Raw genomic sequence first — 62,448 nt, 5'->3', positions numbered from 1 at the left:
ACCCAGCAATTATACAACAAGTCAATTGTCTTCTTGAATGCATAGATTTCAAAGATAAGTTCTTACTAATGTTTTCCTGAAATAAGGTTCTTAACAATGTTTCATAGCCCATCCGTACAAATATGATGAGAGTGGAAAAATGACAGGAAGCCAGTATAATCTACTGCTACCGCTTTTTATGGTAGCCTGGACAATGTTCCTCAAAATCCTATGCATCTCAGTCAACAATAATATAATATACAGAAGTATGTATGAGGAAAGCATATAAACTCATAAGTTGGAAGTTGGCACAAGTAGAAGAATTAAAGGAAATGATGACTCACTATATGCTGCATCTTGCCTGCAAAACCCGTCTTGAGAAAACAAAATCCTTCTTTGTGCCACCTAAAAAGCAATGTCTAGAGAATAAGACACAGATAATGATATCATCATTACAAAAAAGCATAAATTTTTGGGCCAAGTGAAGATTTGATGCCGATATGGTATCCAAACTCGCATTGAGAGATACATGTCAATGAACCCAAAACATGATGTTCTGGTTGGATACAGGAGTTCAGCTAAAGTAATTCCAACATGCTGAAGCATCAAGCTGAAAAGGTTACACAACAAATAATCACATAAGGATGATAACCATCCAACAGAAGTAGAAAATAAATTGTTGATCAACTAAAGGGCTACCTTAATCCAGATAAACTTAACATAGGGATTTGCATTCATGATTAGGTGCTTGAACAGGGAATTTGTTCCCAGAAACTAGTTGGAGAACATAAAACACATACACATAGGATAATATTTTTTCTTTAGGGAAATGTGGAAACACAGACCAGGATTTTTATTAAGGTTAGAAAATTGTTTGGCCCAAAAGAAAAGGCTCACTTATGGCAAAAACAAAAGCACCAAAACTAAACCAAGGGAAAACAAAGTCCACATAAAACACAAAAAGATCCGGGAGTGAAGCTAGGTAGAAGTCCCAGTGGCCGAAAGAGAGGAAGATATTTTTCGAAGTCAAAGAAGTAAGAAATCAAAAAAGTCTCTCCACACAAAATTACTCAATCGAATAGGAAACCAGACATATTGATTTGGTCCAATCCAAATTTCATGCTAAGCTTCGGCAGCAGAGATCATAAGCTTCTTTCCTTCTGAGGCAGTTTTGAAAACCTTTTGCTTCCTCTCAGTCAAAATATTCAATGTACACCCTTGGGGGGAAAATCATGTGGTTTTCTTTGTTTCAAATAAGAACAGGCTAGATTTCTATAAAGGAATTCTGAGAGAGAACAACCTACTTTATAAACCTTTCCCTTAAAATTTTCACCTAGTGGAGAAGAACAAATATGTGTGCACAAAAATATAGCATTTCAACCAATCTTGAGTACAGCTCCAAGTTGTTTCAGATGGAATTGGATCACGTATTAATAAAAGGACTTTTAACGGATCTTGAAATTTCTTACAGGATAATGTCAACCCTCCTTAGAATATGAGGTATGATTTGGTCAAGTGGAAGAAGGTGCCAGCTCCTAATGAACATTCACAAAACTCATGTTCAGGGAAGAAAATATGGCATCATAATTTCTTGCTAATTTGGCTTGTGATAACTCTCTGAACACTTTTTTTAAAATTATTTTTCTCAATTTTCATTGCCTCTTCTTTAGAAGGCACCATCAGGTAATCAGGTAAATGTGGTTGTGCCAACCCCAGGTATGAGAGATGCTAAATCTTTGTATCCTGCACTTTGTGGTTCTTTTGAGAATCCATTGTTTCTTTGCCGATAAATAGGTAGGGATGTGTCTAATATCCAATCACATTATCAGGTGATCAATTAAAACAAGTGCACAATAAAATTTCAGATTCCAGGATGCATAATGTACATACTACATGTTTTGCCACTTTTCAATTATTGCATCGATAAGAAGCAAGTATGCATTGCAAAGGAAAGCATTTATTTTGGGACTTCTCTTGTATCAAATGTGTTATCTGATCACTGTATACTTAGTCAAAAAATAAAAAATCATCAGAAGACTTCATATTAGGAGTTTAATGTATTCTGACAATGCATATAGAGGATCAGAAAGGATAAAAAATTTAGCATTGTTTAGGTATTAGGATCCAAGAAGGGGTGTCCAAAGACAAACCAATATTCACTCACCAAAACATCTTGATTAAGGAAATCCAAAATCATCAGGAATCCCAGAATATTCCCAAATGGAATTCATGACATCACTCAGTACTCATTTTCTTTCTTTTAGCTACACCTTCTTTGTTTATTGGCAGCTCCATCATTAAATTTATGATTCAACACTCTATGCCTTCATTTAGATGTTGGAAGATCTTATTGGTCCAATAAGATCTTCCAATGGGGAATCTCTTTAGAAATTGTGGTGAAGCGGGATGTTATGGACTCATAGCCCAAATAGCATAAGCTATTGGGTGGAGGATCGACCCAAGCTTATAAACTCATGTGGCACTCCTTGATTGACCAATTTGGCATGATAACAATCTCCCTACCCAACCTTATGACACCCTCATCATAGATTGGCTTCTCCTCGAGAGGGGGGTAGGCGTGCACCCATGGCCCAGGTCCTACTCGACCTTGGTATCCCCTAGTGAGAGGCCCACATAACTAATAAGGCTATGATGCACACCAGGCCCACTCTGATACCACCTATCACAGACTCAGCACAAAAAGCTTAAGCTATTGGGTGGAGGACTGGACCTGCTTTTAAACCCATGTGACACCCCTTTATCAACCTATGTGGGACTATGATAGGGAGCTCTTGAAAGAGATATGGTTCTTAGATGGACCAACCAATTTCTTGTTTTCAGGGATAACTAATCACTTTTGGTAGGTGATTTATTTTTCCCTAAAACTAGGGATTAATTGCTCCTCCAACCACCCTGTCTTTTTTGGCCTCCCCGATTTATGCTTGAGTTCTACAATATTTTCTCAAAAAGATGCCCGCCAGAATATCTTATCAGACCGACAAGATCTTTCAATATCCAAACAAGCCCTACAAGTGGCAAAAGGGAATGCAAACAATCTTTGATGTCATGTTGCCGTTAAGTTTCCTCCTCATAGTTGTAGGAAAGTCACAATGCATCTTCATCACATGATTCACGACACCCAAATTCTTCATCATCATAGTCCCAGGCCCCTTAAACCTTCATCAAATGGTCGGGGGACATCTTACATCTTCATCAAATGGCTGAGATATCTTAAGTCATGATAAGATGGTTTTCTGACACCATAAATCTTCATTACACAATTTGAAGACAGTTTGAGTCTACATCAAACAGTTAGAAGGACATTGTCTTCACTACATGGTTCACACACGACATAATTTTTCACTAAACATTTGGAGGACACTAAGTCTTTTATCAAACAATTCATAGACACCTTAAGTCTTGATACACAATTGATGGACACCGTAGGTTGTCATGACACAATCTGGCAAGTCATACATCTTCATTATCAATGTTCATTTCTCTTGCATCACCAAAAATGTCTGAAGACCTATAGATCTACAATATAAGCTCAGCACCTTCCATGAAAGGCCAAGTTTCATTACTGATGGCCTATGTTGAAGTTTGCTTCTCAAGGTGGTGAAGGAACAAGTTTTGAGACATCAAGCTTCATCTGTTATACTCCATGACGAATAAGGGTACACTAAAATCACTAGGGACAGGTACTCCTTGAGGTTGGTTAAAATCTATGTTATAACTAGAACCTTTAATATCAAGAGAGCTCCATTTGAAAATAATTCAAGATTGATAGAAGCCATACTTGAAACCCATCAGGTTTAACAGGGAGATTATACTATCCATTTGTCCTTACTATAGTTTAATTTGTTTACATGCTCCAACAATCCCCTACCAGGATCATCCACATTTCTACTTCCAGCAGCTCTTAACCGGAATTACAAGACCATCATAAGCCACAACGACATTGTTTTGACCTCTAGTGCTCTCATCCTGACAGGAAAATGCGTGAAGACTCAGTACCAGAAACACACTCAATACCATTCATGTAGCTAAGGGATTTCAGTGCTAAAGATCTATGCCAGCGCTTAGCTCCTAAAAGGACAAGGAGAAGTCTGGAGGCATCTGAGACATTCTCCATCATTATCCATAAAGATCAAGACTATGATAAGAAGTTTGAAGACAAACAACATTACATCCACTGCATGACTATGATCCTTAGGTTGCTAAGAGGAAAACATTTTGGTTTAATCATTTGTGTACACTGTGCATAATATTAATGATATAGCATATGGTGCATTTATTCCTCTATTCTGTAATCTTTTCCCACACTTGCACAACTATATGATGAGGTTGGGTACAGGGATCTCAACCCACTTAATCAAGGGTCATCTGATTCACGGATCAAATTTAGTGAAGTCATACGACACATTTCACCAAAAGTTACCTCAGATCATCATTATCTATGGGAAATTTATTGCATACATTGAATCCTATTTACAAACCCAAAAGTTGCACAGACATTTGGTTCTTAGACCTTGTACATGTTAAAGGTCCAGATTAATGATGTAACACTTCCAAACATTTTTCCATGGTAAGGTTGGGGTGACACTTCTAGCAGACACTTGCGATGTCTTGCTGTGAAAGGGACTCCCAAATTGTCCTCAGAGTCCCACCTCCTTCCATACTGTGGTTTGGACAATACGTCTGGAGTTTGGAGCTTGCCTAAGCACAACCCAAGGAACCTATAATGAACTGCAAGAATAGATCATGCATGATAGGCTTTTCAGAAATACTCCTTTCTTTTCTAGGGACCAAATCTGATTTGTAGATCCATTTAACAGAGTATAGATGACAAAAGCTTTACAACTAAATCATATGACAGTCAATAGAAACTCCATAATGCATCAAGAAAAATATTATGAAACATAAAAACAACTTAGATCGATAATATGCATGGCTTCCTTATACAGACTCATATAATTCACTTTTTTCCCATTCGTATAAGCTTCGTAAAAGCTTGGGCACATCACCTCATTCTGGGTCAAACATGTCAGAAATGCACTGAACAAAATATCAGCTAAGGCACTTATAAGATCATTTAAACATTAGGAAATAAATCATATTCAGAGTCGATATTTAGTCTGTTGTGGCCACTCCCTCTAAAAAGATCATACTCAACTTGTTAGGGAAGTTTCATGAACGTTGGATTATCAAGACAATGGAAGCAAATAACTTCCATGCACAACACATAGAATAACATGCCAATGCTTCAACCAAAAAAAAAAAAAAAAGAAATCAGCTACAGATGTTATTGGGATTAATTACATAGCATACACAATAATGGACATGCATAGACATCTTAAGTGAAAAACACTTAGGGATCATGAACACAGAAACTATTTTCTAAGTCACAGTAGGTTAAGACAAATTCAATTGCATATTGTCCGGTCATGCCATGCACCTACAGACTACCATAGTTTAGGTTGTATGGTTGCATACCTGTATCTTGGCCTGCTCAAATTCCTCCCATCTGTCTATGTGCCTCCCCAAGAGAAACCCAAGTGAACTACCAAAGACAACTGTGAAAACTTCATCCCTGGATCAAAATCATGATCACAATTCTTTTTCTTTACAAAAGAAATGCAACAAAGATCAAATAAGACAGCAAAAATTTCCTTTGAATTAAAATTTCATAGAGAGAGAGTACCAGATATTGTACAGTTCATAGTGGTCCTGTGAGTTTACAATGAACAAGGGAAAACAACTTGCATATTTCCCATCATAAATGCATTATGAAGTCGAACATGTGTGTTTACAATGAACAAGGGAAAACAACTTGCATATTTCCCATCATAAACGCATTATGAAGTCGAACATGCATCCATCATTGGGTTAGATCATGGTCTGCTGAACCGACCTGTACCGGTCGGTTCAGCCTGTACTGAACCGGTGCCGACAGGCACCGGTACGGTACAGCGTATAAAAACAATTTCGATCCAAACTGGGTCAGAATCGATTGGTTCCGTAATTGGACCGGCTTGAATCGGGCCGGTTCGCACCAGTACAAGCCGATACCGATGCGAACCGGGCACCGGTCCAAGCCACTCGTTCCCCGTGTGTGGGCGCGCGGGGCAACGCGCCCCACGCGCGGAGAAGAGCGCCCACGCGGCTGGAGCCAGCGTGGGCGGCATTTAACGCGTCCGCACGGACACGTTTTTTTTTTTTGGGAAACGCGCGCGGACGCGCGAGCAGAGAACGCGCGGCCGCACGCGATTTCCCGGGCAGGAACCGCGCCCGCGCGCGCTTCCCCAGCAGGGAATCGCGCTTGAGCGCGGTTCCCCGCGCAGGGCACCGTGCCCACGCGGGCTGCCAGCCCACATGGGGGCATTAAATGCCATAGAGTGGCATTAAATGCCACTCTGTAGCATTTGACGGGTCCGCACGCGTCCGGGGATGCGCGCGGACGCGTTTTTTTTGTTTTTTTGGAATCGCGTGCGGATGCGCGACAGGAGAACGCGCGCCCGCGCGCGATTCCCCTCGCAGGAACCGCGCCCACGCGCGAGTCCCCAGTAGGGAACCGCGCCCGAGCACGGTTCCCGCCGCGGGGCACCGTGCCCACGCGGGCTGCCAGCCCGCATGGGGGCATCAAATGCCACAGAGTGGCATTCTGTGGCATTTGACGCGTCCGCGCGCGTCATGGACGCGCGCGGACGCGTTTTTTTTTTGTTTTGTTTTTTTTTTTGATGTCCGCGCGCGTGGCTCCGATTTGGTACCGGTTCCAAGCCGGTACCGAACTGGAACCGTACCGGTGCCAGTGCTCACTAGTATGCCGGAATGTGATAGTCATCGCATGGAATAAAACTCCTCTCCCAGTGAAGAGTGCATACAAGATAACTTTCATTCTTAAAAGTACAAGTCAAAATAGTAGATGATCTTACAAAGATTAAATAACTTGTGCTGTTCATGTGTATGTGGACGTGGGTTTGTGTTGGTGTATGTGTGTGGCCGTGGTTTTGTTTGTATGTGCACCGGCATGCATGTGTACGGAAGCGAGTGAGTGAGAGAGAAAGAGAGAGTAATCTCCTCCTTTAGAATCATTTTCCATTAGAACAAAATATTCATAAATGTATGTACACTCACAATAATAATTTATTGGAAAACCTAAAAACCGTAAAATGTGTACGCTAGTCAGCCTGCAGCATGTGGATACAAGCCTGTGTGCATAAGTGGTTTACTTTTTCTGCACTGAGCTTTAATATTTGACACAATTTTCAATTCTTCATAGTCCTCTGCTTGTATCATTCTGCAACCACTAAAACACAAGGTACTGACAATTGCCCATCTTAACTAGCTTTGTACAATTATCTGCGGACTACAAGCCAGTGCAGTGAGATATCTTAGCCAGCCATCTAAGCATGCCTCAGATGATAACAAGGCATGGTTTCTGCAGTGTTAAATATCATTCAGTGGTTGTGAATTCCCAATGTAAGTCCCTCAAACCTCTTGGAATAACAACAGATATTGTTTCAGGAAAAACAAAAGTGAAAAAATCAGATAAATCAATCACAGAAAACTAAGAAAAAAACAGTCTGTGCGTCTAAAATCTTTTGAAAGTGAATCAAATGTGTTGGATTTTGACTCATACTTGGGTAATTAACAAGAATATTAACATCATTAACGTTGCTAGCTCAGACTCTTATCTATCATTTACAAAGGACAACATGTTTACACATCTAGACTATTTTCAGGTAATTGAGTAGATCCTCCTAAACAGATTGAAAATAATGTTAGCGCAGCAATGCATGTAATTTTCATGAAAAAGATTTTAAATATTGATAGCATAGATGAATCACACAATTACCACTGATAGCACATAATCAATGACCTGACCATTTATGCAGAAATTATTTTTTTCGGTGTTTCAAAGTACAAGGTTATAGAAAATATAATGTTTATAAATGGTAAACTTAAGATCAAGAGATGCCGTACCGGCCCGAATCGAATGGTACAGGATGTACCGTATCATACCGGTTCGGTACCGGTACCCAGTATAGGTGGCGTACCGAATATCGGTATGCCAAAAAAAATTTGTACCGTATGGTCCGTATTGTACCAACACTGTGTCACTGTGGCATCAGTATAGGGTCTGGTATCGAGACGGCGAACCTTGCTTAAGATATTATCTTCCAAAAAAATGTATTAGAACCGGTCTCAAAGGCAAAATCACTTTCTTCTCCTTTTTTTGATCTGGTCCAATCGGTTGAAGAACGTGAGAATGTAGAGTCCCCAGATAAAAAATAGCATTTTTTCATTAGATCACTTGAATAAATAAATCGTATTAGAACAAATCCATACCTGAGAGGAGGAAAGAACGATAAACCCATAAAACAAAAAGCATACCAAAATTCCATCACTAACTACTGTAATTAAAACTGACAATCCCCGTCCCATCTACTAATTTAAATTTAATTAATTCTTTGACGATTACCCCATGATCGACATTTCGGCACCCCAGCACCTCCATCATGAGAGGACTTATAACACCTTTCCTAATGGGTTTCTGCATAAATAGGGGGAAAAAGACTGCAATATAAATATCTCAACTCCAGACAACTTGAATTCTTCTCATGTTACAGACATCATAAATTTGGCCAACAACTATGACATTTACAGTATCATATTTCATAATTTATAGGCAAAACTGATAAGTTAAGAGAAAATGAAAACAAGCACAGTAATGAAGAACTAACTCAATATACAATTAAAAGTAGACCAGAGAGTAAGTTCTCTGCATCTAATTGGAGGAGGCAGGCCTGTAAAAAGTCAATTTAGGAATGCATCTGCAGTTAATAGGTTCACTGATAAAATTGTCAACTGTTTCTTGATTCAGTCTTCTATGCTATAGTAGCTTTTGTACTTACTGTTTTCTTCTCATTTGAAAACTCCTAAACGTTTGTAGCATGAAGTCCTATTAATAATCCAGGTCGAGAATCCATGTCAGCAGTCATAGGGTCAAGCCTGTCATAAAATTTGACAGCTTCCTCGATAGAGGCATTACATGGTGTAAATATGTTAGGTTAAGCTGGTAGGCTTTGAATGATTCTGAGTCACATGGGCCTCATTAGTACATTGATAACAAAAGCTACAAAATATTTTTCTTAGTTGTATTATAACAGGAGACACTAAGTAGTAAGTACAGTGTTGAGCCAGAGAAAACACTAATGCGTGATGGCTAACATGAATATTTTGATGATTTGAAGTGTCCTACTCTTTTTCATTCTGTTTATTTTTGGAGTTTTTGGGAGGATGGGGATCATCTAGTGTGATGAAGCTTTAGGGTTAAGGGCAAGGAACACCTGCTCTATCTTATGCAGTTTGGAGTATTCAGTGAGAGTAAAGATTCGGTGAGGAGAGCCGATGTGGAAGAGGAAGAAAGCATATAAATTTTTAAGCTCTATAAAGAATTCTTGATTCGATTTGCTAGACTTAAGGCCTTGAATTTAATTTTTGAAGAAAACAGATCAAATGGTTTAAAAGTTTCTTTTATATGTTATAGCTATTTTGGCTTTAAAAAAGAAAATGAATTGAGACAAAGCTAATGATCAAAAACTGTCATGTTGTATTTTCATGCTGACTAAAATCATCATCAATAAGAATCACTTGCTGGAGCAAATCTTCAGAAACTCTTGCTTCCTAGTCCCAGCAATTACTTGCCACTTCTATTTTAAGTGTGATATATCGCATAGAAAAGAACATCATGATTTTAATTATAAACTTATGCACTATCCAATTTAGCAGTTAGGCTAAACTTCAAAAGAATTCTATTATATTCCCTTAATTTCATTAAAAACTCAACTGAGACACATATTATGCCACAGACAGAACAAAATAATTCAAAAAATTGATGAACCAAGTGCCAAAAATAAAACATTAGTTTTCTACTCATAATCACGTGGTTTCTTTTTAGCAGGGAGGTATTAGATGGATTGAATGTGCTTTGGACAATCAAGCATCGTGAAGAACCCTAGTTTGTCCTTACATGCATCTCAACATTGCCTTCATTATGAATATCGAAATTTATAACAACTAATGTGCGTTCTTTCAACATCAAAACAGTACTACCGTTCAAATGAATTCCAAGTGGTGGCCACCGATACCAATACATCAACAGGAATTCCCATTATTACATCACACCAAACAAGAGGCACAGAGAGAATTTTAATACCAAAGCAATATAGCTCAAACAAAATAAAATCCAAGGAAACAATCAATGCTTTAGAAAACACACACGCACACGAAAAAAGAGAGAGAGAGCAAAGTGAGGGGGAAAAATTTTCCTGCCATGCATTTCTTGTAGCCAAGCCAATTCGATCATTACCATATTGCAGTAACCACAATTCTAAAAGAAACATAATCAAGAAAATCTCAAGAAAGAATCATCGATGCTTCAAAGATCATAACGAAAAGAACAAGAAAAATGGCCAGGATCTTTTGTGAGGGATAGAACATCCTAACGATGCCATGGTTCTCCAGTTCTCCTGTGGATCCCTCTTGGACATGGCGACGTACTTGACCCTAAGTAAGAGGAACCGGAGGTGGCAGTACTCACGGCCGAAGGAACTGACGCCGACGTGGTAGACCCAGCAGGAGTAGTCGAGCTGCCGGCCGCTCCAGCTCCGGACGACGATCTCCTCCGACCCGTTCTCTGACGCCGTCCGACCCCTCGCCGGCCGCCGATTTCTTGGACGACATCCTTAGCCCCTCCGATCCCTCTCAAGAAACCAAAAGAACCCCAAGAAAAGAGGAGAGGAGAGATGTGTCTTTGGAAGCGAAAGAACTGGGAATGAGTCCACTCAACGTTAGTCTTTGGAAGCGGGAGGGGAGGTGGCGGAGAGGACCGTTGTTTCTTGGAAGGAGAGGCGGTGGGATGATAAAATTGTAAGCATAAATTTAAATAATAGAAGAATAAATAATTTTTTAAAAAAACAATATACGAATTTTAAGCAGAATATGTTTAATAATTAATTGATAATTTTAGTTCATACGTATCATCAACAAAAAAAAAAAAATTAACATAGAAAAGACGAACTCGACAACTACAAAAAAAAAAAGCAAAAAAAAGTTTTATTTAAATGGTTATTTTATAAAAGTGATATAGCAAGCAAAAAAAAAAAAAAAAAAATCAAGATAAGATGAAACCTGAGGAAAAGTCATTTGGAAGGATATGATTTATACACAGAGTTTTTTTTTTTTTTTTTGCTTAGAAAACAAAAAGATAATATCCCATGGATTCTAAAATTATGAGATTTTTTGTTTGTAAATTTTATTTCATTGCTATCAATTTTCTCTTCTCATATCGGCAATATTTTTTTTTTAATTAGAAAACTAGATACACATGCTTTCTCCCCCCACACCCTAAATTGGTGACTTTTTCTTTCTCCCCATTTTTGGCATTCTCTTTCCCTAGTTCAACATGTTTAAAAATATTGTGCCAAATTTATTCTAATGTAGATTTATAGTTTTTAAAAAATTAAAAGGTTAGAAATGTCCCCTTTTGAAGTAAATTTCCAAATTACAACTCAAAATAGTTTTTACATTGAGAACCTGCTTGTCTATTGTTCTATTTTCTTTGGATATTAGAATTTGATTATAACAAACAAACTTTCAAACTGAAACTCTTCCCATTTGATTACTTTCATATTTCGATACTCAAATAAACGACTATAAATCTGACATTATATTCAAATATGCTATACACTCAGGCTCTAATTAAAAAATTTATTATGTCAAATTATAATAAAAATATGATTTCATTTATGGTAAGCTAAGTCCGAGAGAAGCTAGGCTAAGATTAGATCATAACTGTTTTTGCTAGACACGGAAATTGGTAGGATAGCGATGGGCCTGAGAATGACCATGGATGCTATTTAAATTTAGTGACCGTAAATAAACTACACCTAGTTTGTAAAATATCACTGGATCCTTTTAAATATGTTATTTCTAAACTGAATTATAATTTATAACACATGGGGTAGATTATAAATTGACAAAAAAAAAAAGTTACAGTTAGTTGGATCTTATGAAAAATGGGGAATTTGACAGATCTAGCAAATAAAGATCCCTCTTCCTTAATTTTATAGAGAGAGATTTCACTTCCTAAAATACTTCTATCATATACGTGGTAGTTTTTAATATATTTAGATATACATGGCTTCCTAAAATATTTTTTCTTAGCAAATAAAGATTCCTCTTCCTTAATTGGGTAGAGGGAGATTTCACTTCCTATAATATTTTTTCTAGATAACTCTTATTCAAAAAAATTATGGATATTTCAGATTTTTTTTTATGATTTTTTTTGGTAAAAGTGGAAGAACATAAATGGTCTTCGTTATACCCCAAATAAGAAAGTCCTATACAATTAATTTGTAGTAACAAAGATAACTCTGAATGTACATCATCACTCGAGGAAATATCATAATTGAAATCTTTACTTCATCATTTTATATGCGAGAGAGATTTTTCTGAGAAAAAGATATAGGACGGGTTTTAATCAACTTGCATACATAGGGAAGCTAGCATGAGCAGGATGTTGTAAGTGCAGTAATATATAGCATAGAACATAAATAGCATGTTTAGTATGTCCTTGAATCATCTCCTCTCAAATATGTGGTAGAAATAGCTTCCAACTATAATGCGCCAAATTTCCACTCAAAGCTTTCAGGATTATCAAAATATTCTAGTTTTTCTAAACAAAGTAAGCAATCAGAATAGGAGTACCGGAGTTCATCAACCTTCAAGGGTGCGTTTTAGCTCCATATATATCAGCCTCAATGGGTTGATTTTTTTTCACCTCCTTCTCAATACAAGGCCTCAATGATTAATTTAAAATGATTATTTTGCCATGTTTATTCTATTCTTTTAACTCAACAACTCACATTTTCTCTCAAAAAAAAAAACAACTTACATGTAGGTCCCTTCTTTTATTTCTGTAACAAATAATCAGATTTAGGGAGAACTTAGAAAGTTACTCTGAGTTTCAAATATACAAGCTTTAACAGATGACCCAATCAAGTATCATCTCGTCCTGATTCAGATAAAATTTAATTAGATTCCTTTATTAGGCAACATCGGGCATACGATACTCCAAAATGTTAATACAGTTGAGCTTTAGGTAGATTTCTGGTTCTTAATTATTAACACATATCGGTAACTTCTTACACATTTTGCTCAAAAAATCATAACAGCATATTTTCATGTGTTGTTATTCTTGAGAAATATTTTCATGTCTTTTTGCATATTCTGCACACTGTAGTAGGTTTAAAGAAAGTGAATGAACCTTCTATGAAAATGGCTGTACTGATCCATCTTCAAGATGTTTGCACTCTCACAAACAAGGGCCAAAGCAAGTTTATTTCAGATCACCTCAAAGTTTTGTCATGAAAGTGAAATGGTATTCTGTTACACCCCAAGAGGAGATCATTGTGGAGAGAGGATGTCTAATTTGTAAAGAAGTGGAGATAAGTAGGGTAGCACCCCAGGGAACATTGTGAGAGATGATTTACAAAGCCTATATTTCTCTCCATGGGGAATTAATTAAAAGCAAAGAATTATAAAAATAACTAGGACTGTTAGTTTGATCTGTACAAGTGAGATCAATGGCCCAGAGTATGCTGGTTTGTTTTCTCATCAGTTGCCTCGATATGATATGGTCCATTTCGGATTCTTCAGCTTAAATTTTTCAACAACTTCAAAAGAGCCTACATAAGTTTGATTAAAATCCATAACCTCGTTCCATGTAACTCATATCCATTTCTTTGGAATTCAACAACTGCCAAAAAGCTTACATAAATTTAGTTAAAATACATTAAAGTATTTCCATACAGTTCATTTCCATACAAGTGATCTTTCGGAATGCAAGAAAAACAACTGCTGCACAACTTTCTTATAACTGCATGAAAGAAAGAAAAAATGTTTCTTATGAATCAGCCCATCTTCTACAAAGAACTCTGTCAACCAAGCTTCAAAGCAAGCTACCAAGAGAACAACAATTTGGAACTCATTGGGGGCAACATAGGGACAGAACTAAGGAGAACCTGTGCATAAGCTATATAGATGATGGATCTGCACTCACTTGTTGCAGGCTTGCCATGTTCATCAGGTAAATGGATTGTGATATGCCAATCAAATGACACAGGATTCCTTGTTTGCACAGGCTAATGGCTCCATAACTCTCGTCGTGCCTCCGAGTTCTATCGGCACAAGAGGAATGAGAGAATGCAGGACATCTGTCATCAGTGGCCTGTAACCAGGTTCTGGTTGGACACATAAAGCAGCAATCGCTGCAACCTGCACAACCCCATATTATACTGGTAAGCAAAGCACAACAGAGAAGTTTAACATGGTAAGAAAATGAATCATTTAAGTCTAGATGGCAGACCTGGCATAAATGTTTTAGCTCCATAGTGTTCCTGATCACAGGATCCACTATGCTTGGAAGCTGTAATCTGTCAGCGAGCTGAGGAACGGCCTAGAGACAACCAAATGAGGTCTTCAGGTAAGGCCATGCAGGGCAAGGACATTTGGACGAAAATAATGATCAAAATGAAATTTCTTGAGATAGAATGGTGCCAAGCAAAGTGAAGCATACCCAAGTGACAATAGATTGGCATTGAGATGGTGTTGGTTTCTCCACTGGTTTTCTTCCCATCAGGAGCTCCAAAAGGATCACTCCAAAAGCATAAACATCGCTTTTCTCGGTGAGTTCCCCTGGATATCCATCTTATTATCTTAGATAATGATGCAGTTTGTTACATAAAATTTGTAACAAAGAATACAATTCTGATCGCAGGGAAGAGCGGATGGAACTCTTACCATTTAAGAGGCACTCTGGAGCAACATAACCCAGAGCACCTGAACGCTGGAGGTTAGCTTTGTTTTGACTACCAGCAGCTACCGCAAGGCCAAAGTCAGAAATCTATGTCCATGAAAGAATCCACGTAAAAAGAATGGTACCTTTTTCATGTGTCGCTGAGAAAGGTAAAGCAGAGATAGCTAAAGTTGATAATAGCTAATAAGTACCTTCACATTAAACTCAGAATCTAGAAGAATACTAGATGATTTTAGATCTCCATGAATAATTGGCGGGTTGCAGTGCTCATGAAGAAATTCTAATCCTCTGCTTGACAGAAATGCAAAAGCAATAATTGTAGAGGAGATTAAAAAGAAAATTAGGAAGTTGAAACTACTTATGAACTGATCTGGAGGCAGAGAGAGAGAGAGTATTTACTTTGCAGTATCAACTGCAATTTTCATACGAATGTGCCAGGATAACGCTGACCCACGAGAAGGTCCTGAAATAGCAGCAGGAAAGAAAATAAAAAGTTCAAGCTTTTCTTGCCTTCTTGCACGCTATACAGGAAATGCACAAGGTGTACCGTGCAACTGTGTCTCCAGAGTTCCATTTTCCATCATCTCATAGACAAGGAACCGAGTCCCCGCATGAACACAATAACCCACAAGAGAGATTATATTTGGATGGCATATTATACTCAGCAGATCTATCTCATTCTGCAATATATTATGAGCATAAGAAAACGAAAAACATAAAATAGATATAGAGCATAATGTTTTAGTAGAGAGAGATATCAAACAGGCTTGGGAAAAATTACCTCAAACTCTCTTTCATACTCCTGCTTGCGACCATTTAACTTCTTCACGAGAGCAGTAATGCCTTCATCAAAGTGAGCTTTATACAGGTATCCAGATACTCCACTAAACTCAGAAAACTGGTTACTAGCAGCTTCTAACAAGGTGTAATGAATCATGGGAAGCAATCCTTTCTTGCCCACCATCTTTCCTGATGTTAAAATATTTGTAGAAAAAGGCAAAAACAAGAGAAAAAGAAGAAAAGTGATTTTATTTTTCTATTTCGGTAAATCTCAGAAGTTATATATAGTCGTTTACAGACTCTATACAAAAAAAATAATATATCATTCTAGAATGATATGGGCAGCTGTTATACCAAAAAAATAATAATATAGAAAAGAAAAATAATACTTGCTAATAGAAGTTGTTATGTAATCCCAAAATCACTCTAACAAGATCATGCTAGCAAAAGAAAATAATATTGACTGATACAGAATCACTCTAATCAAGAAAAATAACATTGACTGATATAGGAACACGCTAACAAAAAAATAATATGGGTTGATACAAGTTATTACATGATCCCTAAAATTATACTAACATTTTTTTCTTAAACTCAAGATGGTACTACAAGTGTCAACTTAAGTTTGGAAACTAGATTACAAATGTATCTAGAAACTGACATACTAGGTCAAAAGTTGAAGTAGTAGCTTAGAAACTGACGTGATAGACTAGGAACTGACGTAGCAACTCAGAGGCTGACGTGGGATAGATCAAGATCTGATGTGGCAGAATACGAACTGCTATAGCATCTCAAAAGCTGATGTAGCATATTAGGATTGACATAACAACTCGAAAGCCAATATGGTAGACTGATGTGTCTGACTGACGTGATAAACTGACATATTTGTCGATATGGCTGATTGACTTGTTAAATGATGCGGCAGCGAGAAGACAGATAGAAGATGACAGTTGTAGCGAGAATAGAGCTCCGAAAGAAGGCAACCGAAGGTCAATGATTCTCGTGAACGGAGGCACCATAGAAAAGAAGTAAGAGATTTTGAACTGGATGGCGAAGGAGCCAGAGACAACAAATGGAATTGGATATGAAGAGAAAGAGACCGAGCTACGATGAGGAGAGACGATCGAAGATCTGAAGCTGAGAAAAAAAGTGGTGGAGAGAAGCTACGGATCCATTAGAAAACAAAGGATCTTCGGGTATTAATTTACTAGAAATAGAGAATATGTGAAAATAGAAGATCTGTGGATTCACTGAAAAATAGAGGATCTTCGGGTTAGAGAACAATAGATCGACAATAGAGGTCTTCAATGCTTTTAGACATAGCAACGACGACCACATCAAAGACGGAAAAGATGCTAGTGGCAGATTAGGTGATCGGTAGCTTTGATACTATGTTAAAATAATTGTAGAAGAAGACGAAAATAAAAAAAAAAGAGAAAAATAATTTTATTTCTTTATTTCATCATATTCGGTACATCTCAGAGGTTATATATACTCGTGTACAGACTCCATATAAAAAAATAATATGGCCTGATATAAGATTATGCTAATAAAAAAAATAATACTCATTAATATAAGTTGTTATGCGACTTCTAAAATTACTCTAACAAGATCAAGCTAATAAAGAAAAACAATACTAATTGATACAGAATCACTCTAATAAAAAAAATAATATACAGAAATATGCTAACAAAAAAGTAATATGAACTGGTGCAGGTTGCTACACAATCTCTAAAATTATGCTGATACCTGACTTACTCGATGTTAGAGTTAGCATAATCTCTTTTGCATATCTAGAGCACAAAAAGTTTGACACCAAAGTGTGACAAAAAGATAAGAATCCAAATGAGCGAGCAAAAATCAACTAGTTCAAAGGTGACTGCCAAAACCACTGAAAAATTTAGTAAAAAAATGAAAGAGGAAATCAAAAACAAAAGGAGAGAGCATTGAAAAATGTTTATCACAAGAATACCTGATGGTCGAATGTCCTCCGAATCCGAATTTTGATGACTTTTACGCTGAAAGGTCCAGCCACAGCATATCGATAGCAAGATGATAGCAAGTGCAACAGAAGCCAGGATGATCGGCAAAACTAACACTTTGTCTAAATGGTGATTATGATGCTTTAGTGTTATCTGCATCTCTGCATTCAAAAGATCACACCACAAAGGAAATTGAGCAAATGTGCAACCCTGTGAAGAGCATGTCCACACAGAAGGCTGAGAAATTTACTTTCTCAGAAGAAGTTCAATAGTAACTCTGTTTTTTCTCCTTTTTTTTGCAACCTTAGTTTGCATAAAGGATTATCAAGATACAAAGGAAAAGTTTCCTGAATGCAAAGAATAATTAACATGCCCTGCCAAAAGAAAAAAAAAAAAAAGGAATTATACAGATGATATAAAGGATAAGCTATCCTTCTTGGTGATGGTGACGTTATAATAATGCAGCACAGTTATTATCAGATATGCCTGATCAAAAGAGACATAGAACAAAGAAAACATTGCAAAGAACCAAACTCTCTTACATTGTATGGTAGATTAATTATGAAAAACTAAGCAAAGAAAACTGATAGATTTACATCATCGATGACTCGTTAAATAAAGGGTAAAACTAATAAGAGTACCTGGAGGAGGTGGAGAAATTAATGGAGAAGACACGTAGATGGGATCTCTGGCATTGGTGAGAGCTGTGGATATGAGAAGGAATAAGGCCCAAATTGGAAGAGTTGGGTTCATACCTGCCCCCTGAGGCATAGAGAGTCGTGTGTACTGTCGATAGGAGAAACAGGGGTATAAATAGTATTTTCTTTTGGGAGACAAGGAGGGGTCACGGCCTTATGGGAATAAATAGTGAAGAAAACAAAGTCTGGAGTATAAATACAAATGATGAACGGATGAATTCCTCCCTCTCTTATTTGAATGGCATCGGTTGCCGCTAGATCTCTGGTTTATGCATTGAAGGCGCGACGCGCCTGGTTAAGTCGATTCTGGATTGAATCTGCCAATATTGCCTTAGGCCTTCATTGGGCTCGTGCGTGCGTGAGCTACTTACTTTCTTTGAATGGCATTGGTTGCCGCTAAATCTCTGATTTATGCATGGAAGGATTCCTTAAGAATAGATCGCGCCCCTCGAAGAATGAATCTCGGTGTAGCAAGTAATGACGGCCTACGCGACGCGCCCGATTAACCCGTTTTCGGATTGAATCTGCTAATATTGCCTTAGGCCTCCATTGGGCTCATGCGTGCATGGGCTACTTACTTTCTTTAAATGGTATCATGCCCCTCGAAGAATGAATCTCGGTGTAGTAGGTAATGACGGCCTACGCGACGCACCCAGTTAACCCTGTTTCCAGATTGGATCTGCCAATATTGCCTTGGATCTTTATTGGGCTCGTGCGTGCGTAGGCTACTTACTTTCTTTGCTTCACCGGATTAAAAAGGTTAAAGGCTATATAATAATATAAAGATCATTTGAGTTTCATCTTTTTTCAATGTGAAATTAAAAAAAAAAAAGTATATAAGAAGAAAAAATAAATTTGAAATTTTGAAATACTCCAGCACACCACAACGGTATATTTTTTTAGGTTTATTACGGTATCTTTTGAGATTTATTTCTGCGAAAAAATACTGCAGTTGTGAAAGGGAGGGAAATGATGGCTGAAAACATGATTGCTTTTATTCTTGGGAGCAGAAAAATAAGCGATCATGTTGCAGGTGGCAGTTAAGAAGAGCACAAAATAGATGAACGCATGAAGAAAGCTGAGGTACAGGGACAGGGCCAGGTTGGATAGCTTTTGAATGATCGAAATTACAGGGATGCCCTTGGAAATCTTTCTATCAGGATGATTTATGCGTAAATACGTGATGTTAAATTCAATTTCCTCAGAAATAAAAGAACAGAAAAGATTGATTTCTAGATTAAAAGGTTTGTAACACGGAAACAAAGATAGGCAATTAATCTATACTATGGAGAAAATTTTCTTAAAGAAAATATTTTTTTTACCAAAAAAAATAGAGAATATTCTTAAATATTTTCCCAAATTATCGGTCTCTCTTTAGTGTAACCCAACAAAAATAGAATATTGGTCAATCAACAAATACTTTCCTTTCAAAATAATAAATAGCTTGTAAGTTATCCTATCTTTGCTTTTTATTGATTGATTCTCTCCTCTCTAATCAAAATTTTATTTTACTTTTTAGATTTGTAGAATTATGTTATTTAGAATTCTTCCATCTCTATATAGTTTATAATAATAATCATTTCCTCTTATGTTTTTTATTCTCTTTAATCCATTTTATGTAATTTTATTTCTATTTATAAATTTTCTTTTATATAATATGTATAAAATATAATTCTTGGTAGTATATTGCTCCAACATCAAGGGGGGAAGAAATATTGGTTCCCACCTGTTGCTGGAAATTGGACCTGGGGGCGACCGCGGACCGAAGGGAAGGAGCTTCGGCTGATGGTGCAGCGGCGGACTGCTGTCTCCGGCGGACCTGCAAGAAGTCAGTGACCGGGGGTTCCGGCGCCGGCCCTCCGAAGCTTAAGTCAAAGGGGTTTTTTTATGGAAAGAAGTAGTGGAGAAGTAATCGAGAAAAGTAATGGCCGGGGGCCGAAGGGAAAGAAAGTCCTCATGCCTCGAGTTCTTCCCCTTTTTATAGGAGGGGGTGTAGGGGTTATCTGTGATTGGACGTGATTGTACGAATTAATGAGGGATCGTAGTGATTGGACATGATCGTGCGAATTAATGAACGACCGTAGTGATTGGACGTAATCGTGCGAATTAATGGATTACCGTAAACGGCCCGAGATTTTGGGCTGGCTGGCGATCCGTTGAGATCGTGTGCATTTAAATGTTGACAATCGTTGAGGCGGAGATCGCGGGATTTGATCCCGGATGAGGAGGAGGAGGACTTGATTTTCGGTGGAGTGGGGAGGTCTGCTTCTCCCTTTGACGGGGCCTTTCTTGGCCTTAAGGTCGATCGGGCTTAACTCAGCCGAGATCGAAGTTGTGAGCTCTGGGGTCGTCGGTGCCGAGACCGAGTGTTCTGAGGTCGGACGCTCTGTGGTCGGGTGCTCTGAGATCGGACACTCGGAGAGTATGCTTGCTGTTGTCACGTTTGTCATCAAGTGCCGGCGATTTGACCACGTGCTTTGAGTGATCCATTTTTCCCAACACTACCTATACTAAAATTTCAAGAAGTATTGGCAATCCATTAGAATATGATTTTTTTTATGAAATATCTTATTAACATCAAATGGTTTGATCAATTAATGCTGTAGTATGGTAGCCTTTGTCCAACTCCAACATCTAAAATTTCGTAGCTTTCTTTTATCCAAAATCAAGTGACTTTACCAACCCAAGAAATTTAGCTTCTTTAAATCTTGTATTGTAACTTGACCATTTTACGATCTATTAACTCTTGATTTAAAACCTAACATTTAATAAAAAAAGTTCCGCCCAATGTAGTTGCGCAAAAAGAGAAAAACTAGACTGTGATGGGTTTTATGAACTAAAATTTGCTGCAGTTGTTGCCTCTTTGCTTAGTAATTCGAGCTTTTGTATTTGATTCTTGAATTTTGTATCTCCAAAAGCGCTCTTTCTATTAATAAAAAAGGAGAAAAAAAAGAAGCAACAGTTCTTTATACAATTTTATATTCATCCTTGAACACTTGCAAGAACAAACCCATGCGATCTTAATATCTATTTTATTATTAATTAAATGATGCTTTAAAATGAAATATAAAATTTGTTTTAGTAGTTCTAAAATTTCATAACTCTAAGAACACCAGTTTATCAAGCTGGTAAAGTAGATCATATATGCGTGTATGCATGAGGTGAAGCATGATTTATTAATATGAAATTAATATAAACAAACTCGGCTCAGCCGACTTGAGCCCACTTGAGCATTATCCTTACATGATAATCACTGCACACAACATTCATAAAGAAAGCTAAAAAGTATTTAGAAAAACAACGTTCAAGTGAAGTGCGATGAATGTAAATTACTAAAACAAACCAAAAAAACTTAAATATTCTTTGAGTCATTGCACAAAAGGATAAAAATTAGGTTCCAAAAACTCCATACTGTGGATCATCACCATCATGTAATCACCGAATCAAAAAATAATTAAACACATGTAAATTTAATGCGTGCAGGTTAGCTACAGGTTACACAGGATTATTACATGTAAATTTAAACATGTTATATGTTAATTCTAAATGTGCAACCATGGAATAATATTACACAATCAGAAATTTCAAACATTATTGACATGGAAATAAAGTATACCCACTTAATTGCCTAATTTTGTTCACAAAATATGAGCTTGCTACAATTGTCGATGCATCTAATTACATAATTAGATCATGTCATGCATGTAACATGTTGCACCTCTCTTGTTGAATCCTAACCATGCTTCGGACCCGACAATGATCCATGCATGTGGGATTAAGAAGTGCAAGGCCCAACATGTAGATAAACAATTATAAAATTATTATTATTTTTTTAGGGATTTTCATACAATACGTGTACGAATATATTCAATAAAATCAGAAAACAAAAAATTACGGAGTGCTCGAGGTAACTCCTCATCCACGGTCCATAAAGTGCTCTTAGAATGGCTAGTCACATAAGTGGCCACCTAATCCGTAGCTTCGTTAGTCTCCTTGATTAGCCATATAAGCGGCCACCCACCAATATAAGCCTACTTTACTCTCTCGCATTTTATAACAAACAAATCTTAATATATCGATCTCTTATCAGACATCCACCCATCATATGTGAACTAGTCCTCGCATCATGGTCCCTACACGTTAATCATAGAGTGCGTGGATATGGTTTGAGGTGTTCACATGACCGGCTTCAGTGGGTCTCTGTCACACGTGTTCAGCACGTGAAAAAGTCGGTGCTCACATGATGCTTTTCCTGGTCCTCGCTTCCACGCGGCGTTCTTATCGGCAACGAATCCGGTGACCGGCTCTGGCGGTGCCTCAAGCCCCCACTTCCCAGAAACCGAAGACGGTTCCTCCGAACCGCCCTGGTAGGTCGGTCCACGCCATTTTGGCCATTATTGAGGCCCCAATCCCCACCATCGCCAGCTGTCGGTGCCTAGTCTTCCTCACGCCACTACTGACGGCGACTCGCGTCCCTCACACCACGGGAATCGACGCCCCTTCCAAAGCTGCCCTTTCGTTTTCCAATTATCACAAAATCGCCAATGGACAAAATGCGCCTCTCGCTTCCATCAAGACAAGCAGCTGCCACCGGCCATCGATTTTCGTCGCTGTGTTTCCTTAGCTCCCCCTCTGCATCAATATCATCCGTCTGATCAAATATCAATAGTGAATGATTACCGAAACGGTGGACCCTATCTAATTGATCGTCCAGATCAGACGATCGGGATCGGAAAAGCTATCTCCTCGTACTTCGTGGTTCTGATCAGCTAGGCTGCCATCACGCGGTTTCCACGACTTTTAGCGCGTCTCCGCAGCAACATCCAATCAGAGCCGTCACGTCGGTAGGCCCACCACACCTCTTAGCGTGTAGGATCAGGTCCTAACAGAACATGCGTCAAGAAATTATTGCCGCGAGCATGATGACGACCATGGGTTTCTACAATGATGCATCAAGAAACGTGCTGATGAGGAAGGACCCAGCGGCCAGTGCGCAGCTGGGTTTGTGTGGTTGGACTGGTTCACCGATGAGCTGGTGGACCTGGTCCAACCAATAGCTTCGCCCTGTCCGGATCCCGGCCACTAGGCCACGAACCAAGAAGGTGGTAGCAATGCAATTTTGTAAACCTTGAAGGGCGTCAAGTTAACCCCGAGGATAATTGGGTACCCGGGTGGTTTTCTCGCCACGTCAGATCATAATAATACCAAACTCAGACGACTCTCCTTGTTATGTTCCCTATATATATTTCTATACAAACACTGCATATGGGGATAGGAAGCCCTGAGCCGCGTAACAACAACGAAACCGGGAATATTTTTTTATCAAATCCAACGGTCGATCATATGCCCGCCTACGAATTCATACGCCGTTGTTGGGATATGTATCTCCCTTCCGAAACGAGTATCCTCTCTCCTACTTTTTAATTTTCTATAAAGCGAGCTGATCCCTTCATTCTCCTCCTCCTCTTCCACCATTTCCCTTTGCTATTCTCAGCGCCCAATGGGTACGGCGGTTCTCCGATCCCACGATTGCCTGAAAGGCCGCCTCCATCTGGAGGCCTTCGGATCCCGTCCCCCGCCGCCGGTAAAACCCTCGCGGAAGAAACCCCCACGTTCCTCCCCCTCCCCCTCGACCTCCCCGCCTCCTCCACCGCCGAAGGATGGCCGGAGTCACCAGACGCGGCCAGCCCGGCCGTCGCCGCCTCCACAGCCGACGAATCACACACGACCCAACCCCCCGCGGTCCGTCCGGAAGACAGGGTTCCCTGGCAAGGAGAACGCTGGCGACACCCAGATCCGGCCGCGTAGGCCCCTCGTCATGGAGGAGGTCACGATCCTGAAACGCGGGGACGAACTGAAGGCTTTCGGGCCCCCGGCCGAGGATCGGCGGTCGGACGGCGATGAATCGCTCCTCTGCTCGACTAATCGGCTGGGCCCCGACCCGGAGATCCTCCCGAAGAAGATCGGGTTCGCCGATCTGGGGTCCGTGTATGCCGGGCCGGCCTTCTTCGCATCCCCGTCCCCGAGCTCGCTCCCTTTCCCGGCTTCCTTCCTGAAAAAGGTCGGCGGTGAGGCGATCACGAGCGATGAGGCCACGAGGAGCCTCCGGTGTCTGCTGCGGCTCGATAATCTCGCTTGACGGTCAGGTGCTCGTCTCTTGCTTTAGATTTTCTTCGCTGGATCGATGGTTTATGGTGATTGTGGAATGGAAAAATTGGATCTTGGTGGTGTGTACACGAATCCCAGGTCTATTTGAAGGGAAAAAAAGGGATTTTGGAAATGATGCTTTGACGAAGGCAGGACAATAAAGGTCTTTGTGGAGAGACTGATCGTGATCGTCTCTTTGATTGGCGAGGGCTCCTCATCATCTCTATTAGGGTTTCTCCTATTCGAAGATCTTCCTCTATTTTTTCAAAAGGAAGACATGGAATTGGAGAATGAAGGGCCATGCTAGTCTTAGAAGAACCTATTTGGTGTTTATCTTGTTCTAGGTATTTGGGTGGTACAAGTAGCCAGTTATGGCATGTAATTTTAGAAGGTGGGATATGTTAGTGTTATTTGTGGGTAAGGTGGTACTCTGCCGATAGAAGATGTTATGGGTTAGTTTTGCATTAGAAGCTGGTAGATTTGTTCAGTATTGTACCTATTTTATCTCAATAATAGTTTGCTGTTTATTTGCTATTTTTTCTGTGAAAGTCGGTAATGTTGGATATGTATTTGAATTTGCTATTGATATTTAGGAGGAATATGAAATGTGTGTGGATTGGCATGATTTGGGTTTTGTTTTTTTATTTTAATCAAGAAAAAGTACAATTTAACAAGTTTTGTTGAAACAATATTACTTGATCCTACACTTTAACAGCAGACCTTCCTGATGAATGAACTACTGATCGGGAGCTGAATTTTCAATGAATCAATTCTGTAGCAATATGTGGTCGCCTGCGAGTAACTCAATTCTTCACCGTCATAAATCTTGTAGATCCAAGGCTTTTAAGTGTTGATCTTTCTGATGGTGACCTGTGGTTGTCGGTGCTCCAACTATTTGTTCTGCCTTGGTGTGAATTCCACTTGTTTTATGTGTTGTTTCTTTTCTCCGACCCTCCTCCCTCTCCCTCTCTTTTTTTTTGTCCTAATGGGAGTGACGTGAATATGGAGGATACAAACCTTGAGAATTTTGTTTAGTCTGAAAGTTGTGCTTATCTAAGATGACTCCTTGGATTGTGTTACTTCGGAAATGTTAGAAATTTAAACCATTTGATTGTATACCTAGAGGGCATATTTGGTTGGAGAGAAGCTGGGCTCTGGAAAGAGAGAGAGAGAGAGAGAATGAATGATTCTAATTCCAGCCGTTTGGTTGGGAGAGTCTTATCTTAAATCTCAGGGAAAAGGGGAATGCTCTAATCTCCCTAATGTCAATCATGAACAAAACATGTTAGAAAATATGGTCATTCTAAAACTCATTTTAATCCATTATGATTTTGATTTTAGTTATGAACTAAACTCCCTCAGATGTATTTAAAATTTGGGGTTTGTTTGGTTTACAATCAGGATCAGAATAGATTGGAATGAGAATGATCATATTTCTTAATACGTTGGGTATGTTTGATTGGAATCAGAATAAAATTTGAATATTAGAGAAGAGTCAACATTATGTTTTGAGAAATCAGGCATTTCTATTCCTTCCGTAATTGGAACGGATTCCTTCCGTAATTGGAATTGGAACAGGATTTTTTTTTCCTCCAATTAAATATTTAAAATAGGAGTCATCCATTCTCATTCTCATTTTCATTTAGAGCCCAACTTTCTCAAGCCAAATATGCCTTGGATAGATTTTCTATAGTACCAATATAGGGATTATGTTTAATGCATTGATGGGTTCAACCTCTTGATTATGAAATGCATGTAATAATCAAAATAAAAGCTCAATCTAACTCGCCTCATTTTAGGGTCGGCGGTGAAACCATGTCGTAGTAGAACTTTTTTTCAGCAGATGGACTTGCTCTAGTTTATCTATTTATTTATTTATTCATGGAAAGTGGAGAAGCTTCCCTCAATTTATTAGATAAAAGATGATTTACCAGAGTCTCTGAAGATGAGAATATGAACAAAGAACAGAGCTATGATGAATGCACCAGGCCGTACGGATTCCTCCAAAACTTCAGCTGCTCATCAACCCTGTTGTGCGAACAGATAAGCTTTTTGCAGAGTAGAGAATATGGAACCTTTCTGCTTTTGTAGGAACAACCGAGCATTCCTCTCTTTCCAAACCTCCCAAGAAAAGGCAGCAAGTAATTGGTCCCCGCGTTTTGAAGCAAAGCCTGCTTGTTTTTTTTCTTCCAGCGACTCCAAATGTCCAGTAAATTTGATTGCCAGCCCCTCAATCTCCAGTCATCGGTGCAAATTTTTCCTTTCAGCCATGGACAGACTTCCTTGCTTTGCTCTGGTCATCAGTCGAATTTTCCTTCGAGCCAGTAATTATAAAAAATTGGCTGAAAAGATGTTAAAATCGTGTGTTCAACCCTAACTTGAAACCTTTTATCCCAAAAAAAAAAATAAAAAACGTAACTTGGAACCTAGATAGTTCGTGGAGTGCTTAAAGGTTCAATTGTAGAGAAGGTCACACTCTTCCCGGACTAGAATATAGTGCAGAGAAGCTGCATTTCCAATTGAACCTTTCTTCTTTTTATTTTTTAGGTGAAGGGGCTGGCTCTCTCTCTCTCTCTCTCTCTCTCTCTCTCTCTCTCTCTCTCCCTCCGCTATTTCAAATTCCCCCGTCTTTTTTTTATTATTATTTCTCTATAGGATTTGGACCAACTGGGTCCAAAGTTACTTTTGGATATTTATGAATATGGGCTTAGAATTTGCTGGCCGTACAAATCTAATAGAATTTTCGGCCCAATCATCCAAGCAGAACTTAAATATGGAAATATTTCTGCAGGGTTCATAGGGCCTGTTTGGTTGGCTGGTTATATTATTCATGGAACTAAGACCACTTAGAATTTAAAGAGAGGTAGAAAGAAATGGTTGGAAAGCAGTCAGTCAGGAGGAAAGAAACAGTTGGAGAGAGAGAAAGAAAGACCCTCTCCGAGAACACCGGATCAGAGAGAGGGTGGTGGGATGTCTGGTTGATATGTTGGGTCAGGCCGGGCCGGGCCGGGCCTGATAATCTTAATAGTAGGAAAACCTGTTCCCAAATTCCAAACAGGCCCTAAATGTCTCCTCATTGATGCATGACTTCCTTTTGAGCTCCTATTTTTCTGGCTATATATAGATCGAAACACATGCCGGATGAGCAGCTCCGGCATCCACATAGGGCTCCAATGGACAAAGTATGTTCCAAACTTGGCCCTTGCACCCTGTACATCACTTCTTCTCATTTCCAGTTTCGCATGTTGAGAAATTGTAGGGGTTAAGTTTTCCAAAACTTTAATGATGAAGAACTTGATATCGATGTACAGAAATATTACTTTTGAGTCCAGTACATTACAATTATGCTGCTATCCACACAGAAAGCGTGAGGAAAAACTCTTTCAGATGATACTTGCTTCCCTAATTTTCCCTCAGGGAACTCCATGGTATGGATGGATGAAAACAAGCATGATCACTTCCAAGTAATGCAACTCTTTGCAAAACATTTCAGCATCTGATGAGAAACGCAACTGTACGTATAGTTTACAGATCCAAAACCAGGAAACAACACCACTCTTCACATGAACTCCCTGATATCGGATAGTTCTGCTGCAAACTCCCCACCCTCAATCGGCGGCACCATCCTCTTCCAGAACCAGTGCTTCCTCCAGAGCAGTATCATCTCCTCGATGGGCACCCCTTTGGTCTCCGGAACGAAGAAGTAGACAAAGACGGTCATGATGGTGATCCACCCGGCGAAGAAGAGGAAGATCCCAAACTTGAAGGAGCACAGGAGTGTGAGAAAGGACTGGGCGATGGCAAACGTGAAGAAAAGGTTGACGGCCACCGTGATGCTCTGCCCCGCCGAACGCGTTTCCAGTGGGAATATTTCGCTGGGCACGGTCCACCCCAGGGGTCCCCAAGACCACCCGAACGCGGCCACAAAGAGGCAGAAGAGCACCACCACAACGATCGAGAAGTCCTTGGGAAGCTGCTTCTCATCGCCAAACTTGAGGCCTAGTATGATCGCCACGATGACCTGTTCATAGGGAAAAAAGGTTGCTTAATCTAATGCCATTGCAAATCTTTGCTTTCCATAGAAATCAATCCATGCTTCAAGCTTGCTGCACCCAGCTTACCTGGCATAAGACCATCTGAATTCCCCCACCAATTAGCAGAGCTCTCCTCCCCCACCTGTCCACTGTTGCAATGGAGACCAGTGTTGAGGCTGCGAGCACTGCACCGGTCATGACCGACGAGTAGAGCGAAGCATTTCCTCCGAAGCCCATGCTCCGGAACAGCACCGGTGCATAGAAGAGTATGGAGTTGATGCCTGTGAGTATTTGGAAAGCTGGCATGAAGATGGCCATGACCAACTGCGGCCGGTTTCTTCGCTTCAGGATGTTCCTGAAGGGATGTTCGATGGAATTTGCTAGCTCGCTGGCCTCGACGATGTCCTCGAACTCCGCATCCACTTGTTCGGTGCCTCTGATCTTCTCTAAGACACGCCGCCCTTCGTGGACGTGCCCTTGTTCGATGAGGCTGTTTGGAGTTTCAGGGAGGAAGCAGCCTCCTATCGTCATTGCAAGTGCAGGGACACCAACGAGGCCAAGGGAGAGCCTCCATCCCCATGGCCTGATCTTCTCGGTTCCGTAGTTGACCATGTTGGCTGAGAAGATGCCAAGGGTGGTCGCCAGTTGGAACAACATGTTGAGGCCGCCACGAAGGTGGGCTGGTGCCATTTCGGAGAGGTACAGAGGAACAGCCTTCAAAAGAACAAATGGTGGTGGATCATAGCGTTAGCAACTTCTGGTGTCCCTAATTCTGCAATTCTTTACACTACTTGACATCTAACAACACTAGAAATGCATGGCAGATGCACGCCATGCACTCAAGCCACAACTGGATGCATCAAACTCTAGAAAAGGGATACTGATCGATGATTGAAGTACCTGATCTACGAAGCCAATTCCGACGCCAAGCATGATGCGGCCCAGAAGCAGCATTGCCATGTTGACAGCACCTGCATTAAGGGAAGCCCCGACGAGGAAACTAATGCCGCCACAAAGAATGCTCGCTCTGCGCCCATACTTTCTGGTCACTGGAGAGGCTACAAAGGATGCGGCGAGGCCGGCAAGGTAGAGAGAAGACGTGAAGGCAGCGAGCTTCTGGTTATTATACTTGCAGTAATTGTTCTCGGATTCCAGGTTCTTCTTCCTGTAGACTACTGGGAAGAACTGCTTGAGAAATGGGTCCATGGATGTCACTCCACCTGGGATGGTCGTGGACACAAAGAGGCATGAGCACTGCGGTTGTTCATTTGTTTGGCACAGAAATATGAATAAGAACTGCGGTTCTTCTTCTTCTTCTTCTTACAACATCGGGCAGAAGCGGTCCAATGTATTTAGGGGCCTAAGACTATTTTGACCTTTTTTGCAGTGGGCTAGCCTAAGGCGAACTCACATGGCTGCATTTTTTCGTTTCATTTTGTCTTTAAGACCTTTCTTACGGTGGTCTTCTTTGGGCGGGATTTTAAGTGACCGCCTAAGTTGCTTAAAGGTTGAACTAGTCTGCCCTAACATCGGAAGCTCACACTAGTCTCGCAACGATGTTTCAACAAAAATGATCTTTTGTTTTACTTAGGCTTGGACATGATTCTAAAAATTCTAACAGATAAAACATGCCTATATTTGTAGATGTATTTATCAAAACCAGAGACTCCTAAGAAGTTCAATTCCTGTTGTTGCAGCTTACTCTCCCGGTTATTAATTGTTAGGTCTGATTCCGGTTAAACTAATATAAATAAAGCTGTCAAACAATTTTCAAATCTAGCCACCTTATCAAGTTCAGCATATATCCACCTACATGTGAGAACTGAGAAGTGGCTAACATTGGGTTGAACCCAGTGGTTTATTAATACCATAAGACCAAAAAACCCACTTGATTTGCCTGGCAAATTTAATCCTGTTTAGTTAGAGGTGACCATCAATTCTTTGCTTTGTTTCCACCGAACCGAAATTTGTTGATCGTGACATTAACCTATCAACCAGACCTTAGGAGGAGCTTAAAACAAATTTTACACAAATATCTTTAATAGTTCCATTAACTTGAACCCAAACCGATCAAGTGCGGAGTCACCAAAGTTTGATGTTTGGTATCACGAATGCCAAAGTTCTACCTAACCCCAAAAATATTGCCCTCAAGAGACACTTGCCCAAGAGACTCGGTCCAAATAGCGGTTTGCATTCAATATTGCCTCTTAAACACCTGTGGCGTGTCCAAACATCTTTAGTTTGGCTTCATAGAAGTAGATAGTTTTTCTTAAAAATCCAGCATCAGTCTAGAAAATTTATGTCGGTAAAGGATGGATGGGCAGGTGCAGCCTTGAAGCAGCAATAGGCAAAAAACCCTATAATTGGAGAAATTATATCCTGCACGGCAAGAATCATGTAACCATGTATCTCGATAATCACAACCGTTCGTTTTTATAGTGGCACATTGAGATGAATGCTTAATGAATAAGATCTACAGAAATGAGTGGCTATGATTTGTAATGCCTATGGTTTAGATTATAGTTTCTTTGATGGGCCCACTCATAAGAACCTTAGTTGTCACTATAAATATGGGGTATGCTAAAAGATTATCCATCCAGACACAACCTTAGTTATCTCTATCCACCCGTTGAGATACCGTGTGTACCATATAGCCATGTATATTGATAATAATAGCCGCTCGTTCCTACAATAATATACTGAGATGAATATTTGATGAATAAAATTTGTAAAAATAAATGGCAACGATTGGATATAGAATATAATTTTTTCAATGATTGGCCCACTCACGAGAATCTTAATTATGACGACGAATATCGGGTATGCAGGGGCTAAAAGGTTATCACAGCTGCATTTATTGCCTAAATTTGCAAAATGAATACTCAAAAGAAAAGCCGGCCGAGATTCCATGCATCAACCTCGGAGTCGGAGGGTCAATGAATACAAGAGACGGGCCGCTCAACAGTCTAATGCCACGTCTCCGTCTACCCCACCCAAAGAGGAGAGAAATTATATCCTACGTGTAGACATATACGGGGACAACTACGGCCACTTATTTTTATAATCATATATGGAGATGAACATTTGATGAATAAAATCTATAATAATAAGCAACTTATAGTTGACTTATGTATATAATGCACATAGTATTAAATATATTTTTTCTAAAAAAAAAAAGAAGCATAGTAGCGTATCTAACTGCAAACGATAGATTGGATCCTCCCGATCCAACCGTCTAACTCTTAGTAATGGTAAATGAAACTGTAAATCCTCCTTCCACTTTATCAGTTAACATATCCCTTATCGATTTTTTTTTTTTTGACAAAAGTTAAACTCATAATTCACAGAACCCATCCAGTATCCAGAACGACTCCACACAAAACTTCTTCTAATTTTTTTATTTATTTTTTATACCTATTGGCTTATTTTTCTTTTTTCTCTAAAAAAGAAATAACAGAAGAAAAAAAAAGGAGGGGGGGTGCGGCGGTCGGGATACCTGAGATGCCGACGTCATAGCCGAAGATGGAGCCACCGATCGCGGCGACGAGGCAGGCGAAGACGACGAAGGGCGTGACCCTCCCCTTGTACTGCTCCGCCCTCTCCTTCTTCACCCCCGCCGGCGCTCCCCCTCCTCCGGCCATCTCCTCCTCCTCTCCCTTTACCCGAACCCCAACCCCTTACCCCCTCTCCTCACGGATCCGGCTCTTCTCCGGTCCTCTCTACAGGATTAGAATTTAGTACTGGTGCAAAGGAAACAAACAAAACTTATACCACCCTCGCTGTCGCTGGGAGATAAGAAATCTGTTGCCACGCATTAAATAGCGTTGCCGTGGTGCGACCGCCAGCGGCATGTGGCAACGGCTCTCCTTAAGCTGTTCTTCGATTCCGTTGTCATTCATACTTTGCTGCAGTTTGCTGGAAGCCGGGTTTGGTTAGAGATCCTACCACCATACGTCAGATGACCTCAGCCGCAGTCTATTTAAGCTTGCAGTGCATTATGATTTGAAAGTAATGCTCGTATATGATATGAGAATCTATTATACAGAAATAAAATAGAGACGCATGTTATACTTAACTTTTTCATTCGCGAATATCTATTTTATTTTATTAATAAAAAACTTTTTACATACCTACCATATTAGAATTTATGTAAATACCTTTCTAAAATTGATATTTGCATATATGCCTTTATAAAATATTTATTTTGTATATATATATATTTTTTTCTTTTTTATTTACCTATGTAACTATGTTATCCAACACCGTTAGAAATTAGCGATTTAAAATTGAAATGACGAAAATACTCTTGACGGATAAACATGCAAAAAGAAATATTTATAAAAGTATACAAGCAAATAACAATCTTAAATTTTTTCATAAATACTCTCCTCAATATTGAAATTTGTATCAATATCCTCCTAAATTAATATTTATGTGCATATCCTCACGAAGCAATATTTTTCTATGAATACCTTTGACACAACAATTCAGCCGACGTGATTAGCCAAAATCATATTTATTTAAATTAAAGATTAATGAAAATTATGAAATTATCTTTTTTCTGAAGTAGGTTAACGAGTCTCGCTAGAAACTAATATCTCTATCTCTTTTAAGAAATTTTTTGATCTCTTTGGATTTATCTCTTTCACCCTCCATCTGGAATCAAAATCATTCTCTTGACTCCTTTCTCCATCACAAGCAACCCTTCTCCCTCTCTTTTGTTCATAAGAGTTCTCTACCAGAATCTGAATTCCTCCCTTCATTGTATCTTTTGTTACATGAAGATGGTCAAATCCTGCTTTTAGCTTTATGAATTATTTAAAGACGAGTATTGTAAGAGATTTGCAATATTTATCTTTTAGTGTATGAGATTTGCAATATTTCTCTTTTAGTGCTGGAAATTTTCTCGTGTGTAGAGTGGTGGCTGATTTAAAGTTACAGTGACAAGACATGCCCTATAAACTAGATCTTTTCTTCTTCAAAAAATCAAAGCTCCAAAGAAAAGTGGCTTAAAATATACAACATAAAGGATTGCTTTTTACCACATAACTATGGAAGTTGTTAATAAGTCTAAAAAATTCTGAAGTCTTTTAATGATTTTGCTTGGGGATGATTGATGTTGTTCTTTTATTAATGAGTACAGTAGTAGCAAGAAAGGTTGATCATTGCAGTTTATCGTGTGTCTTTAAGAGATTATAATTTCTTTCTATATTCTAATAAATTCCCTCATATATGCTGTTGTGGTTCAAATCTGGCCCGAGGGTGACCACGCCGGTAAAGCCGAGGGAGCCACCGGTGCTGGAAAGAGGAAGACAGGAGCCACCTCCTGCGCGACGGCTGCGGACCTGCACAAAGCCTCACCGGTGTTACCAGTGAGGGCCCTCCGATGATCAAATTAGAGTGGACAGATTTAGTCCAGCCAAAAGGGTCCCTTAGGAATTACCTGACCGAGCTATTTATAGCCTCGGTGGAGTGGCCCAGATGACGGAGGTGCTGTCAGTCCCCATCATGAGGAGGTATGGCTCTGAGCCGAATGGCGTACAGCTCAGGTGGGCTGGTGACGTACAGCACAGCCCGCTCTTAAAAACGGTAGGGCTTTGACAATTACAGCAAGGTATGGCCGGAGTAGTCAAGGTGCCGTCTGACTGCTGTTGGCCGGTTATAGAGACATGACACATCATTGTGATGGAGTATGGCCATGTAGGTGGGTGTAGGCCCGCACGTGGATGTGGTTGTTGGCGAGGCCGAGCTCGATAAATAATCGCGTCAGGCGTTTAGTGAGGCCGGCTTGGTGTAGACCGAAAATGGCTCGGTTTCTCGGATTCCGAGGTGCACTCGAGGGAGCGCTCCGAGCTCGAGGGTCGAAGCGTATGCTATGTATTGCTGGGGCCGGCGTCTCGAACTTGGTCGAGATGGGTCGGCGTTTGCTTGGAGGCACCCCGAACTTGGTCAGGGGAGTCGGCGAATGTCCGGAGTTGGTGGAGTTCCGAGGACGAGCTAGCTCTGGACCGAAGTAAAGATTTAGTCATTCATCGTTGGTATTTACTGAGCCGAAACTGGGCGGCTTTTTAGTTGCGGGTTGGACGATCCATTTTTCTCTCTATCATATGCATCTATAAGAATAAATATTACAAGCTATGTTTCGATGAAATAAGATATAGTGATTGTTATAAATAAAGTAGAATAAAGTAGAATAATCCTATGATTCGTAAATGAACCTCTATAACTCTTTTTGTTATCTAATTATCGAATTAATCTTTTTTCTAACAGTATTTTTATAAAAAAATATTGAGGAGCAGGCACTAGACTAAACTCCAAGTGTTAGAACAAGTTGAAATAGATCAAAATTAAATTAAATTTTTTTTGCATGCAAACTCTCCTAAATATGTAAAATTGTATGAATATCCTAACAAAGTTGTTATTTGCATATATATCATTATAAATTTTTTTTTTTTGCATGTCTATCTACTAAGAGTATTTCAATCATTTTAAAATTTAAACTGCTAATTTTTTAACGACATTAGATGGTGTGGGTACACATTCAAGAAAAAAAAAAGAGAAGGATATACACGCAAAATAACTGTTTTATAAGAGAATACATGCAAATACCATTTTTAGAAGGGTATTCATATATATTTTTATATTTAGGAGGATATGTACCCAAAAAACCCTATTAATAAATAGGGTTCTTGTATTTATTCTATTTCATTATATCTATTCTTATTGCATTTCAAGAGTAGTTGGAGAAAAAAAAAACTATGCCCTACATGTGCGGATTATATGTTGGTATATAACTAAAATGGAAGTTCAACTTGTGCTAAGCTCTCCATCACCATGTGGACGCTCGTAGAAGTTACAACTCTCCATTCGCTGAGCTCTAATAATGCCATTAATATGGATCTTTATTTTGGATAGTAAGTAGGGCTCTTGTATCCATTCTATTATACTTATTCTATATTGTATTTCAAGAGCAGACGGAAAAAAGAGAAAAAATTACACCTCATGCATCACGTAGGTTATATGCTAGTATATAACAAAAATTAATACGATTCTTACATATATATATATATATATAGTCTAAGACCTCATATAAAAGACTAAAAAAATATATTTTTTGGATTCTTTAGTTCTATTTAAGTACTCAAGATCTACTCAATACATAGTCGATGTAGGACTAAACAGACCCTCGCATGGATCCACATATACTCCCCTCGTTTTCCGTTTTAAGCCCTAGCATCTTCACCAAGCTAAAAGTCCAAATTTATTAAAATTCATTCGTAAGTACTATAAATCCAATCACAAACATAATGATCAGCCTAAATGAGTCCAAGCGGCAATGTCCCTAGACCACATAGGTCATAAGCTAGGTTCACTCTAATATTATTTATCATAACCCAGGACCTCACACAAAAAGGCTAATCATAAAGTATTATTTGTATTTCTTGGTCATGTATAAGTACCTAAAATCTAGTCCGTGCATAGCCCATGTAAGATAAAACATATGCCCGCATGGATCGTCAGACACATGGGCACCCGTATTAATAATAATTAATATGTTTCTTTATTTTGGATAACAAGTAGGCCTCTTGTATCTATTTCTATTCTATTATTTATTTTATTATATTTATTCTGTGATTCATTTTAGAGGAGTATGGAAAAAAGAGAAAAAACTGCATCTTAGGCATCATGCAATTTATATGCTAGCAATATTACTAAAACAAATGCGCAATGCAGTTAATTTTATTCCATATCTATCAACTACCGGCATGCATTGAAATAGCATACTATTATTAATAAATATAATATTTAAAAAGCTATACAATGTTGAGCTCACTTTTTAAAAGGAGCTTTTTTTTGTTGTCCTACCATCTGCTCCTGACACGGAATCTCCAAAAGCCCGCGTCTACCCAAGTATACGCCCGAGAGACATTTAACCAAATAATCCCCGAAAGCTACCAAGATGGTAGCCTAGTGGTAAAAGGCGATAATTCCGCCCAAGTCGTCCAGATTCGAAACGTGCGGACGTCGATTAAATTAGAAAACCGAATGCCCCACGCTCGGATGGCTTGCTGGCGATTATACTTTCCTTCCACTTATACCAAGGTGACGCTAGGGTGACGTACCCACACGTGAGGCGGTGAGCCTAGTAGGGTGAGCCCACTAGTCGGGAAAAGCATGCGAAAACCTACGACTTGTATCGAACATTTTCTGGTGGAAGGAAGGTCCAATGGGGGCTGCTACGCGGGTGGGCTGGTCCCTCCCCCTCCCCTCCTATTTTTACCCCCCCCCCCCCCCCCCCCCCAAAAAAAAAAAAAAGCCATTGGGTTTGTTTTGACTAACACCCATATTCGTATTCACCTCCATAAAAAAAAAAAAATAGATACATATATAGATTAAAAAAAATTGGGCAAATAACTATCTAGACCGTTTTGTAAGAGAAATAAGTTAAGTTATATATTCTACCTATATTCATACTTTTAATATCTAATATATATATATATATATATATATATATATATATATATATATATTCATATCCGTTTAAAATAAATATGAATATGAATTTTTTTATTAAAAAAATATCTGTATCTATTTTTGTATTTGCAAACAAAAATGGATATGAATAGAGATAATATTAATATCCTATCTATCTATGTGATTTGCTTTCAGCACAAGGTTCTTGGTCTTTTGCTCAAAAATAGTAGATAATATGGTCCAAGTTGGTGTTTTTACGAAACATCTACTTCTCCCAACAAAAAGTAAAGATTTTATCGGAAAAGATTGCGGAAAAGATGCTACAAAACAAACAACTCTGCATGGTCCAAGAAGTCAGATTTAATACATTCTATCCTTTTAAAGATTAAGACATCAGTGGTATGAGTTTAACTGCTCTGACTAATTAAGATTCTTCAAGAAGTCCGAATCTAAGATCTTATCGAATGCACACTTCTAATTTGCGTATAAGCTGTATTTTCTTAGCTAATTAGCACTAAAAAACAATTATTGGTCCTGAAAATCTATTTTTCAATACCATTATCATTGCCATAATATTCTTCAAGTCTCGTTTCTGGTCTATCCCAATAATGATGTGTGTAATGACATTTTACCGCAATTTGGGTCGGCCATTTTTTTTCTGCGCCCGTCTACGTCTCGCGGGTGGAAAAACGAGACTCAAATACTCAATGGCCAACCTAACATTCCAAAGAAAGAAAAAAAAAAAAAAAAAAAAACCAATTGCGAGCCGTACTTTATTGGTTTATCCTAAAATTGCATCCCAATTTTGACCATTATTTCTCTCGGCTCGACTCTATCTCAAAGTTGGAATGCCGTGCGTGGGTGGCCCTCCCATCGCTGCGTAAGCTTTAAAATTAAATAATGACCGAATGGTATGCTTACCTCCCCTAGAAACTTTACCAGCATCTGGAATTTTCGACCCTCCGGCTAAAAGTGAGGCTGGGGACACAAGTGGGGGATATATGTTATGTTGTTTTAAGGAAAAAAGTAATTAAATATTGTTTAATCAAGTTTGGATGGATAATGATTTAATGTTACAATTCTTAAACACTATGCCAGGCTGCAGACTATTTTGATTTACGAGATTGTTTTTTTACTAAATATTTTCTCTAAAAAGCTGATATCTAAACTTATGATGTTTAAAAAGTAATTTTTGAATATTTGGTTGATCATAAAAAAATGGCATATTTTAGAATGGCTTATGTTTAGTCGAGTATCTATTTTTCTAAAAGATTATGTAAAATATTTATGATATTTTTAATTAAAAAAGATCTTATTTATTCTATCTAACAGCTTAAGAGTATTTGTGGACAAAAAATATCCTAATTTTTAGCTGATAGGAATTGAACTTTTTCATATCTTATATATTTTTTTATAAAATATAGAAATCTTATTTTTATAAAAAAACTTTTTTAAAATTTTTTTAAATAAAATATAAGATATTTTTTTATTTTTTTGTTGGCCATACTTTCGGTGTGAACCAAAACTAACGATTCACATCAGATAAGATATTTGGAATATTAAATAATTAACACGTTTTTGTGACCCTGATGTTGGAAATTTCAAAACCGGGTCACTTGGACGAACAAGAAACAGTGGTTTGAATGAAAATAAAGCAGGCTACAAGACTAACGAGAATTTCTTGGCCAACTCCCTTTCAACCTAGCCTTTCTCATTAAATGAAATTCGGGTGGCTCTTTCCAGCCTCCCTTTCAACCATGTCTGATTGGATCATGGGTGCTGCACGGTCAACGAAAGCCTCTAATAAGCGGGAACATGGAGAAATTTCCGCTTCCATCCCTATTGGTGATTTGGTGCACTCTGCTAATGGCTTATGTCGTCTAAAGCTTTTTTAACTTTACTATCACAAGGAGAGTAGCAGAGTCAACATAAATTTTGTATTATATAGTATATAAGAGCATGCGGAAAAGTTTTTTTTAGAAGAAGAAAATGTTTATCAGCATCAAGAATGTACGTAGGACAGTTTGGAGAAACAAGGATCGCTCAGAGGTAAACATGGAAGAGGCTGATATGCAACTTAACATGATTTTTCTAATATTTGTGCGAATATGTTGTCAAAGTATATTCCATTGAACGTCGATGTTACTATTCCAAAATTGAGTTTCAAAAATAAAAAGCTTCCACAGTCATTACTGCTATTGTAAAAATTCATGATGATTGTGTTAGATGGCACTGAATAGTTGCAATGGTTGTGTTATGGAAGTGTAAAAGCACCCCTCTTGAGTTTGAAAAATCAAAAACATGAATAAGGTCTAAAACTAATGACCACAAGCATGCATTACAAATATTCAAGCATGACATTTGATATTAACACTAGATTATGTTATGTTGTTTGCAGTCCGCACTCCATGTTTTGAATTTTGAAGCCGAAGGATTTGTGCCTTCAAGGATCATGAAGTGGATAACTAACATCAACCTTTTTTTTTTCTCTCTTTGCCCTGTCTTGATGGCATATGTTTGCTACTTACATTGATAAAAATGTTGAGATAAAAAATATTAGTAATTTTAGAGTGCAAATTAGTTGATGTTAAGTATATCTTGAGGTTACAAGTTCTAGAGAGTAAAAAGGGATTTTTTTTTTGGAGCAAAGGAAAAAAGGTCCCCCCGGCCACCATGAACATTTTTTTTTTGTTTGGACCACACGAATAGTTAGTTGGGGGTGCAGGGCAAAGCCTATGTGGGCCGGACTAACCTAACTATTATAGGACATAAGTTCAAATTGATTTACTCTATTACATATATCTCTTGTAACTTTAAAAAAAAATGAACAATTGAGTATTTTAGAGATCTCATGCATTGGAAGCTAGAGTTTGAGAGAAAATCTTGTACTTTGTAATATCTAATTTTCTATAATAAATTTTTTTTATCATCTCTGCCTTTAGACATTGGTCAATAAATTGAACCATATAAATATTGCGTTCTTTGTTTATTTTTATTTTTATTATTCTTTTTACTTGTCATAACAGTTAACATGGTAGGACTAACTACCATTACATACAGATGCTCTAGATTCTCCTGCTCTTATCTTGATTTCAACCATACTCCCACCCATCCTACTTATCATACCATCATTTTCACCATCATCATATCATTGATGATTTGCCAACATTGTCGCAACCCTTACTGGCACTACTGTCATCGCCTCGACCACCATCATCATATTTATATTTTAAAAAAATAATCGACTAGACCAAACACATTTATATTTTTAAAAATTTAGAAATAGAATAGAAACAAAATTTTTATTTTTACTTTTAAAAATAAAAAGATAAAAACGATGCCAAACGAGCATCCAAACTGGCTTTTTCTATTCCAAAGGATGCCAACGGTTTGAGTCAGGCCTAGTCTAGAAACAAGCCCGAAATTTAAACCCTAGGCTCGAGTCTGGAACAATCTGGAGGTAGGCCGGAATCTGACCCAGGGTACATGTTTAGTTTGGCTAGGCTCCAAATGGCCCATTCTCCTTTCGTCCTCGAATTCCCGGGCTGGACATGGGCCGAAAGTTATTTGGGCTTGCGCCCAGCCTAGGTTTTTCTGGTTTCTGTGGAAGTGGTTTCTCATTTCTTGAAAGTTTAGGGGTAGGATAGATAATGAACTCCTCCTTCTGAGATCAGTGGAGTAGAAAGCCGGGAGGTGCATAAACTCGGTTTTCAGGGCCATTTCACAGGAGTATTGGTGTGTTAATTCAACCGTCACAGCTGTTGCTCTAGATCTTTTTGTCCATCATGTGTGACAATTTATCTCAGACTTTAATATATATGATTCTTTTTATCAATTAAACCGTCACAATTTCTTATTTTATATTTTTGAAACCAACGAAATAAATTAGAAAATTATAAAACATAGAAATTAATTATACCTTCATCAGACTACTACTTTTAGTTTTGATGCTAAAAGTACTTGTTTGGTCACCATTTATTAATTCAATCACATGATACCAGCTACCAAACACCCTTTGAAGATAGTCACATGATCTTTACTTCATCAATTGCTAGTGATTTTTTTTTTCTGCCCTTCAACCTCTTGGGCAAGATTTCAGTATTATTGGCTTCTCCTAATAAAAAACTTTCTTTGCCACCATTTACCATTACACTGAAATGAATAGCCATCAACCTAAAATAATCATGAATAAGAGTTTTCTCTAAAATAAATTTTGTCAGTTACAATGAAGCTACTATTAGCCATTATAATAGAAAATAGCAGATACTTTATTTCCTTACTTTAATATCCATAAAATAAAACATTATTTTTGAATTAACATATAAATCTACATCGATTTAAAAATTAAAGTCAATTTCTTAAACATATGAATAGTATCATCAACAATATCACTTCCATGCTCGCCTCCATGTTCCACAGAGCCACCAAAGATCAAGAGATTTAAAACTAATATATCTAAGTGAATAAAAAAAATAAAAAGGATTAGATAAATGAAATATTAGATAAAGAAAAAGAGGGAAAATATGAGAAAGACCTTAGGCAGAAAGCATATGTAGCTTTCTTTGACTTCTAACGTCACAGACTCTGCTTAGCTTCACCAAAAATAACACTTTCCTCTTGGTACATTACCAAAAATAGCACTTCATTAATCCAAAACATACTTAATCCATATCATCAACAAACCCCAAGTACAACCCATTAAGAAAACCCTGTGCAAATCAAAAGTGAATATTAGAAATATAGAAAAGAAAAAATTGAGCTCAAGTTCAAAGAGATTATGACTCACCTAATCTTCACAGAGGTCATAGATGGGGCAAATAATATGTGTAACTTGGAACGTTATGCAGGACAAAGGGGACTAGAAATCATTGTAACGAAAGTCATAGATTTTAAGGGTGGTGATATTTTAACCATGGGTAGCAAAGGCAAGGACTTGATAGCACTGCAAGTTAGATAGCTCCAAGAGGTCACTGAGTGGTACTACCAGGTTTTTGTTCTTCTTACTTATTTGCATGCTGATCTCGTTCGCCACCGCCACCTAATTGTCTCTCTCTCTAAACTCATATTTCATTTTCTTGACCGATCTCTTGGCCAATGCTTGTTCTTGGATAATTTATTAGCTATATAGATGGGAATAAAGAGGGTAATGTCACTACAAATAGCTAAGAATCATGGCTATGACAGAAGATCCTTTCATATGTATGATGGTACAAATAGTTCTTCCATCAATTGTATAATGGGCTCCACTATTAATCAGATGAAACATATTAGCCTATAAAATAGATGTCATTCATTAGCCAATCAAAGATGGAAATCATTCACCAATTACACAGCAGAACTCAACTTAATTTTGTCATTAAATAAAATAACATATATAATAAAGTTCAAGTGTATATTAAATATTTTCATGAGCATGTTCAAGGCTTGAAGTATATATTTTTAGGAGTCCTAAGGGATAGAAACTAAAAACACCACCACCAAACACAATAGCAGGGGACAAAAAAGAGGAAAAATACCTGAATCAACATCCATCCCTGCCTTTATTTTCTGTAGGTGCAAATATTACTTGCATTTATAATAACTTTTCTTTGGTGCATAACCAAAACGCTGCTATATACATTTCCAAACGTCATCCATCCAATTACAATATTTCTCTAGTCATTTCCAGGGTATGAACGCAAATTTTTTGATATAACTGTGCAGAATAGCTAGTAGTCTGCATTCTAAGTTAACACGGATGCAACTTCAGCATTCTATATGCGAAACTGCCAATATTTGACCAAAACACACATAACAGCAAGTCAGTTGACCTAAATTACAAAATAAGGTCATACTAAACATAGACGTACAGATGTACGAGAAAAACAAAGTCATGCAGATTGCGCCAAATTACAATTTAGATCAAACCATTCAACCTTATGATAAAAAGGTTATCTATTTAGAGTTGCTGCCTGATCTGAAATATTCAATATGTTTATCTCGAGGGTATCAAATCAAGAATGCCCGCCCATGCATCGTCTGCTTAAAATTACAGGCATAGACTTGCACCTACACATGTTTTTGAGTCATTTTTTCCATGCAGACTTCTTTAGGATTAGACCGCATTTGCAAATTAAGAAATAAGCTGAAAAGGAAAACCCAAAAGCTTGGCACACAGATTTCATCAGTTGTCTCAGTTGCAAAACAGAACCCATATATTTCTAATTTGTGTCTCAGTGCAAACAAGTACATAAGATATCTCAAACATTATAAGTGCAGTGAACAGATATTCCCAAATTGCCACTCAATACAAAGTGCACTAGACACAGGACTACACTAATAGCTTAACAAACTAAAAACAAACAAGGAGGGGGAAAGAAGCTTGACAAGTACATCCTATTACATCTGAAAGAGTCCAGAATGAAGGTAAGTGAAAGCTATGCTCCGATATAAAGACAATTAAAGAATCCTAAGAGCAAAAATCTAAATATTATTTTTTCTGAGTGCCAAAACTACAACAGCCCAATGAAGATGATAGAAACTGATATCCCTATTCATAGGTAGAGTATATTTTTCACTTTTCATCATGTCTCCAGTTGTACTCTTGGGGATGAGAAAGCACCTTGTTGTGGAACAGTGGAAGTAGCTCAATCTAATTTCACCGAGGAGAAGAGATAATGCACGAACCAGAATGAAGAAATGAATCCAATGGTGCCGGTTGCAAGCATGATAGCAATAACCATGAAGAGCGAGTAACCAAGGTAGAGAGTGGCAGATACAGGCCCACTTAAACTCTTAAGATCAAACACAAGATAGTTCACCGAGTACAAGAAGATATATATAGCCACTGATCCTGATGAGAAGAAGGATTTCCACCACCACTTCCAATCCTCCACACAGAGATGCATGTAAGTGAGGACCAATGAAACCTCGGCACACACAACCACAAGGAGAATCAACACAATAAAGAGAAAGCCGAAGACATAATAGACTCGACCCATCCAAATGCTAGACATTATGAAGAAGAGCTCAATAAAAAGGGTGCCGAACGGCAGGGTCCCAGCACCTAGAACCAGCAACCATGAGGGGTATTTTTGTGGAGGAATCTCGCGTGGGATCTGATTAGTTCTCACTGGGTACTCAATGTGGGGAGCTTTGGCCCCGAGGAATCCACCCACAAGTGTAAGAGGGACAGAGATGCAGAACCAAAGCAAGAGCAGCACGACAAACAAAGAAATAGGGATGGCCCCTGTGCTATGGCTACCCCACAAGAGGAAGTTTAGCATGGTCAGGATCAAGAAGGCAATACCAGGAAAGAAGCAAGAAACACGCCATGAAACTGAAACCCATCCAGAATGATCCCCACATCTGATAGTCTTCCAAATCCTAACAGCAACATAACCAGCAGCAATTCCAAGAACCATGTAGGAGAACAGCATACCAGTGATAAGAGTACCCCGAGAAGCAGGGGACATGAACCCAAGCGCAGCAAACAAGATGGTCACCACTGCCATGCCAAGAATCTGAACTCCGTCTCCCACCATCACACAGAGCAGCTGTGGATGGCTTGGAGCCCTGAAAACATCCCCTACCACAAGCTTCCATCCTGAGAGTTCCTCGTTCATCTGCGCCTGAGCCTCCTTGTCAAGCTCTTCATATCGGGTCAAATCCCTCCGGACAGTCCTCAAGAAGATAACAAGAACAATTCCAGCAAGGAAGGCAATGACCATGAGCGAATTGAGGATCGAGAACCAGTGAACCTTGGCTCCCTCCATCTTCAAGTAAGCATCCCATCGAGATGGCCACTTGATATCACTCTCCACAAAGGAGACCTCATAGGTGAAAACAACAGGCTGATTTTCTTTAATGGCCATGCCCACCGTCGTGGGATCGCACTGAATCTTTGCTGGGTACTTGTCGTACATCTTTAGATTCTTGATGGACTCTGAGTCATGCTGGAAACTGCAAGGGACGACTTCAAACCCTACCACCATCCATCCAGGAGAGCCCGAACCAGACTTGTCCAAGGTTGGGATCGCATCAGAGGCATCCCCAGCGCCCATCACCTTCGCCACATTGGTTTCCTCGTATTTGTGCACCAAGACTTTGAGCCTTAGGTGGTTGAACACATAGTAGGTGTCGGCGGCCCGGATCCCCACCGGGTACCCAGTCCACCGGAGAACGTATTCACCCTTCTTGGTATACCGGATCGCCGGAAGGTTATCAAGAATCAGATTCACCTGATACATCTCATCAATCCTCTTCTTGAGGAGATTGAAGTCTTGGGTGGACAAAGGACCGGTTCGGCAGAGGAGGATGTCGGACTCGTTGGTGAACATCTTGAAGCGGTAGGGGGAGTTCTCGATGCGGTCGCCCATGAGGAGCTCGCCGAGGTTCTCGGCGCTGTCCTTGATGCCTTCTTGGGGCTTACAGAAGGGGAGGCTGTAATAGCCGAAGGGGATCTCAGTGTCGATGGAGGTGAGCGAGTTCACCTTCACCGACAGGGTGTCGCCCGCCAGGTACTTGTGTGGGTAGCTCCCGGGGAGGTAAAACCCTTCTCCGGACGGGAAAACCAGTAAGGACAACAAGATCCAGAGCCTAAATCTCGAGAAGAAGACCATCTTGGCCCCGGATCTCGAAGCAAAACCCATTCTCCCCAGATCTGGAACGAAATTAAATCAAAGATCGATCAAATGATGCCAGATCTTAGGGTTTTGCTATGAACAATTCGCCGGAGCAGTATAAACTTTGTTTGGAAGCAAGAATTCGACGAAAAGAAACAAGAAATTGGAATCAAACCGGAAATTGGAATCAAACCGAGTAGGACATGGATCCATGAAGAAGAAAATAACTGACCTTTGACGAAGCCCCTTCGCTCGGAGCTCTTGGCAATGGGGGAGAACGAGAATTGGGGGTGAGTCCGAGATCGGAGAAGAGCAGGGCCGGGGAAGGCCTATGGGCGAGCGTTTTATAGCGCCTGGCGGTTCAGGGTTTGGAGGCTTTGGCTTGTAAAATTCCGATGCTACCCCTATTCCCCGGAGTGCCCTTGGCGGGTCGGCTTTTTGCTTCCGGAGAACCGGAAGGGTTCTGAGCACGTGCGGTTCGACAGCGGAAAGCTTGGTAGGTCCGAGAGAAGATTCCACGGTCCGGACCGGAGGCGGTTCGATTGGAGCTTGGATTATGGAAGAAATGGACCCGGTCCACGGTTTAAAAAGAGGGTACTGGGAATGTCGGTCGTGCTTGGATTCCAGCTAAGAAGTTCAGTTAAGCCGGCACTAAAGAGAATTCCCCGGTTAGAAAGGTCCAGGGCCCAGTTAAAAGTTTGAAACTTATGCCATGATGAGCTACTTGAATGTAAGTAATAAGTAAGTATTAAAGGTTTTAAACCTATTTATTTTATTCTTTTCAAAACCAGTCACTTATTTAAGCATATGAATTGAACTACTTTCTTTAAGATACCATTTCATGAGGTAGTTTCTCATTATGGGATGAGAAACTAATATTATGAAGAGTTTCTAGAGCAAGAAAGGAAAGGATCTCAGAAAGTTTGGAAGTAGTTTCAAATATATAGAAAACTTTTCATAAGGAAGTTGATGAAAAGCTTGTCCCTAATTTCATTTTTTTACAATTATAGCTAAATTATAAAGCTAACTTAGTTGCATAGAGTATATCTTACATTATAATAATCATTCATGATAACTATATTTAGTATTGATATATTTTTTTCCCTCCTGCATGCACTTATACCATCAGGTGACCAAGAGACACTTGCTACATTATATCACTGGTGGCAAAACAATTTTAATGTATCTATCAAGCATGAAATCTTCCACTTTTACTTGCAAATAAAACATGAGTCATATTGAACATGCAAGAAAAATAGACAGATCCACCAAGTCCTAGGCCCTTAGTCAGGCTTCATAATAGTTCCTGTATCAAAATGATATTGGTGATAGATGCCCTTGTACATGATTGCCCCTCCCCATCACCTTCTCTTTCTCTCTCTCTCTCCCATTCTCTGTCCCTCTCCTTGTCGGTTCATGGTTGGTTTACCAACTTGATATTTTTGTTTTATTTTTTTGCATATATTTTTGGGGGTGGTGGGAGGGGGACAGGGGGAGGGAGTTGAAGAAGGGCCTTGATTTAATTGAAAAAAAAAAAGGTGACCTTCTTAAATCTTTCATCTTCACGGATATGAAGAAACCGGCAATCAAATTTCCCTAATATTTATTTCTTCTACATAAAAACATTCTTAACTTTATATATAATTTTTAACAGGTTTTTTGCATGAATCCTTGTCTATTATATCTATATGCCAAAGTGTATTTATGCTTTGCCAAAAGTTTCTTTTTTTAAAGATATTGTTACCCTTGTATTATGTTCACTGCATTGGTTTGATAGGATTAAAGTAAAATCAACTCATCCATCTAAATTGTTTTGCCCTAATCTTATATGATATTTTAAAATATTGAAGGATTCGTGCTTATATATCCAATTAATATGTGTGTGTGTGTATGTATTTTCATTTTTATAGATAGCCAATAAATATGCTTTTTTAAATTAAAAATTTGAAGAGACAAATGATATAGCAATATTAGTATTTCTTTGAAGAATCATCTATCCTATAGGGGTAAATTTATAGATTCCATATTTCTAGACAACATTTGAGTTTCTAGAATGCCATAAGAACTAGATTTCTAGAAAGTGATCGAAGCATTTTAGTTTTTTTTAAGAAACATATTAATATATAAGTACTTTATGAAAAATATATGTCATTGCTAGTATCCAAACTACGGAGTTGAGATTAGTAAATGACCGAAATGAAGAGTTATAGTAAATATAAAAGCTCCAAACTTGGAAATAGAGCCGGAGAATTGTATGAAGTAGTTGATGTCAAATGAACTTGAGTTCGGATAAAACGACACCTAGCTAACATAAAAGCAAAAAAAAATGCTGAAGTTTGTCCGTCAATGGATCCTCCAATGTCTAAGTCAACTAGATTATAGAAAAATAAGGGGGGTTTGAGAGAAAAACATTGTTTCAAAGAAAAGAATGATGAGAAAAACATACTTGAAAGTTCTCTGGACCGTATGTTGTACACGTGGTGTCAACTATTCTGATCATGCAGTAATGACCAAGCCAACATAACCACCCTAAGATCGTGGCTATATTTTTAATAGGCATTATTGTTTTCAAATATACTTCAATGAGAGAGATGTCTCTTTTTTGTTGCTCGATTGCTTTCATCCGACCCATCGGCCAATATCAAGGTAATGTTTGCTTTGGACATTATTGAGATTAAGATGACATCTCGGATCGACAAATATTCGCCATATCAAAATGTATGGTCAATAAAAATATTATTCAAACAGGCAGACGAGGTGGAGAGTATCCAAACGCCAACCATACCCTTTGTCAACCTTTGAAGTATTAAAATTTCATTCTTAATCGTTTTAAATGGAGTCAAAACTTTGCCTCGGAAGTTCAGCCGATCACCACCAAAGTAATGAAACACTTGATAGGTGCCGTCATACCAAACTCGAGCCTTTGACTTTTGACAGCTATTGGCGGTAAATTGGGCCAAACACGGATGAACGCAGACTTCACTAATACAGGACACGAGCACTTCTTATCCCCACCCAAATTCTTAATGGCTGAGATGCATGTAAAGAATCTCATGAAAAAGTAGACTGGTAATACTCATAGAACGATGATTATATACGTAGCCGGATGAACATGGCATCATCTGCTGATTGGCTGCAGGTGGAATCGGAGACTTTCTGCAGCTAAGAAATGTATAGGACAACAGGAAAAAAAAAAAGACAACCAAAAAGATTAACCACCCACAAATGTATCCTAAAAATTTTGCTGTATCCTCTCTCAGGCTCGAAGAAAGCTAAAAGAAGAGTTCGCTGTCAATATTCGACGAGAGGAAGTAATTATCTTATCATTATTCAAAAACGAATGCCGCCTCAGCTGAAATAGATATCAAAACCATTATTAATAACAAAACCACCTTATCAAGACCCCAACTTCTGCTCCAAATAGGAATATCTTTTAGCTCTTATACTCAGGTGCCTTGTACTCCGGCACATCTCGGAGGCCAAGCCTTGACAGGACCATGCGGTAGGAATCCCAGTCTGTCCTTCGGAGATACTTGAGGTATTTCTTTCTCCTCTGGACCATCTCTTGGAGACCCTTTCTTGAATGCTTGTCCTGCATAATGGCAAAATTCCGTAAATTCGTGAAATGTGGCAAAATAAGTTAAAAGTTTTTAATATCACTTGGTGTTATCTATATAGATGCATCTGAAAATTAACAGAAAGAAAACCTAAACGAGGTTTCTATTTACCTTCTTATGTAAAACAGCTGACAGATGCTTAATTTTGGTTGTGAGTTGTGCAACTGCAAAATGGACAACAAACTCTCAAAACCATACAGCTTATCCAATAAAATCAACATTCGAAAGAGACAAATCACAGCATTAACAAACAATTACAGATCTAGCTGAAGTATTAGTCTTATAAGCCTAATGCAGTAAACTGAACATACAAATAAATGTAATTAGACTTCCTTGTAACCTGTGAATGCGCCCAAACTGATTAATCATGATGAAAGGGGCTTACCTATGACCTCAGACTAAACGAGCAGCTGAACAATAATTGTTGCGACTCAAGCAAATCGTTGGCACCAAACAGTTGACATATTGCTGGATTCAAGGACTTCTGCAAATAATTCACTACAAAGCTAGACTCTGTACAGGTCCCTCTAACCAACCCAAAATTAAGGTGCATGATGAAATTTGACTTATGCAATAACTTTTTCCATATATGTGGATTTTACTGATAATAATGATTAACAATTTAATATCTTCCACATAGTATCAAGTTTACCAGTTGGTAAACATTGATTATTATCTTTACCCTCTTTGAAATTGACATAAAATCACTCATATCATTTTAATTTACATGTCCTTGTGCTTGTAGGCCTTAATGGCAATGTCTTGATGTCACGCTCAAAAAATTTGGACCAGCTTGGGTCTCATTTCTCTTAATCTGGATTATCAACATTAATAGAGTGGAGGAAAATGGTAATATGGAGAAAAATTACGTTTTAAGAAGTTAAAATTAGCACTCATCAAATTACCCTAGTGAACCTCCCTCTCATAAAAAAAGGGCCATCGGCAACTGCTGGAATAGTGGGATTATTGCAGACTAACCACAGAAACATATAGGGGTAACAGAGACTTCAATAAGTTAGGGGGTATACATTCAAGCATGGATGAAAAGGGGGACTTGCTGTTTACGAACTCGGAGAGAGAGATCAAGATGTAATGACCTTTGGGCATCACATAGCAAAAGTGAAGGCCAGGCTGAGAAAATAACATTTTGAACATGAGCAGTCCAAAGGGCTATTATAATTATGATGCACCATCAAGAAAATTGTTGGTGTCATTGTTAGGGCACCTAGTTCCAGCCATCTGTCAATCAATTCATAAAGGTTCAGGAACCTGGCAGATATCCAATGCATGTCAGACATTACAAATTGCATATTTTCAGAAATTTTGTAAGTTAACTAAACAATTTTAGTTTAACCAAAACATTACACACTTTTCTAGTTGAATATTTTAGAGTGCTCTGCCTTTGAAGCTCTGGAGAGGATTTGTTTTCTCTGATAGTGATGGTTAAGTGGTTAACATTAGTAGAGGTTTTAGAATCTCAATTACAAGGATCAGTAACCTTGGTGACGATACTATATCTGATGGTGAATATGAATAGCATTCTACCTCCTATCTACTGATATACTAAAAGGAAAGTCACCTTTTCTCATACACAATCAATCATGACTATTTTATGACTTCCTCGATCCAATCTGTAACTATCAACTCATTTAGGACTCCAAAATCACCCAATAAGGACCTAATATCATCCCATTAGTTGCAATGACACTAAAATTAAAAATCAGTTCTATCTTAAAAAGTCAGCATGCTAGAATTACTATGCAGCAGAATGCTTCCCCTGGATCAAACAATCAAAGAGGCCTTCCGTGAATAGATTTTCAATACATCAACTCAACTCCCTGTTGTACAGATAAGATATCATTTCCAGAAAGATCAAAAAGTCATTTTGTTAATCGTGGATCCAATATTCCATGCTCTTTAATTTGATGTCTTGTAACTGCATGATCAATTGGCAACAGAAAAGAAGCTCAAATTTGAAAATACCATGATATGGTCCTAACTCCTAAGCCAATAAATCTACATGCCAAATGGTACAGAATGGACTTGTATCATTATTTATCAACATGCCATAAGGTCGCTAGAAAATAAAGGGATCCATGTAATTGTTTATCAATCTATACCACAGAGCATTGCATCACAATAATATGTTAGTCACTCATTGAATCATGCCAACTATTCCCTAGTACATAACAAACTATAATATGCAACAGAAGACTATACCCATGTAACTTATCATGATACAGCTAGAGACCAGGAAAGGAACATTACCCAAGATTGTCAACAATAAGTACACTGAGAAATAGGAGATTGTCAAGACTTTGAGAAAATAAGGCATTTTAATATGATGGTAAAACGTGCAATTCTAATGTGTCCAAGGTCACTTTTTCATGCGGTTATCAGTAAAATTAGTCAAGAAAGCCTAAAATCTAAAGAAAAAAAGATGATCACAAATTTATCAAGAATGGCTGGATAACCATGAGAGTGTTTCTTCCATCACCAATTTGTCGCAAGTTTTTCCATCCATGGTGTTTGTTCGGATACAGACTGGAATGGCCCCCATGTCCATCAATCAAAAAGAGGATTAAAGAAAACAAGAGGAAGCTTGAGTTGTGCAACACAGATTACTTATTCAAATAATATGAATACAGGAGTTGTTACCTGTTCCATAGAAAAAATCATGTTATTAAAGAAACTATTTGTAGAAAGGAAATGATTTACTATTTAAAGTTTTCACCAAGATTCATGATAAAAAGACGATTTCCTTGGATTTTCTGGAAGTTTTTTCTAAAATAAAGTTTTCCTGTTGATTGTTTAGTACTGCTGAATATACAGAGATAGCTCTATTTTCCAAATATCATGATAATTGTATTTTTCCTTTTTTCTGTCTTAGACTTTCTTCCTTCCTAATTCATACAATTATTGATTTTAGACCTACAAACTTGGTCCAGAAATATGACTTTCAACCATGTGATAAACATCCACTACAAATACCCATCTATATACTTATAGTTTTATCACTTTGCTAACTCTTACCATAATGGGTTTGTCCGGACATTAAATGATTTTCTGTTAAGTTACCACCATAAGTACCATAGCATATCGGCAAATGATTTTTCAGAGCAAGGGATGGAGACCTACATATACTATAATTAACCAGATCCAGATTTTTAAAAATGCACCTATAACAACCCAAGACCTCACCCAAAATGACTAGCCAGAAGATATTATTTGGGTTCCTTAATCCTGCATAAGTACCTAAGATCTACCCAGTGAATAACCGATGTGGGACTAAACACATGCCCGCACAAGTCCTCACATACTCTTCCAATTTAAGCTCTGACGTCCTCGTCAGGATTCAAATCCACTCAAATCTAATCACAAGCACCACGATCGGCCCCTAGTCAATCCCAATGGATCCATGTTGCAGTGTCTCCTAGTCCACGTAGGTTATGAGGCGGGTCCGCTCTGATACCATTTGTAACAACCCAGGACCTTACCCAAAATGACTAGCCGGAAGGTATTATTTGGATTTCTTGATCCTGTATAAGTACTCAAAATTTACCCAGTGAATAATCGATGTGGAAGTAAACACATGCCAGCACAAATCCTCACAACACCATCCAAGAATCAAACTCAGAACCTCTGGCTCCTATATAGAGGGTGTGACCACGAGGACAACCCCAGTTTATCATATAAGGAAATGCATAATCTACAAAATGTGATAATTGATAACATCACCTGTTCAACTATCAATGGAATTACTTATGGAAACCCAACCGCACATCCCTCTACAATGAGTCGATTTCAATTACTTGAAGAAAGATGAGTGTTGTCAAAATCCTCCATTGCATATCGTAAAACCAAAAGGCGCTCTAATAAGTAGTAAGAAGAAACAGGATGTGAAACCACTCCTAAGACCGCCACCTCGAGTATCAAAGAAAGTCCTTAACTTTAATGCTTAGTATTGATGTGTTACTGAGATAACGTATTAAATCTGATTTTCTCCCTTTTCCCTCAAAACCAATTCAAAATTTCTAACAATAAAACCTCCTTGATAAAGCATGATTGTTAGATATAAATCACTCACTAACACTTCTTTTTAATTAATTAAGACTTAGACAAAAATTATATATGCACAATTATAAAGATAAGGACAAGAAGGAATGGAGATCAAGTGACCGTTTTAAATAGTAATTTTGGAAATCTAAAGTTCAGGTCCTAGAGGAGTATAGCAAATGAATAGATGGATTGATTCAACAATAGCATATATATATATAGATTAGATGATAAGTATCAGTTTATTAATACAGTGTTATGATGCTTCTTGGACAAAAAGAGGAACATCTAGTGTGCCGTGATCTCTTTTTCTTTTTCATAGGTTCAGTTATTCGGATTCATGAAAATGAAATGTGTATGTAGTTTTTCTTTCCAATTGTAACTTGTTAAATAGAATGATAACTTCAATAACATGTGACATACTATAACTCAAGAAGCTCTTGGAGGGACAAAGCCAGGATATTTCTAAACAATTTGGGCCCCTAGAGTTATAAGTATACACCATCGTTAAGATTATAAAATTGTAATAAACAACTACTTGGATAGTTACCTTCTATCAGGAGCCATACCTTCCACAAACAAACTTTCAACCTCATGCTATGATCTCAGCCTTTGCAACCTTTTCAAAATACAGTTATCTATTATTCAATCAATCACTACTCATTTTCTATGCCATTTCCCCCCTACCTAAGACACTTTCTCTTATGGTCCTCCTGTATTCAATTCCATTTTTTTTTTGGGCCCCTGTCTATAACTTTTATTCCTATAACAACCCCAGGGGATATTTTTAACTAACCATTTTCTAAAAGGATTTTTTTCTTTTTTCAGCCAATTCATTGCCAAACATCTGGAGGTATGATAGGATCGTGATACTACCATCATGGTTCCATTTGACTATACTTTATGCAACTTAAGTTATAAGTTGTGTTTTTCTTTCCTTCATCTTTTTTCTGGTGAGGAAAAAGAGATCACATAATAGAAGAACTGATCGATTCAAACATTTCTCTTATTGGTCTTTGCATTAAAACAAACAGTCCTTCATAAACAACAGTAAAATCAATCAACTCAAACACTTTGCTTATTAGTTTGTCTATTATTTCAAATATTTTCAAAATGAAGATGATACTATTTGCTACTGCTTATATTGTTTATTAAGTTGTCACAGAGGAAAGTCTAGGATTAATTGATATATTTCAGAATCACTATTGTAAGTTATATTAGACAGAAATAGCATTCTAACCTATTGGATCAGCATCATCTCTGTACTCTTGCAATGAAATTCAGCAGATAATATTGAGCATCGAACCATACGTAATGATTGATGGCAATTAGATAGAATATTAAACGGGCTTAATCTGCCCTTTACCTTGAACACGTGCAGAACCACAATCTGACTCGGACAACTTAAATTCATCTCTGACTCTCTTGAGCTCCAACTTCAACTTCTCCGCCGAAGACATGTGATCCGGATGGAAATACTGCAAGAATCAAACTCGAAAAAGTATTATATTTGAGCCACCAAACATCATTACAAGCATTCAGGAGACTCGGATTAAATGCACCCAACATACCCTCTCCAATAAATGCTCCTGTGGGGGTTTTAGCTTGAAAGTTGGAGTCACCTGCCCGCCAAGATTTATCAAGGTCGACAGCCTCTGCACTGATCATATGCAAACAAGCACGGATAAAATTTCTAAATTACAAGGATTTAATGTAAACAAACAAACGAATCTGGTGAAGGGAAAGTTACTGTTGGCCTTTTTAGTGGCATCGGCTTCTTTAAGCCTCACAAGGCTCTCCCGCAGATCCCTGAAGGAGACCCCTCCCATCCTTGACTCAGTCTCCTTCTCCTCCAACTCCCTAAGCTTTGCAAGCCTCTCATTCAACTCGCTAAGTGAGAACCAATCCTTATCCCCCTTCGTGGCTTCCTCCGGCCTCAGCTTCCGGAGCTTCTCGCCCAGCTCGTCATAGCTATACATCTTCACAAACTCCGTCTTCAGCGCCTTCGACTCTCGGTCCCCCTCCCCCTTCTTCTCCCTCAATTCCTTCCCAAAAATAGACTCCGGCAGCGTCTCCCTCCCTCCAATAAGCGACGGACCCTTCTCCGCCTCCCCCGCCGGGCTCCTCAAGCTATCCTGAAATGCTTTGAAATCGAAGCCGCGGGGCCCTGTCTGGTCTCTCGGGGAGGCCCGGAACTGCCGTAAACTCTCCCTGATGGAGTCAAAGGAGACTCTTGCGCCCTTCTCGGACGGCCCCCATTCGCCAGCGCCGCCGCCGTCGGTCTTGTTGAGGACGTTGTTCTTGAAGAGCTCCTGGAAGGAGATCGTGGGCGGAGACGACGGGGGGCGCTCGCCGGATGGCGGCGGAGGGCCTCCGCCGGATCGGAGCCGGAATCCGGCAAGGTGCTTGCGGATCTCCTCGAGAGAGGCGGCTGGGCCGGGTTTGGGGGAGGAGAGGGGAGGCGGCGGCGGAGGGTCGGTGGGAATCCGGCGGGGAGGGGTGGGCGGGGACTTGAGCCTCTCCTTGATGTCGCTGAATAAAGAGGAATAAGGCGGAGAGGGGGGAGGAGGAGAGTCTTCGTTGTCCCCGCCGCCGCCGCCTCCATTGGAGTCTGAGTCCGCCGGAGGCGGCGGAGGAGGAGGAGGGGAAGAGGAGGAAGAAGAGAAGCGCCCGAGGGATGGGAGGGGGGCTAGGGTTTTGGGTCTGAGCCTGAGATGGAGGGCCATGGCAACGGGGTTTAGGGTTCTGAGTGGGGTGCCTAATGGAGGATATGCTGGTGGCCGATACCGATACCGATACCGACAGATATGTCGGTCCGGATGAAAAACTTCGTGTACAGAATGGAGCCGCAACAGTTGGATCGGTAACAAAAATGGACGGCTATGATCTCTGCTGGAGCTGCATCAATCAGCCAAAGGTCCTGCATCGTTTTGGCATGCCGAAAGAACTCGTCCATCACCACCAAGGTGGTAGCCCAGTTGGAACGGAGCGTTTGCTTCCAACCAAGTGGTTCCAGGTTCGAAACGCGCGGGCGTCGATTAAATTTGGGGACCGGATGCCCCATGCCTGGACACGGGGTCTGGAAGCGCTACTGGTCGGCTGGTAGCCTGAGTGGTGCCAGGTATGACGTACTCACACGGAGGGTCGGGTCGGGTAACTGAGCCGGCCCACGGGTGGGGAGGGTATGAGTAAAATAGGTCGGGGTGCCCAACACACGACTCGGTCTACCCGCATCGAACATTCTCCTGGCGGAGTGGGGGCCCAGTGGTCGGGGCTGCTACGCGGGGGTGGGCTTGTCCCTTCCTCCCCCCTTCCCCTTTTGTTTAGCCAAAAAAAAAAAAAAAAAAAAAAAAAAAAAAGAACTCGTCCATCTGAAGAGCAAGTCAACATGATCACGTTTTCACAATTAGAGCTAACTCCATCCACTCTAACCTAAAAACCTAAGCCAAGCACTAAATTTCATTTTTTAATTATAACAACCGTCTCATGACATAATAAACTTGTGTTGAAATTTTTATACCTAAGGATATTTGTTTCGCGGGAATTGGAGAAGGTAAAGTATGGTTAGCAGAAAAATGAAAATAAATTTTATGTTTGGTTAAAGTTTTCAGAGAAAAAAAAAAAGAATATAGTATTCTCATAAAAATCAGATTTTTATATTTTATATGAAAGAAAAATCTATATGGAACATTAAAAATATTCTCACAGGCTGAAAATTAGAGTATTTTTTTCCAAATATACCATTAAAAGCTTTTAGATAGAATGTGGTAAGATCTTTTCCTTTAATAAGAATATAATATATATTTTACATAATTTTCTTATGAAAGTGGATGCTCAATTAAATATAAGTTATTTTAGAATGAGTCACCTTCTTAAGATTAACCAAATATTCAAATCATTTTTTTCAGACATCATATATCTAGGCATCAGATTTTTAAAAAAAATATTTCAGTGATGAAAAATTCATCCCACGAGCTAAATGAGCTCTAGATGTAAAAGAATGCTGCCACCTTCACTTAATAATTTTCTCAAATATGGCATAAAAATTTATTTTTTAAATGCCAAACATGGTAAGTAGATAATTTATTTGAGGCTAATGCTTTGCTCAAAAAAAAAAAAAGAGAGAGGCAGCATTTTGAAATGTAAATACTAGCAAGTAGAAGCATCCATAGCACATATTTGCGGCCGGATGTTGAGTCTATGGCTTAAAAGAAATGTTATAGAATTGAATTGGATGTTATAATAGCTTGGTGTAGACCCTGCCAACGGAGAATAATAATTGGTAAAGATTATGGCCATCGCCAGTGGGTTATAATAGCTCGGCATATGGCCCTGCCAACGAATAATAGTAGTTGGTAAAAATTACGACCCTATCACAGATAATAATAGTGACCATAGTTGTACTACTGTTTGAAAGTACGGATTTCAAAGCATGAATAATAGCAAGAATTTTATATGATGCATATTCATATTTATGAACTTGTATGACTGGCGAGGCCCATAATTTTTGCCAACTATCATCCATCATATTGCCATGCAAATATCGCTGGTATATCAAATATATCAAATTGAAAAATAGAGGTCAGTCATTCAATTTCGAGATAGAATGTATTGCCATCCAACCATGCACAGCCCTTTATAATGCAAAACATGCATCGCAGAAAATTCTGACTCTATGTTCACTAACTAATTGCTTGGAGCTTAGCCCATTACGTTTCAGAAATTTCTTCTAGCTCCTTGGAGCTCCATTGTGGAAGAGAAAATCATAATTAAGCAAATGCTTGCAGATTGCGACGTGGGAAACTATAGCACTCATCGTGCATGGCACCTAAAACATTATTTTGGAGCCTAACACTGTGCATGTCTCCCTTGAGACAAGCCCTCCACCGTCGTCCTCCGTCCTGCCAAGCTCCCCTCGATAATGTCGAAGGTGTTTGCAGGAGACGGTGAAGGAGAAGAGCGGGTGGAATTTGTCGCTAATACAAGATTTAGGCTATTTCTGCCCCATGACCGTCGAGCTGGATAAGAGATCTTCTTATTGCAAGGTGAGGCCTTGGAGCAACCTCGAGGGTCATGCAATGCACACCCGCAGTTGCGATGGTAAGGCCTTCGTCGGATCTCCAAGTCCGAGGCGGCGATGCAACCCCCGAAGACGCACCGGAGAAACGCATTAGCTCCGGCGGCCATCGTCTTCGTCAGTGCAGCGCCGCCCCTTTGAGCTCTTTGCTGTTTTGGTTCGACGGTCTTCCATAGCCGGGCTTGCGGCTATATTTATCGCTGAAATAGTGAGCAAGGGACGACAAAGTTGGCAACCAAACTTCCAAGGCTTGGCCTGGGGGTTTCCGCCCTAGAATTTAGCAAAGCTCGTCGCCGTGAAACAAGGGTTGCCGAGGAGACCGGCTAACCTTGTTGAACCTCGTGGATAGGAACTTGTTGGTGATAGAAATGGACAAAGGAGGGAGGAGCTCGTTCAACACACACACACACAAAGAAAAGGAAAACATAGGAGAGAAGAGCATGGGCCTTGCCGACCATTTGTTTTATTGTGGAAGTAGTTTGGTTGTTTTACCTACAAGCGGCCTCTCAGCTAAAGTCTTCAAAATAAATTACCCGAGTTTGAGAGGGCCCATCTATATATCTAACAAAATATACCTAGGAATTATTTGGTTCACAGAAAAAAAAATAAAAATAAAAAATATTTTTCTCGAAAGGTTGATGCTTGGATTTATGATGTATGAAAAAGTTATTTTTGCATGTTTGATTATTAACCATGACAAAATGATACAATTTAAAATGGCTTATGTTTGGTTGAGCATCTAAATTCCTGAGAAAGTTACGTAAAATATCTTGACGGAGAACTACCTCGGCCATAGATAAGCAGCCGACTATCCAACATAAACTCCTCGGTCCCAATCGAAAAGCCGATCTACCGAGGAGTCATCGATCGGGCATGACAATTGGCACGTGTCAACAAGGGCTGATAGTCCCAATAATCAACAGCCCTGGTAGTCCGTTGTCCCCAGCCACGGTGGTATCATATCCTATGTCCCACTAGCATACACTGCCGCCCACGTGGACTAGCAGCTGCGTCACAATTATACCACCGACCACTATCTAGCTATCATTACACGCCACGTTAGCCTAGGTAGCGACAAACTGACTTTTCTATAAGAAGAGTAACCCGAGAGACCTCAAGTATGCAATATGTATGCAACCTTACTTATAAAGCAACCCTCTACTGAAACTCTTTTCCTTCCATATTGTTGCTCCATTGTTCTGACTTAGGCATCAGAGAGTTCCCTACCAAAAACTCTCTAGCAAGCTGACTTCTTACATGCCACCCAGCGAAGGAAACTAGCACCCGACACCTCAACCAACATGCTTAGCCATCTCCAGTCAACCTTAGGGTCGTCCGAGTTGTATTTGCATCTCGATCCGAATTCTGGGGCAATATACATGTTATATCCTTAATAAAGGAAAGATCTTACTCTATTCAATCTAAAATCTTAAGGATATTTTTAGCAAAAAAAAAAATCAGTTCCTAGCCAATAAGAATTGGACTTTTCTATATCTCACATAAATTTTGCTTTTTCAGAAAATATGAAAATCTTATTTTCATGGACAAGCTACTTTCTATCTCCGTTTTTAAAAACTCCAACTAAATATAAGATATTTTTCTATTTTTTTTTGTTGAACGTACTTTTTTTTTCTCCTATGAACCAAACGAGTTCTTAAAATTATATACTATCATGCCCCATTTCTTGTTTCCATCGACCTGCAAAATTTATGCTTAACTCAGCTATAATTTAAGAGGTATGGGCCCAATCGCAGGCTATATATGTAGACTTTCGTGAGACTAATCAAGTAGCTGATTTGATCGGCATGGCGGTGGCTCAGACGGAACGACTTATACCTGGATCCATAACTACTACCGCAATAATAAGCTCCTGAACTAGGCTAACAAGGAGGCAATGGGCTGTGTACACAGAGTGATCAATACGCAATTCCGTTTACTTGCCAAAGGAAAAGGAGCAAGATATCCGACGATTTTGTGCTTTCTCAAAGATCATGGGCGACAAAACATGAAAGAAGTGTTTCTTTATACGTTTGGCATGGTAGGTGTGGTGAGGTTTGACTGGTTTAACTCGAGCCAACACAAACAAGAATTGAGTTAACATGTGAGCTCAAACTCGGATCCAGAACTCTGTGAAGGCTTCTTCTGGATGATGTTTTCCAGCCTTCACCTGGTGGATTAGGCAATGATTTAGCAATCAAGAATGTAGGTTGATTAGCCGACGAGCTAAAATTTATATTGTTTGGACCAGGTCATTAGGCTGGTCATGTGAAAAGTTTTGCACATTCTCACCTCAAGCTTGGCTCATCTTGCATTTCCATTCTCATCCTTAAATTAGCATTATTGGGCCCTAAATTTGTCATACGTCTCGAACTCTAATAGGTAAATAGTTTGAGTATAGGTGTTGGTGCATAGCTTGGAAGCCATCCAACTTGCAGCTCCGTGCCATGAAGCTTTTGTTATAGATAAGGATACCAAGCAAATTACTTCTGAGTTCACATCATCATAAAAAAAGAAAGATATTTTTTTTTTGCTTTTAACACGAGCACTAGATTGGCTAACTTAGATGTGCTCTGCTCTTGATTATATTCGATAAGATGGATACCAACGCCCATCTGGATTTCATGACCATTTGTTGCATTAAATACTGAATTAACAAGAATGATGTGAAAGCAAGCAATCATTCTACCATGAAATTCGTGTACGTGTTACAAAAGTCACTTTTGATGAAATGGTCAGGACTTGGATGGACGTCACCAAATTATTTGCGCAAAAAAAAGAAAAAAAAAAACTCTATCCAGTAAAAGCTTGTCTGATCCTGTTTTTAATTATCATTTCCAAAATATTTTTTCATTTTTTTTTGTAATGAAATTATTTATGAACACTTCCACCATCTTTACCGCGGCCACCATAACTGATGGCGGCCATACCATTGCCGCTCGACAACTAGCCATCATTGCTATCTTTATCACCATCTCCTTCATTGCCCGACCAGTCGCCACCACCTTAACCCCTACTACAACGTAGATAAGTATAAATAAATTTTAAATTTTACTTTTAACAAAAGTAATACCAAGCCATATCTAAGTTTTCCCGACATGTCTGTTGTTTAATAGAATAACTAAATGAAAGAAAAAGTCTCGCACTGCATGCCTTAATTACTAAGTTGGTCTTATTAGATGGCTGATCTAGTTTTAAAGTAATCCAAGTGGCCATATATGGTATGCTGACTTTTTTTTTTTTTGGGTAAATTGGATAAATTAACAGTTGTAGACTCCAGAGTAAATACATTCATATGAAGCAGAAAATGTATACCGTCTCATTTGAAAAGCTAATGGATGGACTAAAGCCATCAGGGTCATAGGAGGTGGCGAAGGAGATCTTAGTTCGAACGCTAGAGAAGTGGAAGGCCTCGTGGGGGTTATTGGTGGAGGAGTTGGATGAAGAGGAGGGCTCGAGGACGGAGCGCCAAGAGCTAGGGGTGGTGGCATCGCCAGAGGTGGGGCTCCGATCGTCAAACTTGTGGGGTTCGAAGTCCAGAGAGTCCTTGAGATTGTCATTCATGATGATGAGGACGAAGGGAAGGAGGGCATAGGAGACGGGGAGCGGGGCGAGGAGGAGGAAAAGAGAGAGGGCGAAGACGGTACACCAGTGAAGCATCGCGAACTGTTGGAGAAGAATCGGTGAACGGTAGGGAGAAATGAATTGAGAAAAGGTACGAAAAAAAAAAAAAAAGGTTAAGGCCCGCTTGGCAGAGCTAGTGCCAGTAGAACTTTTGCAAGTAAAATTTTTTGAAATAAAATTTTTATAAAAAGCTATTTACTGTTTAGTAACTATATTTTTTAAGTGTTGTGAGACTTTAATATATGTTTGGTAAACAGAAAGTATTTTTTTAATAACAAAATGACCATAAAAAATATTTTATAGTAAAATATAATATATATTAATACATAATAACATAAATATATGTAATGTAATGTAATATTATTATAATATTATATATTGTAGCAAAATAATATAATATAATTTGATATTATATAACATAATATATCAATGTATTATGATATAATGTAACATAGTATTATATTTATAGTATAATACAATGATAAAGCTATAAAA

General features: G+C 38.9%; 5 protein-coding genes across 5 annotated transcripts; 1 reads left to right on the top strand and 4 right to left on the bottom strand.

Annotated features, from left to right (window-relative positions):
• Window positions 1–13,968: 13,968 nt before the first annotated feature.
• LOC120104241 (probable receptor-like protein kinase At1g80640) lies at window positions 13,969–17,948 on the bottom strand. Its single transcript, XM_039115081.1, has 9 exons — window positions 17,616–17,948; window positions 15,645–15,832; window positions 15,411–15,543; window positions 15,263–15,326; window positions 15,055–15,151; window positions 14,848–14,950; window positions 14,624–14,742; window positions 14,414–14,503; window positions 13,969–14,322 (listed from the first exon to the last, which is right to left on the bottom strand). Exons 1-9 carry the CDS (start codon window positions 17,782–17,784, stop codon window positions 14,158–14,160), a joined length of 1,128 nt encoding a protein of 375 aa, XP_038971009.1. The 5' UTR covers window positions 17,785–17,948; the 3' UTR covers window positions 13,969–14,157.
• A 5,875-nt stretch (window positions 17,949–23,823) lies between these two features.
• LOC120110155 (ras-associated and pleckstrin homology domains-containing protein 1-like) lies at window positions 23,824–24,462 on the top strand. The gene has a single exon (XM_039124208.1). It carries the CDS (start codon window positions 23,824–23,826, stop codon window positions 24,460–24,462), a length of 639 nt encoding a protein of 212 aa, XP_038980136.1.
• A 3,294-nt stretch (window positions 24,463–27,756) lies between these two features.
• On the bottom strand, window positions 27,757–32,433 carry LOC103703660 (sugar transport protein 7). The gene is made up of 4 exons (XM_008786584.4): window positions 32,001–32,433; window positions 29,405–29,724; window positions 28,592–29,218; window positions 27,757–28,491 (listed from the first exon to the last, which is right to left on the bottom strand). The coding sequence occupies exons 1-4, from the start codon at window positions 32,143–32,145 to the stop codon at window positions 28,030–28,032; spliced, it is 1,554 nt and encodes a 517-aa protein (XP_008784806.2). The 5' UTR covers window positions 32,146–32,433; the 3' UTR covers window positions 27,757–28,029.
• A 10,713-nt stretch (window positions 32,434–43,146) lies between these two features.
• Window positions 43,147–45,927, bottom strand: LOC120111160 (transmembrane 9 superfamily member 11-like). Its single transcript, XM_039127723.1, has 2 exons — window positions 45,815–45,927; window positions 43,147–45,620 (listed from the first exon to the last, which is right to left on the bottom strand). Exon 2 carries the CDS (start codon window positions 45,607–45,609, stop codon window positions 43,606–43,608), a length of 2,004 nt encoding a protein of 667 aa, XP_038983651.1. The 5' UTR covers window positions 45,610–45,620; window positions 45,815–45,927; the 3' UTR covers window positions 43,147–43,605.
• A 2,728-nt stretch (window positions 45,928–48,655) lies between these two features.
• On the bottom strand, window positions 48,656–55,998 carry LOC103703662 (inverted formin-2). The gene is made up of 5 exons (XM_008786585.4): window positions 55,006–55,998; window positions 54,827–54,915; window positions 54,622–54,733; window positions 49,311–49,363; window positions 48,656–49,174 (listed from the first exon to the last, which is right to left on the bottom strand). Exons 1-5 carry the CDS (start codon window positions 55,979–55,981, stop codon window positions 49,016–49,018), a joined length of 1,389 nt encoding a protein of 462 aa, XP_008784807.2. The 5' UTR covers window positions 55,982–55,998; the 3' UTR covers window positions 48,656–49,015.
• Window positions 55,999–62,448: the final 6,450 nt, after the last annotated feature.

Source organism: Phoenix dactylifera, chromosome 1 (assembly GCF_009389715.1).
Source record: "Phoenix dactylifera cultivar Barhee BC4 chromosome 1, palm_55x_up_171113_PBpolish2nd_filt_p, whole genome shotgun sequence".
In the NCBI taxonomy this organism is placed as follows: domain Eukaryota; kingdom Viridiplantae; phylum Streptophyta; class Magnoliopsida; order Arecales; family Arecaceae; genus Phoenix; species Phoenix dactylifera.
The sequence above is the reverse complement of the archived record's forward strand: the minus strand, read 5'-3'. Positions and strand labels throughout refer to the sequence as shown.

Bases quoted from the DNA above. Each gene is read 5' to 3' on its own strand.
- LOC120110155 (XM_039124208.1), top strand. From the start codon at position 23,824: ATGGGTACGGCGGTTCTCCGATCCCACGATTGCCTGAAAGGCCGCCTC.
- LOC103703662 (XM_008786585.4), bottom strand. From the start codon at position 55,981: ATGGCCCTCCATCTCAGGCTCAGACCCAAAACCCTAGCCCCCCTCCCA. The intron at 54,734-54,826 runs GTATGTTGGGTG...TGATTCTTGCAG, and splicing joins AGGAGCATTTATTGGAGAGG to TATTTCCATCCGGATCACAT. The intron at 49,175-49,310 runs GTAAATAGAAAC...GCCATTATGCAG, and splicing joins CAGCTGTTTTACATAAGAAG to GACAAGCATTCAAGAAAGGG.
- LOC120104241 (XM_039115081.1), bottom strand. From the start codon at position 17,784: ATGCAGATAACACTAAAGCATCATAATCACCATTTAGACAAAGTGTTA. The intron at 15,833-17,615 runs GTATTCTTGTGA...TTTTAACATCAG, and splicing joins GGAGGACATTCGACCATCAG to GAAAGATGGTGGGCAAGAAA. The intron at 15,152-15,262 runs GTAAATACTCTC...TCTGTCAAGCAG, and splicing joins ATTGCAGTTGATACTGCAAA to AGGATTAGAATTTCTTCATG.
- LOC103703660 (XM_008786584.4), bottom strand. From the start codon at position 32,145: ATGGCCGGAGGAGGGGGAGCGCCGGCGGGGGTGAAGAAGGAGAGGGCG. The intron at 29,725-32,000 runs GTATCCCGACCG...CGACCATCCCAG, and splicing joins CTATGACGTCGGCATCTCAG to GTGGAGTGACATCCATGGAC. The intron at 29,219-29,404 runs GTACTTCAATCA...GTTCTTTTGAAG, and splicing joins GAATTGGCTTCGTAGATCAG to GCTGTTCCTCTGTACCTCTC.
- LOC120111160 (XM_039127723.1), bottom strand. From the start codon at position 45,609: ATGGGTTTTGCTTCGAGATCCGGGGCCAAGATGGTCTTCTTCTCGAGA.